This window comes from Triplophysa dalaica, chromosome 3, assembly GCF_015846415.1.
Source record: "Triplophysa dalaica isolate WHDGS20190420 chromosome 3, ASM1584641v1, whole genome shotgun sequence".
NCBI classification, from domain to species: Eukaryota; Metazoa; Chordata; class Actinopteri; order Cypriniformes; family Nemacheilidae; genus Triplophysa; species Triplophysa dalaica.
The window spans coordinates 14,488,734-14,560,822 of record NC_079544.1 but is presented as its reverse complement, the minus strand read 5'-3'; the positions used below and the strand labels follow the sequence as shown (position 1 = coordinate 14,560,822).

At 37.2% G+C, this 72,089-nt stretch overlaps 3 protein-coding genes across 4 annotated transcripts in view; 2 read left to right on the top strand and 1 right to left on the bottom strand.

The window, feature by feature from the left end:
• pls1 (plastin 1 (I isoform)) overlaps window positions 1–8,385 on the bottom strand; it is a 12,592-nt gene extending 4,207 nt beyond the window's left edge. The window contains exons 1-10 of one of the 2 annotated variants that reach the window (XM_056743667.1): window positions 8,299–8,385; window positions 3,941–4,048; window positions 3,515–3,675; window positions 3,047–3,176; window positions 2,310–2,442; window positions 2,075–2,156; window positions 1,633–1,798; window positions 1,338–1,480; window positions 635–730; window positions 1–36 (exon numbers count right to left, since the gene is read on the bottom strand). The exon at window positions 1–36 is cut by the window's left edge and continues 157 nt beyond it. In XM_056743667.1, the coding sequence (XP_056599645.1) occupies window positions 1–36; window positions 635–730; window positions 1,338–1,480; window positions 1,633–1,798; window positions 2,075–2,156; window positions 2,310–2,442; window positions 3,047–3,176; window positions 3,515–3,675; window positions 3,941–4,010 (1,017 nt within the window). In that variant the 5' untranslated portion in view covers window positions 4,011–4,048; window positions 8,299–8,385. Of the gene's footprint in view, window positions 37–634; window positions 731–1,337; window positions 1,481–1,632; window positions 1,799–2,074; window positions 2,157–2,309; window positions 2,443–3,046; window positions 3,177–3,514; window positions 3,676–3,940; window positions 4,049–4,432; window positions 4,551–8,298 lie in introns of those variants that run through there. The other variant, XM_056743666.1, reaches the window with a different exon arrangement.
• Window positions 8,386–9,329: 944 nt separating this feature from the next.
• On the top strand, window positions 9,330–11,532 carry chst2a (carbohydrate (N-acetylglucosamine-6-O) sulfotransferase 2a). Its single transcript, XM_056743598.1, has one exon. The coding sequence runs from the start codon at window positions 9,850–9,852 to the stop codon at window positions 11,242–11,244; it is 1,395 nt and encodes a 464-aa protein (XP_056599576.1). The 5' UTR covers window positions 9,330–9,849; the 3' UTR covers window positions 11,245–11,532.
• Window positions 11,533–47,618: 36,086 nt separating this feature from the next.
• On the top strand, window positions 47,619–71,159 carry dipk2aa (divergent protein kinase domain 2Aa). The gene is made up of 4 exons (XM_056744434.1): window positions 47,619–47,884; window positions 52,687–53,549; window positions 62,908–63,211; window positions 69,148–71,159. The coding sequence occupies exons 2-4, from the start codon at window positions 52,896–52,898 to the stop codon at window positions 69,486–69,488; spliced, it is 1,299 nt and encodes a 432-aa protein (XP_056600412.1). The 5' UTR covers window positions 47,619–47,884; window positions 52,687–52,895; the 3' UTR covers window positions 69,489–71,159.
• Window positions 71,160–72,089: the final 930 nt, after the last annotated feature.

Sequence of the window (72,089 nt, the reverse complement as noted above, 5' to 3'; positions counted from 1 at the left end):
CAACATGAGCTCTGCTCTCCTTTCATCATCACACTCCTGAAAGATAGAGTTATTAAATCAAACTAACATTGCCTAAAAGCTAAATGATTTAAAGCGTTGCTCTTAAACAGATGTAGTCTAGTCGACACAGCAGTGTGTTAAATCAACATCTGCCACCATTTGATGAATGAACGTTCTTCGCACAATAATGATAAATTAAAAAAGATATATTGGCGAGACTCCACAATAGTTACATTTTATGCTCCCACACACGTTCTGAGTCACTTCCATATTTCATTTATAGACCTGAAAATTAGATTGTGTCTGCATGATGTTAACCTGATGTATTGGCTACTTTGAATGCACTTCCAAGTTTCTTATAAAGACTTACAACTATTTACTGTTTTAAGATTTGTTTCAAAGTTTAAACCTCTGAGCTTCACATCAAGAACCCTTTTGTTCTTCTGTTGTTTTCTTTTGTCCTCATGTTCACATTCACTTTGTTGTTTTAGCAATCAATCTTAGCCAAAACAACGCCACCTTCTTTTTTATCTGGACTGAAGCATCTCATGAAGTGGCAGAGCTAACCCTGACACAGGAAGCATGTTCGCATGCTCAGTGAAGGACCATTGACTAAACAGTCAGACTGACTTACATTCAGACCAGACATGTCAATGTCAATCCTCATCTCATCAAACCCTCCTCCTTTCGGTGAGATCTGTCCCAGCAAGTGGAAATACGCCCTGGAGTCCTAAGAGAAGAAAAGGCTTTGTTACACAAGCTGATTTGAACTAGCATGGACATAACTTGAGGAATTTGTCAAACCAGATCAAAGGCTTCGTTTTTTTTAAATAGGCTTTTAAGTTATACGCTTATTAACCCTGACACAAACAGTACAGTAAACATCTGCTGTGTAAAAACAACTGCAAAACATGATCTTAGAAAAGGCAGTTTTACATAAACATCTTACAGACATTTTCTAGATGTCTTTATCATGTCTGACAGCAGACGTTTCATAGACGTATTGCAGATGAACAAACTATGTCTTGCAAATGTAAATGCAGACATCAAATACACGTCTGCCAGATGTTTGTCTGCTATCAGGGCTGAGATCTCTCCTGTCAAATGTCATGTAGACATCAAGAAAATGTACAAGTACAAGTAAGAATGTACAGTATGTAAAACGTTTTAGATGTTTGGCAGAAGTTTAACACAGCAGATGCTTTCCAGATCAAAGATAGAATTAGTTAGGAGTTTTTTTGGAAAGTTAGGATGGATGAAAGATCATGTCACATATTTGGGTCACCACTGTTCAATAAAACTAACAGACTCAAACTGGAAACAAACAGGAAATGTACTTTGATATCTTCACTGAAGTTCCTGATTGGTTGCCAGCCAGCCGCTCTGAGATGATAGTTGACCCACCGCAGCAAAATGTCCTCGGGGGACATTGACATCAGGTGGTCCAGGTCTTCTGACTCATCCAGCAAAGCAATGAGAGCTGCACACACCCAAATGCGAAGATGTTTGAAAAACGAAACAAATCGCTCACGTACACGTACACACCTATTTTATATATTTATGGTGGCAATTATCGTCCCTATTAATCATTAGATTATCACTGGTATCACGATATTACAGCAGGCAAATGACCTTCATTACGAGAGATCTCAATATCAGCGAACAGGCCAATTTTTATGATTTGCCAGAGGAGTCCGAGCACCAGGTGGGGAGTTCCTGCCTTTAAGTCCTGAGCGTCGATGTTGACTACAGTACAGCCGATAGCTGAAGCTGAGTTGAGAGCCAACACCAAATTCTCCTGAAATGGAAAAGAGAAATATAAACAATGTGTCTATATTTGTTGTCATAATCAATCTTCTCCTCTAAAATTTGAATGATGACGTTTAAGTCATGTAGTATGAGGTTGATTAGGATTATGAATTTAGAAACATCTAGGCCCATTGCTGGACAGGATACGCATGTCTTTGTATTCTATTTGTTAAAGACAAACCCTACATTTTAGAAAGATTCAGTGTAAAAAAAAGAAGCAAAGACCATTAGGTGAATTTTTACTATTAAATCTTAGAGCGCTTACAGTCATGGTGAATGGCGTGCGTTTCTTTGTGTTGATGACCCGCTCGTCTATAGTGTCAGGCTGGGAGAGGTTTATCATTTTGCTGCAGAAAGAGAGCCAAAAGCTTGTTAAACATGAGCTCTCATTCAAAAGTAACTCCCATGAATAATTCATTAATAGCTCAGGGTATTTCACAACATAACAAACAAAAAACACTTCAGGGAGGAGAAGTGAAACACAACTGTTCTTATAGTACCATAGAAAAATTCCATCTTTAACAGATTTGAAAAGACTGTCGGTCTCCGGGTTCATCGGGATGAGATGCTCGCAATCTGGATCCTTTGCCAGGGCTTTATTGATCCAGTTCACGAAAGCCACTTTTTCTTCATCTGAGAATTGTTTGAACGACAAAACATTAGCAAGATGAAGGCACGTTTAGAGACATGCAGTCTTCTAATATCAGAGGTCATAAATTCCCTTTATAATGTAATTTCCAACTATTAAAATAGGGTTTGCCCTTGTTTACCGTAGTGGGAAATTATATGAATCCAAACAGGAGTTGCTCAGAGTCAAGCTCATATATTCTGAGGAGCATCTTGTTGTGGAATTATTTATGATAAACATAAATAAAACATTATAATATATAATTGTTACAATATTTACATAAAACAAATAATTGTTTTATTATTTTTATTTTAGATACATAATTACTAATACTCCCATAATGTTACAGGATTCTCTATAGAAGCATATATGCTTAATTTGGTCTAACCTGAAAGATTGGGTGGCAAAAAGTGTCAATTACATTTTTAGAATAGAACTAAAAATACGATTAAAAAAATAATAATTTGAATAATAAGTTAAATTAAGAGTGACTGTATGGTGTGCACATATCATATTTACGGTAAGTTTATTGTATTAAAATTAAACAATGTACATTTTGCTTTATATTAACTTTAAAAGATGACTGCCAGATCAGGTGTATCTTCTGACCTGAATATGAGTGCTGTGTTCCTTCACTTGAGATCTTTGATGTTCCACCGAATGATCGAATCCCATCTCGCCTGGAGATGCACTTGCGGAAAGTCTCTCTTATTTCTTTACTTCTTAGCTCCTGAAATATCTGAAAAAATAAGTAAGGTGATCTTTGTGAGAGACCTACAAACATCTTTCAGGTTATTACGGTATTCTCTGATCAATAACAACTTGATGCAAATGCAGCATAATTTAAAGCAAATTCGATTTTATAGCTAGAGGAAAGATTTTCATCAAATGTTGTTTTAAATTTTGCTCTGTTCATGCAAAAACATCATATGTTATGGAATAAAGTAGGATTGTGATTTTTTCTTAATTTTAGAGTTCAGCTGTCTGAATTTATATTTTTGGCTGCACTGTCCCTTTAAGATCAAAATCTTACTATGAGATAACAAACCGTAATATACAAACAAATATCCAACATACTGCAACAAACTCTTCAAAGCTGATCTTCTCATCCTTGTTTGTATCACCAGCAATAAATTTCTCCACAATCTCCCGAACCTTGTATCCCGGTAAATGAAAGCTGGCCTCGCGAAAGAGCTCTTGCAGTTCAAAATCGCTTACGTAGCCACTGTTATCAATATCTAGGACAGAAGACAATTTGAATAAAAAAAACTTATAGCAGCAAAGTTGAATCCATCATCACAAACAACCTTTGATACCATTCCTACAGCTGTAATTCCATAAAAACAATATGTGCGCATTCGTGGGATGACAATTAGCCATAAAACAGACATTGACAGTATGTATTGACTTACTGTAAACTTTGGTAATATTTGACACCTCACAACCACCAAATCATGTGATTTAACCACTTTTTACACACCAAGTAGCTTTAAAAGCACTGACCAATTTTATTGAAAGCGCCCCTTAGGTCTTCCAGGTCCTCTCGGGAGATCTGTGTGACATTGTTTTCCATCCTGACCTTCTCACAGCAGTTCTCAGCAAGCAAAAGACCTGCAAAAAGACATAGACATTGTAAACCTTGTTTATCTGAGCACAGCTGTATATCTTTAATGATAAGCAAATTGTTCTACACAACGTGGGTTTGAAAGCTAGAGACAATACACAATAAACAGTCGACTAGTTTGGAAAATGTACATTGTTACATGCAATACTATCTAAATCAGCATTTTCCATCAGGATTTCCTTGCAGTATTTATAATTTCATATTCATTAAAAGTGGAAAAATATGATTTCATACACATTCGAGCCTGTAACTGAAAAAGTTCTTGAAAGAATATCGCACATACAAAGCATTATTCTATAGATTTCTATATGATATCACTGTCAAATCAAAGCTACGTTAATGTCCCACTGATGTCAACATTAAAACAGTACCTCTCTTCTTGACTTTTCACTCTTCTGCAAGGCTCAGCTGGAGTATAAGCAGAAAAAGAAGTGGTGTTTTAAATTGAGTCTTCTGCAATGTAGTCTATCCTCTTTCAGAGTGCAGCAGAGCTCATTTGCTCATATAAAGACATTACAAGACAAGTTAAAGACCTTTGGCCTCTATGATGTCTACTAAAGGCGAGGGCTTCACTGAGACAACTCTGAAGTTAACGTTTAACATCTAACCCAATGCTGCGTCAGCTGAACATGTCATGTCATGTAATACTTCCTCACCTCAGAACCTTAAAACAGGGCTGTTCTTTTTCTGCACATAGCACAGGTGCTATAGATGTTTTAAGTTTTGTAGCACAAGTATACGTCTGTTATCGTCTTTAAAAAAAAACAAGTGCTGATCATCACATAAATAGACACAGGTAACTGAAAAAGGACATTAACGTTATACAAGTGTATAAATTAATAATTCATTTTTTTTTCCCAACTTCATTTCTTCCTTTTTAATTTTTGTGAATTCTGTATTTTCAAAGCTTTACTACACAGTAGTAAATACATCCGTCCATAAAAATACTGTAGTGTACTACAGTACAGTAAACTGCAGTAAAATTCTTGTGTATCCAGTTTATTTGCACCTTACTATAGTAAGTATTAAAGTATACTATAGCATCCTGCTGTTGTAAAGGGGTGGCATGCATGCAACCAGCTACCCTATTGAAGTATCCTGCAGCTGGTTTCCAGCAAAATCGGTGTGCTACTTTCTCCAGAGGTTGGGCCTGGAGCCTTAACAGCTGAAGAAAGCCACCAGGGACATAGCTGCAGCAGCCGAGTACAGCTCAAGATGGATGTGAAGAGAGCCCACAGTTGGAATCCTTCTGCAGGTGAAGGCTAGTCAGTCTGCCCCACTCAGGCGAGGTGTTCGGGTTAAGGTAGTTCCTACAAGTTCAGCTTGTGGCAAAGCATCTCTGATGTTTACTTCACCTAGTGTTTACTACAGTTTATACATTTACTTCACAGTAATTATTTTATTATCTGGTTTATATTAAGCAGACTTTTATTTTGCCGCGTGGTCGTGAAGACGCTTGAGTTTCAGTGTGCTTGATAGTAGCTTCACTCAAAACAGGGAAATACTCGTAAAATAAACTTAGAACAACTCTGTGCATAAAGCTAATTGGGTTCATGTCCTCGTATAGTAAGATAAAGGCAAATCAAAGAGTGTCACACTTGTTACATGTTGAACTGTGCAACTCATTCACTCATAGACACAGAGAACAAGCAGAGGACATATTCAAACAGTAGAATTCCACTTTCATGATTCCTTTCATGTTTTCCCACATCGCAAGAAGCATAGGGCTCTAACATTAGATAAATGGATGCAGCTTGAAAACAAGTTTCTATTGCAAAAACAAAAATAAAACATACATATAAAATAAATAGTGCTGCACCATCATACCTCATACACAAACAATTAAGCACAAAGACAAACACACTTTACACAAACAAGCGGCTCTGTCTAATCCACCTGTCAAACTGCTACACTAGTAAATTTATTCTTCACACAAATCGCTTTTTGTAGCATGTACAGCCCTAGCCCTGCCTTAAAAACACTGTACCTACTGACATATGGTAACTTATACTTTACACTTCAGATCATTCACTTGACACCTGTCCATAACTTTGTGACCTCTCCAGACTGCATAACATGTCTCTGGTTTTGTTTCTTACGGCAAGTGGGAAGTTTAGTGGATTACAAAAGAAGAACTTTATATCTTAAGTATTTATAGGCCCAGGTAGTATCCATCTTAATTGCTTCATTTAATACTTTCTGCCATACAGACATACACTCAATTTACCCAAACACACCCAAAATCTCATTGAATTCGGAGATCTTCACAATTTTTGTAACAAGAACTGTTTAGTTGTTGTTAAAAGGCATTGATTGCAGGAGTGAATACAGAAGCAAAATGAAAGGACAGCAATAATGGGAGGCTCTTTGCAGCACATTAGCTTATAATAGCCTCCTACCTCATAAAAAGATCTTATCTGTGGAACAGTTGACTTGATGATTGTGAAAACGGATTCACAACCTATAAAGCAAAAGAACGAGCAGGGAAATAATATCCTACTCATGAACGTTTTTTCAGTTCTTTTGAAATTACCAGAGATAGATTACAAAACCTCAGAACCTGCATGTTCTTTTTTAAACAGTACACATAGTACAACTCATGTTGTTATACAAATGAATTACCAAATTAACAAAGTCATTATAGTGTAATGTAAATTATTCAATAAGTCATTTATACGGTTCATCGTGTTGCTCAAAGTTGCTAAGATCTACCGTATCTAAAGTCAACATGCACTTCAAATTCACTGGAGAAAAGACGATAAAGACTGTATACATCACAAAATGGAAAACAGTCAGAAAATGTACGATTTTAAGGAAAACAACTTAGTTACTAGTTTTCCTGTAGTTTAATTGATATGACATTGCGTTAGAAGGTCATGGGTTCAACGTCCAGAAAACACACATACTGATAAACACGTATAGTATACCTTGAATGCACTCTAAGCTGCTTTCGATAAAGGCGTCTGGCAAAGCATGAACGTAATGAATATAAATTAATCTCTCCAGCAGAATCAAATTGAAAAGTAATATGCTGACTCAACAGTTCAGAAAGAGACTCTTAAAGAAACACACAGTAGCAACCTTACCACTCACAAAACCTCCTCACTTCCTTTTATCAAGGGATCCGAGCAACGACGTACTAAAAGATCTGTGAGTAATCCATACCAAATAAGAAAGTAGATATTAATCTCTTTCGAGAGTTTTAAAGAGTCCTTTTGAACAAATAAGAATAAACAGGTTGGAAAACAGGTAGCAAGTCAGTTTCTCGGCTCAAGACTGTTACTGTTATGCCTGATATTCAATACGGAGCTCACTATTTTAAGAGACTCATCTGCCTCTGGGTTGCCACCTGCATTATTGATCATCTTCAGAACAGGATCGGTTATCACATTACCCAGGCCCTTACGGCTGGAAGAATGTTACATATTACGCCATTAATTCATTTTACTTTAATAGAATACTTCATTGGACTGCGGCCCACAGAGGCTGTGCATGTAATATGGAGGTTACCTGGATGCTTCCCGACAGAGCCATTATAATTTTATTTCACATGAGAGAATGAGATATGGAATTCAAAAGTGACAGAGGCATATTTTATTATTTAATTCAATTCAAGTTTATGTATATAGTGCTTTTCACAATGTCCATTGTTCCAAAGCAGCTTTACAGGAGCAAATAAGAAACACACAGAAAGGTAAAACACAGCACAGTGCAGGGTGTTTATAGAACACTTAAGATCATTCAAATAAATAATATCTAATTAATAAATAAATAAATGTAGTCTCCCGGTGAGCAAGCCAACACTGCCCTGCTGTGGCGAGGAACCCAAACTCCAATGATTGATTAATGGAGAAAAAAAACTCCGGAGAAACCAGGCTCAGCCGGGAGGGCCAGATCTCCTCTGATGTGTCATAGCTACACTCAGTGACCCCGACCAAAACATCCACGAAGAGCCCGCCACCCAAAAAATTGCCACGCCTTTTTTACATTGAAATTAGTGGAACAAAATGACCTAAATTCAGCTTTGAATTATGGTTTTTAATTAAAGTAAATTTGCACCGATTATCAACTGAGACTATATCAAGAAACTGTGTGATTGTCATATTCCTCGATAATGGCGAAATCATATCAGAAAACATATGGAACACATAAGGAAAGGATTTGAAAATGTATTTTGGTCACGGCAGCAGTGGATTTTTTTTTATCAAGCCCGAGAAGAACACAGGCCCCATCTCACCTTTCTTTGGCCCATTTCTTTAGAGTTCTTGACATTCTTTCTTCATGTGCAGATAACAGAAGCCACAGATCTCCAATTCAACAGCACTGAAAATATGTGAAATGTTATAAAGAGCAAAGAAAAAGAAAAATTGAAGTATACAATTCTTTAAACCAGAACAATCCCAAACATTCAATGTAACCTTTACTGAGCGGGTCAAAACAACGACCAGCTGAGCTCCTACTTCACAATATGGAAGGACTACAGGCTAATGCAGTACTGGAATGGCCCATCTACTAGGCCTATAATCTCTCTATATACTTACATGATAAAGTCAAAATAACTTTTAATTATTTCCCTGCCCCTGCATTATTTATAGATACAACTTAGTTCTTGTATGATTGTTTCAATGTTGTTAAAGTCGAGGCAACACTGTGATAACGAGTAACAGAAACTGAACAGCAGGGGGCACTAGCTACACATATAGTTGACACATAGAGGCACTAGATGTCTATTGATGGAAAACTACTATCAATATGTAGGCCTCATTTTATTATATACAAAAATGTATTTCAGCAATCTCAACTCAAATAACTCTTGTTTAAATATATTTAAAATAATTTAAATGAAACTTTTAAAAAACAAACGTTTATTTATTTTTCATTATTATTATGACTATTATTAGTATTATTATCACTACCATTATTTCGCAATTATTGCAGAATTGTCACGTATGTTCTTGAAACCGTCATTACCCCTTAATATCGATATTACCTCCAACTTTTATGGTCAAAGTAATAAATAACGATTTTCTTAATAGATTCTAAGACATAATAAAAAAAGGTTATTTAGGTTACGCAGTAAGTGAACGACGTCTCAAAACAACACAAGAATTTATACTTTGAGATATAAAGCACCAGAAACATCACGTTGCTCTGTGGCCATATAGTGTCGGATGCGCCAGTGATATTTGAGAAATGTATACACGAACCAATAGCATCGTTGAAAATCGCCCCCGAAGCTCCCCTTTCCGCGAATCAGCGCCCAGAGGAGGCGGTTTCCTTGGTTCCTTTACTCCGGTTGAATTCGCACCGTATCAATTAGATGCACGTCTGGACAACAGAGCAGAGATCTGGGTACCACTCGGACGGAAGATGCAACGTTCGTTTGATTCTTCGTATATAAAAGGATATTTTTGAAAGAATTTCTTTGTGAACTCAAATGTACGTACCGTTTTATTACAGCCGGTGGCCTGGACCCGCTTATCTTCCCAGCGTTTAGCAGCTACGGCCGCGTCGGGATGAACCTCTAGAGAATTTCTATCGGTGAGATAAACTGGAAGGTTTTGTGAGCCATTTTACGATTTGAACGCCATCGCTCGTCTTGGACCCGAATGAAACCCTGCGCATTGCAGTGCGGTTTGTTTTTGTTTCGTCTATTTTGGATACGGACATCCCATCGTCTCCCACGCTCCGGCTAATCGATCATCGATTACACGGACTTGGGGCAGATGTCACGCTTTCTTGTGTCCTCATCACTGTTTCGGACATCGCTGGCTCTCCCGTGTCCTAAATGAAAAACAAATCCTACCCACTAAAATTCACACCACCATGGGAGAAGAATGCTGGTTTTGGAAGGAAACACAAGCCTTGCACGAGGAACCACACCAAAATAATAGCCAACCCCGGCATTGTCATGAAAGTGCTACGCCGGAAAAAGATAATCATATTTCTCGCCTATTTTCTGCTGCTGGCTTTGACTATGTTGAACCTGGCTAACTACAAATGGACCAAAGAGCCTCAGCAATGCAACCAGCCAATGCAGGGACTGAGCTTCCAAAGCAGATCAGACGTCCGTTTCATCTACAAAGCCCCACAGGTGAAGAAAAGGCAGCTTGTGTACGTCTTGACCACTTGGAGATCTGGGTCTTCTTTCTTTGGGGAGCTCTTCAACCAAAACCCTGATGTGTTCTTCTTGTATGAACCAATGTGGCATATTTGGCAAAAGCTGTACCCAGGGGATGCCGTGTCTCTCCAAGGAGCTGCCAGGGACATGCTGAGCTCGCTTTACAGATGCGATTTCTCTGTTTTTCAGTTGTACAACACCCCAGGGGGACGGAACATAACATCTCTTGGACTGTTCGGTGCCACTCTCAATAAAGTAATCTGTTCATACCCTCTCTGTGCGTCCTATAGAAAAGAGGTAGTGGGGATGGTGGATGATAAAGTTTGTAAAAAGTGTCCCCCGCAGAACCTCCAACTTCTAGAGGAGGAATGTTTAAAATACAACACTATAGTTATCAAGGGAGTGCGTATTTTGGATATTCATGTTCTGGGACCTTTGATGGAGGACCCCTCTTTGAATCTAAAAGTAATCCATTTGGTTCGAGATCCCAGGGCAGTGGCAAACTCCAGGATTAAATCTAGACACGGACTGATCCGAGAGAATTTGCAAGTGGTACGCAGCAGAGACCCAAAGCTTCGTCGTGTGCCATTCGTGGATGCGAACCATAAAATGAACAAAAAAGATGGTTCGGACTATCACTCCATAGGAGCCATGGAGGTCATCTGCGAGCGGATGACCAAAACTCTACAGACTGCCCTCCATCCACCCAGGTGGTTTAAGGGAAAATACATGACTGTACGTTATGAGGACTTGGTGGAGAACCCTGTTAAAACTGTTCAGAATGTTTATCGCTTTGTTAACCTTTCAGCCAACCACAACATTGAGATCTTCGCTATGAATATGACCACAGGAACGAGCGCCTCCACAAAACCGTTTATTGTGTCCTCCAGAAACGCCACGCAAGCGGCTAACGCCTGGAGAACTGTGCTTAGCTACCAGCAAATCAGACAGGTGGAGGAGTACTGTCAGCATGCAATGTCTCTACTCGGATACCTGCGTGTGCGGACGGCCGCAGACGCGAAAGATTTGAGCAGATCATTATTGACACTTCCTAAAATATAGACGTCGCCAAAGACATTTTATTGAAGTCACTGTATTTGCATTTGTGCTGAAAGCAGCCTTTTTATTCAATCAAAACAACTGTTATTTATGTTCAGTGCTTAATTGCCCTGTGGAATGTATCTGTTTGCAATGTACTCTACACAGCCATTTATGTTGGGACCAGAATATTGTCTGTACATCGCCAGATGTTTGACCAAATAAGAGCAAAAACAGTACCATGTGTATGATGTGTCATTAATCATTAAAGCTATGCCAAGATGTTTATTTAATTAAAACATTTGGACTTTGCATTGGCTGTAGACAAACTGAGGCTTATTGTTACAAAGAGGTGTCCGATGTGTATTTAAACAGCAAAAATTACACCATCCTGTTGTTTAATTTCAAATTAGAATAAGATTATATAGCGGAGCTCCAAACAAATCACATGCACTACCCTTCCTGAGTTTACCTCTTAAAAACTAATAATGCAGTTTTGGATGTATAGTATCAGCTTCCAGCTGCATGCTTTACTACAGTCTGCAAATGTCACATGTTTGTTATGCAAATGTGATTTATCATACATTTGTCTACTTTTCTCATTTTTACTCTGCTTGAAGCCCTGCATCCATACAGGTGTGTTTATTCTTGCTTAAAGGGATAGTTCACCCAAAAATGAAAATTCGGTTTCATCATTTACTCACCTTCGAGTTCTTATGATGACAGAATTTTCATTTTTTGTGAAGTATCCTTCAATCAAGAATAAACACACCTGTCTGCTATTAAAAATATATTGCTTTGTTATACAATATATGTTTATCTGTGCATTCATAGCCTTTTGTTCCTCTCACTAACTGGAAACCAGTTAAACAGCTATTTTCAAAGTCAAAATGGTATAATATCTGTGATATAACAGTAGGGAGCTAAATATAACATATATCCAGGGTCCACATTAAAACTGGACTGAGATTTTATGCTTTATAAGGTTTGGACAATACATAGTTTAAAGCAGTGGTTCTTAAACTTTACATTGCAAAGCCTCCTTGGGTTGGGTGCATTGCTTTGTGAGACCTCAAATAAAGAATTTTAGTACAACCAAAAGCATATTCAGTTATACAATGCTGGAAAATCAATTGTTTGGTTGGTGATATTGTTTTTATGATGTTTTAATGCAAAAAATGTCTACATTTCATTACATGTTACAAAATCAGTGACCCCCGTAAAGCCATCTTGGGTCCCCAGTTTGAGAACCACTGGTTTAATGGAATAGTTCACCTTCAACTGAAAATTCTGTCATCATTTACTTTCCAGGTTTGAAATGATCGCCATTTTAAATCAGTGTGATTTTATTTCTGCGGCAAAACACAAAATAAGATCTTTTGAAAATTGTTGGTAACCATATACCTTTGTTTCTGTTCTGCAGTAGAAAGAAAGTAATACAGGTATAAAACAACAAGGGGTGAATATATAATGACAGAACTTTCATTTAAGTTGAATTATAAGAATGACAATCCAACCCTCGGTGATGTGTAAGATTCAAAACTAAAGAAAACTCCCAATGCTACTTCAAACTTCACTTAAAATGTTGCCTTAAGCCATTCACCTCAAAAACTAAAATTATCTTTAGCAATTAGCATGAAATCTATGTTGGAAAGAACTGCAGATGTCACTGATGATGAAGCTCTACTAACATTGATGCGGGGTATCGTGGTGGCAGACTGTTAACACTGTAGCCCACAGATCCCAGACAATAAATGTGTCTCTCGGGAGTATCTGGTAACCATGAATCCCGGATTCTCTGAAGAGGGTACCAGAGCCTCTCAGTGCCTGGTCTTGCAGATATGTGTGAGACTGAATGTGTGAGAGAATCACGAGAGAGCAGACTCTGTTTTCCAGAAATAGCAGCTGCAGGGGGTGGTGGGTGGGTTGGCGATCGGGAAGGCCGGTCAGGGTTGTGAATGGGGACAAAACATCCGGCCTTGAGGATGTCCTGGCACTTATTTATGTTAGTTATGATTTTTTATATCTTTTTTTTTGTTTGGTCCTACATTTTTTGTTTAATTTCAAATGTCATTATATTGTTAATTTAATCCATGAAAAATTTAGAATAGTAGGTGTGTTCAGACATGCATCATAAATATGCAAAATATGGATCAAATATGAGGATGGATGATGATTTCATGTCACAACAAGCTACTTGAGAATGCAGACAAACAACAATGTTCAAAAAAAGTGATACACAATGTATCTTGCAATAGCGAGTGACATTACTGTACTAAAACGAATATTCTTGGTTGCTTTAGATGTAATACAATGTGTAAACACAATTTAACGTTAAAAAACGCTGTATTTTCCACATACTGTGCATTTTTTAATCTCCTCTTTGCTCTGCCTCTCTGAAACGCTCTGATATTTTACAAAGCGCATCGCTCTGAAAAGCGAGGTGTGCTATGATTGGCCAGTTCAGTAGTGTGTAGTAATTGGTCAAATACTGCACGGAAATGTAAGGTCTCTTACCATATAAGGAACATCAGGTTCCAAAGCATATGTACTGGCAGGTACGCCCACCTTACTTGCGTTTAGATTTGGGTCTTAGTCAAATCGTGTTACGAACTGACATAGATTCGCCGGGGTGTGGTTACACAAAATGTTTCAGGCAGGTCTGGGTGAGCATTCGCTTCTAGATAAAATACATCTTTTGTTCCCACACTTAAAGTTTTGCAATTTTACGTGTCTAATACATGCATGGGCAACTTATAACACACCAAAGACAAACACTTAACACTTCACACTGTTATTGTTAACTATTTCCTCACTCATTGCTAAGGCCACTGAGACATTTCTCTGTGCAGTTGTCATGGTTACTCGGTCAGTGATGGCCATCATGCAAATGGAGCAGATGGTGAACGTGCAGCCAATTACAGCTGAGGAGATGGAGGGTGTATTTAGATGGCCTGGGGGAAGACAGCTTAAAACTGGAATCGTTCCCTTCAAATCTCTCCTAATTCCCAATAGGCAATATTTATATCAATTTGCTTTTTTCTTTCTCCATTAGGGCCTTGCAGGAATTACAGGGTGGGGTGCTTTAGTCATATATCTGAATTATGGATGGCTTTGTAATAAGTTTTAAGGATCATAGCGACTTTTTATTGGTTGGGTAAATAAATTGTTATAATAAAGTGTAATAAAATGTTACTGCTAGATTTAAAAGCAATGCTATAAAGGTAAACCTTATGCTGCTGAACTTTTTCAAAAACCAAAAAGAACTGATTTACAATTCAAAGTAAAGCAATAAAAAATGACAAATTCATGTTAACTAAACTCGAGGTAGCATGAACATTATGTAAAGTTAAAAAACTGATGGCAACTATTGCCTTGAATTGTCTACTAACCACTAAGCAGATCATTCTGTACAAGGTAGCACCAAAGGTCAAAAGTTATATTTTCCGCATTTTTGAATAGTAGTAAACGCATCAAAACCATGTAATAACACAACTGGAACTTCAGGGATTATGTTGTGACTAAATACATGAACAATTAATGGACTCTCTTATATTTCAGCATCTTCAAGTATTCACCCTTTGCCTGGAATTTGCAAAATCATACAGATGGCATTTTATCATCCAGCGTCTTGAGATCTTAACTTTTAACCTGCATAGAAGCTTTTAAATAATATTCAAAAAATAGTTTTTCCTTTTTTCCCAAATACATGTCCAAATACTAGAATATTATTTCTTAAAGGTGAATCTAAATCACAACTACTTTGCAGTTTTTGAGGTATTTGAGTTTTTTATTTCTGGAAATAAATGCAAATAGAAACAATATTTTTATTCGAAATATGAGAGAAAAGTTGTTAGAAGTTACCCAAAATTAAACAAAGAAACTGAGATATGTGACAGCATTGTACAAAAAAAAGTGATGGATGATGTATAACGAGTCTTGTGATAGGGCATTTTATTTTTTCGAGCTTGAACAATCCCCTCTCTCGCAAGTTGTTATGGAAACGACACACTACTCGCTTCTTATTGTTAGCTGTGAAAAGGAGCTTGACGTAGGGCGTCTTTTTCAGAAATGTAGAACTTTTTTCAACTTAAAAAGACGCCCTGAGCTGCAGAAAGAATGCCGGCACTGGCGTTTAAAAAGGTTTTTTGAAAACACGGTTAACTCCATAGGCACACAGATGCTAGCAGCTTCGAAAGTTTCATACCGCACGCATGAGCGACAACTTCCTTACTTGAGTGAAAGTACAGATACTACTGGTCAAATATTACTAGTAAAAGTTGTAAAGACAGATTCTTACTTAAGTAAACATACAGAAGTACGTGTTTTTAAAATACTCAAGTATAAACAGTAAATTTCCTTTATGTCAGTTGTGCATTCTTTTATTGTTGTTTACCTTATGCCTCTGTAGCAACCTACTGAAAACTGAGTAACTGTCAGTATCGGTTGTATTAGTTCATTTCAAAATTTCCATAGTAATTTTTATTCCTACTATGGAAAGTCAATGGGGGCAAATTTTGCAGTGAGCAACTCCTTCAAGAGCGTTATATGTTTAGCACATATATGTTTAGTTGAGATATAATCCTGTATGATCATGTAGCCTAATTATCCTCATTAGCCCCCTAGGCATATATCTATTTATGAGCAGTGTTTTTTTATTATTTATATTCCCTTCACCAGTTTTAGCAGCAATTTACCAGTAAGTAGTAAGGTTCTTGTAAATAGTAAAGTGTAGAAGCCATGTGTTTGTTGGATTTATTACCATTTGTATTACCATAATTTAGGTACAAACATAAACTTTAGCTAATATAATGAAACTATTGTAGTACTGTGGTTTTACTAAAGATTATTAATTGTAGTATTGTTCTTATATATAGAAATGGTAAAATTGTGGATACTGTGATTTTACTGCAAATACCATCCCGGCTGAAAAAAACAATACCTTTTTTTATTAAAATGTGATTTTTAAATTAAATTCCACTTTGTAGTGTGTTTTGGGTTTTATTCCAATAGGATCTACCATCCCACCAAAAGAATCCATGACATCCAAGACAACAAGTATACATTGTACAATTCCCATTATTACCATTAAATCCATAACATTTTATGTTGTATTTTGGGCATGTTTCTATTGTTTTTATTTCAACAGGAATACTTCAACTATAGTTACTTCAGTTAAAACATCATTCATTTTCCAAATCGCTTTAAATAATACATCGTAGTTCAAGGTGTATGTGATGCTTATTTACTGTTTAGCTGCTATGCCGATCATTTTCTTGACAATGTTTCTATGATCTTTGACTAATCGTAACCTTCATATGATTACACCACACTTTAACATTTGCCTTTTTCTTTGATTGGTCTATTTGTCTTCTTAGAGCGCTATCAACGGCGAATCAGCGCCTACGTTTACATTAGTTTAGCGGGGAGATCCAAGAGTTGCCGGATTTGCGTAACAAAAATCTGCCAATGGCCATTCAAAGCTTGCCGGAAAACCGTGAGCTTAGATAACGGAAATACTTGGCAACAGTAAAGGGTCCTGACGCAGGAAAACCCGCCTTAAAGAAACCGTTTTCTGCCTTTGAACATTTTTATAAGTGTAGTGGAGTAAAGAGTATGAAATTTGTCTTTCAAATGCAGTGAAGTTAAAGTACAAGTACTCAGAAAGAATAATACTCAAGTAAAGTACAGATACTCAAAAAGTGTACTTAAGAACAGTACTCAGGTCAATTTACTTCGTTACTGTCCGCCTCTGTGCGTAAGCATCAAGTATATTTTTCGGCACTTTCGATAAAAGGAGCACGACGGCGGCGTTTTAGTGCCACGTAAAAAAACGTATTCTCGTAACATTTCGACTTTATTCTCGAAACATTTCGACTTTATTCTCGTAACATTTCGACTTTATTCTCGAAACATTTCGACTTTATTCTCGAAACATTTCGACTTTATTCTCGAAACATTTCGACTTTATTCTCGAAACATTTCGACTTTAGTCTTGTAACATTTCGACTTTATTCTCGAAACATTTCGACTTTATTCTCGTAACATTTCGACTTTATTCTCGAAACATTCGACTTTATTCTCGTAACATTTCGACTTTATTCTCGTAACATTTCGACTTTATTCTCGTAACATTTCGACTTTAGTCTCGTAATATTTCGACTATATTCTCGAAACATTTGACTTTATTCTCGAAACATTTCGACTTTGTTCTCGAAACATTTTGACTTTTTTATCGAAACATTTCGACTTTATTCTCGTAACATTTCGACTTTATTCTCGAAACATTTCGACTTTATTCTCGAAACATTTCGACTTTATTCTCGAAACATTTTGACTTTATTCTCGAAACATTTCGACTTTATTCTCGTAACATTTCGACTTTATTCTCGAAACATTTTGACTTTATTCTCGAAACATTTCGACTTTATTCTCGTAACATTTCGACTTTATTCTCGAAATCTTGGATTTTCTTTTTTTTACATGGCACTTAAACGCCGTCGTATTGCAGCACCGAGTCTATTTTTTCTGCACTGCTAACGCTCAATTAAAGCGACAGAGCATTCTTTACGGACAAAATCCACATGGATTGACAGGAAAAAGTAACACTTTTACCTTTAAAGCATGTAAGTGGTGTTTAATAGACGCCATAAGTTTCAAAAACACTTTTGCCAGGAGTTTTTGGGCCAAAACCACAACAGCACATTTAAATGATTCATAATACAATTATATCTTAACTGTTATTATGATATTGCACACGAAGGAGAGGGAAATGATCGCATTACTCTGTCAGTGTACTGTCTGAAACACACTGTCATCATAACCTTCTGAAAAACAGCAGACATCATGTTATATGCTTATATAGCGTATGTGTGAGAGAAAAGCGAAATGCATCAAAAGTCAGTCACTCTCTCCTATGGTGAGCTAACCCAAGTGACTTTGTATCCTTCAAAGCACCATGGCTTTTTATTTAAAACTTGTACTACATAGATCTCAAAGAGCATGAAACCGGCGGATATAACAAATCATGGTTAAGCAATCTACATTCTACTTTGATAATTATCTGGAAGATATTTTGCTCATTTATGTATGTTAATAACGTAATGAGAAATTGCATTGTTGTACTGCGGTTATAGTTACACAGGCAGCGCGCTCCTTATGCTCTCCTAACCGTGCGTTCAGACCACCGCCATCAAGGGCGTCAAAAATCGCTCTGGCCACCCTGCCAACAACGCTGTAGAAAGATTCGTGGACCCTCGAGCACTCTGACGTTGAACAAAGTGTACAGGGCTGCGTTCTATAGAATCCTCTCAAGCGGTGGACTTCTACATTCCCATTGGTTGCCGCCGAACGGCGTCATAGCTCATTACCATAAAGTTGACCTGATTTCAACTCTTCTTGACGCCCTCAACGGTCAAGACGCCCAGCTGCTCGGTGCGGGTGTCATGAGGTATCGAGTCCTCCATGGAATTCGGTCCCCTTTAGCACCTCGACTGTTACAAAAATTGTCATTTTTTGAATGTTCGGTAAGTGCTAGGGCTAGTTTTTTTCACAAGCGCTAGCTAACCACGTAGTTCTATGCTATGCTAGTTGATACGTAAGCTAACTAAGGGGCTGTGTCCACCGAGGCGTATTTACGCGGCAGGAGCTCGGCTGAAAACGCCTGCTGCATGCGCAGCGTTCTGCCCAAAGTTGAGCATTTTTCAACTCTACCTATAGCCTCATATACTAGCAAGCACTTAATGTAAAAGACGTAAATGGTAGTTTTAGCAAAGTTCTAGTGACATGTATCGCAATGTTATTTTGTAAGAATTGCAATCAGGCGCTGAAAGAGTACCCAAATAGACGTTCTTTCAGCCAATAGAATCACTTGGGGTCCTAAGGGTACCAAATTCGAGGGGTGACTCGATACCTCTTGACGCCGGCTCCCATTGAAAATTAATGGCTTCCAGCCCCTTTAACGCTCTCGACGGCGGCGGACTGAACGCACAGTTACGCGCTGCTTTGAACAAATTTGTATATTAATTAAAGTTTATTTTTCACCTTTAATTAACTTTCGATTGCATTTCTAGTACTGTAGTTTTAAAATATGTGGTTGGTTTTTGCAAAGACGGTCTCTGTTTATAATTCAAATAAACTTCCGGTATTCTGCCTATATTAATTATGTGTGCTGAGCTGCCTTCATGCACAAATGCTTACAACTTTTATTTTTACAATAAAAGCGCTCTTGTCAACTTTTTCTCGTCAAAAAAGATGTCAAGTGTATTCATGGCCTAAAGGGGTTTATTTGGTGCTAAAGCAGCCGACCATATTTGCATTATTGGGGTTAATAAGATAGGAATTGATTTGGAAATTTCACATTCGGGAATCACATCGCAAATGTCACAAAACCAGCCTTCTTCCACCTTAGAAACGTTGCCAAATTACAAAATATTCTATGTGTTGCCGACGCAGAGAATCTTATTCGTGCATTCATGACATCAAGACTTAACTACTGTTATGCACTACTTAGTAGTTGTCCTGCATCATCAACAAGGAAACTACAGTTAGTTCAAAATGCACTGCCAGAGTTCTAACAAAGGGTTAACAGAGCTTCTATTATATCACATAGAAGAACCCCTTTTGTCTAAATGGTTTGGTTAAGAACCGTTAACATCTTATGAACTCTTCTGTTTCCCAAATGGTTCTTAGTGGCGAAAAAACATACTCCAGATTATGAAAAGGTATGAAAGAGATTGTTCTTTAAAGAGCCTTTGACTGAATGGTTCTTTGTGGAACCAAAAATGGTTCTATATGGCATTGCTTTAAAGAACATTTTAAGCACCTTTATTTTTAAGAGATCAGATGTATGGGACCTCGGAATGTCACAATTGACCAATCAAAATCAACTATTCCAAAGAGCTATATAATAAACTGATAAAATCACCTCTAGTTTTCACTGATAGACTGCTGCAACTGAGCCATAAATGCATTAACAGAGAGTTTTTGAATCAGTCATATTTCAGAGAACAATGGAGAGCATCAATCTCATCTTTTACATGCAGGCATGCATATGCATTGACTTTTCTCTCTGCTGACCTCGGTGAGAGGGGCTATTTGCATACTGCCTGCTCTGAATATGGTAATTTTAAAGCTTTGCTTCCACTTACAACCTATCCAGTGATTAAAAATGCATGAGAATCTATTTGATAGAGGGCCCCGTGATCTAAGACCCATGGGTTATGAAAGCATGGAGATGATTTTATTGCCTGAAGTAGGGCGTATGCTCTATAGAGGAAAATACTTCCAATGCTGCCTCATGTTTGTTATTTGCAAGTCATTTGTCCTCATGGTTTGTAAATTAGGAAAGCTTTAAAGGGATGGTTCACCCAAAAAAAAAAATCTGTCATCATTTACTCTCCCTCTTGTCACCTGTATGACTTAACTTTCTTCTACAGACCACAAAAGAAGATATTCTGAAGAATGTTGGTAATTGAACAATGGCGGATATCTTCTTTTGTGTTTTGCAGAAGAAAGTCAGGTTTGAAATGACAAGAGAGTGAGTAAATGATGACATACTTTTCATTTAAGCTTATAACCGAGTGTCTAATTGATGTCTTTTTGAATTCATCTGAGAAGAAGTTGACGCTTTAACAACTGACAGCTACTATAAATCTCTGGAGCTACAGAAGAGCATCATTTGATCAATAAAAAAGTCCTCTGCCAGTACTGGAGTACATAATAGGGGAAAATCTAAGCAATCTATTTTGTGAAGCGTAAACTTCAGTTCAACTCTGTGAAATGTCTATTGAGTGGGAAGTGATCTGAGAAGTGAAGATTGCATCTGCCAAGCCTTAGCCTCGGTCTAGGGCCAGACAGACAGAAGTGTGAGTAACAAAGCATGACATGATCCTTTGGGCAGCACAAGCTTTAACCTACTCCACAATAGACAGTAAAGTAGCAGGTGGCTCCTACAAAAAAACAGGGAGGGAGAGAGGGAAAGAAAGATGGAGTGTAACTGGAGAATGGAGAGTGTGTCAGTTGCTGGGACAATGGCATCATGACCCGTATAAGATTCTCTACGGGATGACTGTGAAGATAAGGCTAGCCAGGAATTTGCCATGGTTTTCCAGTGGCTCAGAGGACACAAGGAAATCTTTTCAGAATCAGTGAACTGCATTCATTGTGCATTCAACACAAAAAGCTGTTGACGAAAGCAGATGACAGATGCGCTTTCTTTGGAATTTGACTGGAATTTTTTTTAACAAAATAAAAGTCATTCTCAACGAGAATGTATAAATAGGTCGGAGCAAACTCTGAAAATTAGGCGTGTACTATGTTAAATGTCCTGAATGTGATCAGAGGCCACGAATAGAACTAATTCACTTTCTGAATATTAAGTAGTACATACATTTATAAAAGCGTGGAGCACATTAATACAAAACATGCAATGCTAAATGTTTCAAGCAGTAGTCACATAACCTTATCAAATTGCATGTTTAATTAACGTCTTGGCCATTAAAAGAGTTGTTTCCCATTTGGACCCAATTTTATGTGACTTTTGGTCTTATCAAGAAACATTTTTGTATTTTATTGACGTGATTTTACTGGAACGTAAAGTTGGCCCCCATGAGAGCTGTTTGCTAGGCTGTGCTATGATGCTGGTCCATCACTGACTAAAGGAAACATTACAAATATTACAGGATATTACATAATGTAACAGCTTTTGATGACTAGTAAGAATGATTTTCACCCAGTTTGAAAGGCAGACCACATATGCAATACTTTGCTCAATACACCATACAGGAAAAGTAAAAAATATTTCACCGTGAATAATCATGAATCATGAATGCACACAGTGTCTGTGGGGTGTGACAAGTTAACTACAGTATATTAAAGCAATTCAATACAATCCAGATGAATGTGATCTTTGTGTTTCCTACTGTTCTCTCAAAAACAGCTGAATAGTTTGCAAACTCTGGAATTCAACAGCTTTTATTGTAGCGTAAACATTGGGCAGTTCCTTTTATATGTTAGGCTCTACAAACAAAGATTCACAATACATGTGATTGTTTTCACGTGATGTACTTTGCGTGTGTGTAGCTTTAAAGAAGAAAAATAAACCTGCCTTCAGGACATTTTTTAAATGTTGTTTCTAAGCTTTTTCTTTCAGTCGCGCTTGTCAGTCCAATTGACTCCATATTGATTTAGAAATAGTTTGTAGTATAACAGGCAAAACATTTATTCTTTCTCTCAAACTTAAGTTTCAATTTAAAGATACTGGTACGATTGTCTGTACAGACTATATTGCCAAAGGATTATACAGTATTTAACAACAGACATACAATAACACTATAATAATAATAAGGTGCTGGGTGACCAATAAATAGTAATACATATACTGTATGTATGTATGTAAACACACTACCAGTCAAAAGTTTGGAAACACTTACTCTTTCTTTCTTTATATTTTTTCTTGTAGAATAATAGAAAACTCATCAAAGCAATAGATGGTTTCATCAGACAGACAGGCTGACCCAAAGTTAACTTCCGGTCTGTGTTTGGTTAAAAAATTATTTTATATTTAATTAAAATTTATATTATTTCATTTAAATATTTGATTGTATATTCATTGTATTAAATTAAATTAAAACTACTTAACGGAGGTCTTTGCGGAAGTGTACCGGAAGTAAAGTTTGGGCCAAACAGCGTTTGTTTAGGTTGTTGCCACTAAAAACATCTATGGAGTAGCCCAATTGTAACTGTCTAAATTATGTTGTGCATATAAAATAAATCACAACAATTTTATTCGTAACTAAAAAAATACATTTGAATTGGAAATTCTAAATCTACTTCGGTGAACACATACAGTAAATATAGTATCATCAGTAGGAAGGGCTGTAATTTTGTTTTACCAGAGTCAACCCACGTGTACTTGGCAAAGAAACACAGCTTTGTTCCATAAATAAAAACATAATAGTATACTCTGAAATGACACAGCGATGTTCTTGGAACATCATAGGAGCTTTTGTTACTCAGCTGGTTGAGCAGGTTCAATACAGAGTTACTTTGAGTAAATTGTCTGCTTAGTGCATGAATGGCATTAGCGTATGCAAAAAGTGACAGAAATGTCATTGTGATAAAAGATTTGTTTAGTCTGTGATGAGATTCTTACACAGTATGTGAAGATTCTTTTCAGCGGGAAAGCGAACGGAAACCCCATTACCATATCATGCGGTCAATTTTTCTTTCATAAGAATCTTTTACACTTGCATAAAGTGAAATGAGGTAACACTATGAAGGAGTTTCTGGTTGACCTCAGATAAAACCACGCTGACGTGTAAACGCCCTATTTTATCTTGCTATTTATATCTGCAGACTTGTACTAAACAGTAACACACACAAAAACAGGCGTTTGTTTTATAGGTTATATAAGTAAGTTTCAGCCGTTCAATCTAAATAACTGGAAAGTTTACAAGTTTGCTGCACTTCCTGCGTGTGTTTGCCTGTTGTGAATGCTATTTGTGTATGCAAATAACTGTTTTCAGAATGTACTGTACATTGTAGATTTCTTTCTTTACTCTTTATCAAAAAACGACTATATGCCAAGACACGTTAACATAGACAGCAGGGTTTTTTTTGTATCACCAGACATGAGATATAATCCAATATCGGTCCATTTGTGTTGAATAGCCTGTAACGCCTGGGCCACACGTACTCCGTGTGCAGTGCGTGTGCGGTCCGTATTTTTTTACGTGCCCATGGTAACGGATTAGATCATGCACACAGTATGCAGTGCGTTACGTCCTTTGCGTCGGTGCAGCGATCGTTTACTCATCGAGTCTATTTTTGCTGTACAGCACGGAAGTGAAAGCACACGTTTCATGCTCAAAATGAACAGTAATTGACACAGAAATGCAATAATTTCACCACAAATGCAAAAAAATTAAGTTTACTACCATTTTTATTTATATTATTTGTTTAACTAAGCAATAAAACAAAACAAGAGTTGTAAAAACAATAAATTGGATTAAAATGTTGTGTAGGACAAATACCCTACAGTGTTTTGTATTTTATGGGGAAGGTTCATGCACTGGTTCATAGAGTGAAGTGAACACAAAGTCTGCACCTCGTTCTTCTCCGCAACCTTCTTAGCAACGGATAAACGTGATAGCCTTTCTTTTATCAACAACTATCACTAAACAAAAGAAAGAATCACAATGACAAAAATAGCGTTTCATAAACCTATTTTTTTTCGAATAATCTTCCAAACATTGGGAAGTAACTTAACCATTGTTGACTCAATCACATCGAAGACGTGGACCGCTTGCACGCAATCGTTACGTACTATGTGTGGAAACACAATGTAGTTACATTAATAAATATTTATCTCAAAGTGATGAAGGAACTAATCCACAGCCAAATTTTTCAAGCTCTAATCTTTAGTATTTTAGCTAGGACTGGGATTAAGTTTCTGGATGACAATGAATGACTTTGTGCTGTGTATCGTGGGAGATGCCCAAGATATAACCATTTTAGTGAGAGCGAGCTACTCGGTTACTTCTCTGCTTCCTGGTCTCTGGTTACCACCACTACTTCTTATTGTTTTGAAACATTCTGTAACCTGAATATATGGGCCAGATAAACCAAGCATCTCAAGAGCTTTTTGTAAAGATGACCAGTGATCACAGAGGGCCGCTTCATTGTGTGTCACAACTGCCTTTGACAATTTTTATTTCTTTGATGATTCATTTCCCTCAAACCAGACATGCTAGTGAACACATGGCTTCCTTAGAAAATGAATTGTTTTTTAGTATCTCCATTGTGACAAGGTTACATCTGAGTTTAGGCCAGGGCTTTTGCACAATACAATGTATTGAAAAGAGACACAGTAAGCCATTGTATGCCATTGTCACATTTGTGAAATTGTCTGGATGTTTCCTGCAATATATATGCAGTGTTTTGTAACTGTTGATCTAGGTACATTTCTATCAAATGGATTTAAAAAACACCCAAATCATATGAAAAAAATGAGCTGTTGGAGAGAGTCACGGCAATTGAAGTTCAGCCAGACTTCAAAGAGTTCCAGGAAGTTAGGGCTATTTTTTCAGTCATTCATTCTTTAAATATCTAACATCTTTAAACGTCTTAAAAGTTAATCTCATTCAGCCCGTTTAGCTAGTAACTTCCGAGAACTATTGAGAGGCTCCATGAGCAAGCATTGATGTGAAAAAACTGTTTCACTTAAGTAAACGGAGTTGGCGTGACTCTCTCCCTCTCAATGGCTATGACTAAGACAACATGATAAACAGACCCTAACTTAGGATAGAAAGCATATCAAATTTAACGATTTACTTTATATAAAATGAGTCTGTAGCTCAGGTGCTTTCCTGTCACTCAGTGTTCAGAGCGTAGCACTAGCAACGCCAAGGTCATGGGTTCAAACCCAGAGACTGCACATAATCAAATTGAAATGTGCAATGTAAGTCGCTTTGGACAAAAGCGTCTGAAAACGTCTGCCAAATGCTTAAATGTAATGTAATGTCATGTCTGTTCAGTTCAGAACAGTTTTCTGAAGTTTTTATCTCATGAACCGGGAAAGGATAGTGAAAAGTACAATCAATTGAATACGCTAAGAGTTCACATAGAAACTAAACCTCACACAGCAGTCTGACAGCAGAACTGTCTTATCTCTTCACACTGACTCTGTGAGCTCCTCAGCTAACTGTTATCTGGGACAACGCTGTCCAAACCGAGCTGCTTGCTGTGTGCTAAATGAAGCACAAGGAAAAGTGTCCGCTTTGAACAGTTTCACATTTTAAAAAAGCGTGTTGCCAAATAAAAGTAATATAATCTAACATTCAAAATATCACAGCAGAACAAGTGCTCTTGTTCTGAATATCCTAAATATCAGCTCAATGGACATGATGTTAATTTCAACTTTCATTCCAAAAGTTGCCTTATACATTTGTATATGCAGTATATATACTGTATATACATACACTGTACAGTATACATATATATACACAAATATAGACTGTATATATACAGTTGAAAGAAAAAGTATGTGAACCCTTTGGGCTTACTTGGATTTCTTCATAAATTGGTCATAAAATGTGTTCTGATCTTCATCTAAGTCACAACAGTAGAGAAACACAGTCTGCTTAAACTAATACCGCACAAACATTATATGTTTTCATGTTTTTATTGAACACAACATGTAAACATTCATAGTGCAGGGTGGAAAAAGTATGTGAACCTTTGGGTTTAATAACTGGTTGACCCTCCTTTGGCAGCAATAACCTCAACTAAACGTTTCCTATAGTTGCAGATCAGACCTGCACAACGGTCAGGAGAAATTTTGGACCATTCCTCTTTACAAAAGTGTTTCAGTTCAGCAATATTCTTGGGATGTCTGGTGTGAATCGCTCTCTTGAGGTCATGCCACAGCATCTCAATCGGGTTGAGGTCAGGACTCTGACTGGGCCACTCCAGAAGGCGTATTTTCTTCTGATGAAGCCATTCTGTTGTTGATTTACTTCTATGCTTTGGGTCGTTGTTCTGTTGCATCGTCCATCCTCTGTTAAGCTTCAGTTGGCGGACAGATGGTCTTAAGTTTTCCTGCAAAATGTCTTGATAAACTTTGGAATTCATTTTTCCATCGATGACAGTAATCCGTCCAGGGCCTGAGGCAGCAAAGTAGCCCCAAACCATGATGCCCCCTCCACCATATTTCACAGTTGGGATGAGGTTTTGATGTTGGTGTGCTGTGCCTTTTGTTCTCCACACATAGCGTTGTGTGTTCTTTACAAACAACTCAATTTTGTTTTCATCTGTCCACAGAATGTTTTGCCAGTAGTGCTGTGGAACATCCAGGTGCTCTTTTGCAAACTTCAAATGTCCTGCAATGTTTTTTTGGACAGCAGTGGCTTCCTCCGTGGTGTCCTCCCATGAAGTCCATTCTTGTTTAATGTTTTCCTTATTGTAGATTTGTCAACAAAAATGTTAGCATGTGCCAGAGATTTCTGTAAGTGTTTAGCTGACACTCTAGGATTCTTCTTCACCTCATTGAGCATTCTGCGCTGTGCTCTTGCAGTCATCTTTACAGGACGACCACGCCTAGGGAGTGTAGCAACAGTGCTGAACTTTCTCCATTTGTAGACAATCTGTCTTACCGTGGACACATGGACATCAAGGCTTTTAGATATACTTTTGTTGCCCTTTCCAGCTTTATGTAAGTCAACAATTCTTGATCGTAGGTCTTCTGAGAGCTCTTTTGTGCGAGGCATGGTTCACATCAGACAACGCTTCTTCAGAACAGCAAACTCAAAACTGGTGTGTGTTTTTTATTGGACAGGCCAGCTTTAATCAACACATCCAATCTCACAACATTGATTGGACCCCAGGTTGGCTGACACTTGGCTCCAATTAGCTCTTGGAGAAGTCATTAGCCTAGGGTTTCACATACTTTTTCCACCCTGCACTATGAATGTTTACATGTTGTGTTCAATAAAAACATGAAAACGTATAATGTTTGTGCGGTATTAGTTTAAGCAGACTGTGTTTCTCTATTGTTGTGACTTAGATGAAGATCAGAACACATTTTATGACCAATTTATGAAGAAATCCAAGTAAGCCCAAAGGGTTCACATACTTTTTCTTTCAACTGTATATATATGTATATTCAGCTGACAAAAATAGTTCTAATATAATGCTTTTCGTGTTGCCAAGCAACGCATAGACCAGGACAGAATATGAGTGGAATATGAGTGGAACAGCAGCATTTTCCCCTGCTGTAGAGAGAAAACACAGATGCTGAATGCGGTTCTACTCCACTTCACTGCTGTTCATGTGATTATAAGCACTCTTAAAACACCACTTGAATAAAATTAGAAGGTCGAAACAAACTGCATTAATATAATATAGTACAATACATAATATGCAACATTCTATTCTATTCCATCATATATTTTTTATGTTATGTAAGATGATATAATGTTTTTAAATGATTAGGTTCACAATTTTTACAGGCACATTATTCCTAAGGGGTGATTACATAAGGAAAGAGAGAGAGAGAGAGAGAGAGAGAGAGAGAGAGATGGGGATTTTGAATCTAGACTCCCCTTATTTCCTTTTTATGCCAAATGGAATTAATGAAGATTTTTCCTTTGAAGAATTCTTGTGAAATTTTCCAGCTAAGATTTTTGTTTGTTTGATAAAGACACTTGAGGTACTTGTTTTAAAATGTTTGTTGTGTTTGCTATTTGTTTGGGCTATTTGTTGTTACTGTATCTCTCATTACATAACTCACAATTGCGAGGACATCATACCAGCTTTTCGTTTTAGTGTTTTGCTTGATGTGAAGTAGGTTATGTATCCTGATGAAAAATTAAATGCATTGTTTTTTTGCTGGATCTCCTACAGCCACATTTGAAATACACTATACTCCTGTCTCTGTATGAAGTGAGCACACTGTGAAGCAGAGCTGCTGGTTTAAAGGCTTTTAGTAATTAAGGCATGAGTCTTAAAGCTAATGATGTACACACACATCTTAGAATATCTCTTGCCCTAGTCTTATCTCCCAAGCTCAGACGATCACACGTGCCTAAATGATAGACGCGTCAACAAAGTAAAGTCACGATAATTCATTTATTTTCCAACTCTCCAGCGGTTGCAGCGCCTGACCTCAGTTACTCATGCACAGAGACACATGGGGTTAAAGACTCTGTGATTAAACCCAGGGCACTTCCTTGCCCTTTGTCACCAGAAGTGTTATTAAGCTGCCATTTCCCAGCATTCCCTCACAGAGCAGCTAATGAGTCTTCTCGGTGGAGCATTACTGGTGTAAGCTTCCAACCAGTCTGTTGAATTCTGGGTATATATGATCATCTCCAAGTATCCTCAGGCTATTTCTTTGACAATGCCCTGCTTTGTCCTTCTAGAACTTAAGTACATTAAGAACATTGAGTACTTTAATGTTTGATATGGAATAAAACACATTTCTGGCTTGGCTTCAAAGCACTAAGTCAAATCGTAGTGCCGTGTAAATAGGCCTTGTACTTAAAGGAAATGTTCACCTCAAAATCCCGTAATTTTTTTACTCACCCACATGACGTTCAACATGTTTTAAGACCTTCCGCCGTCTTCCGAACAAAATTTGATTTTGAGGTGAACTTTTCCTTTACCTTCTATGTGTTCCAAAAGCATTGCTATCTAACTTTAACAAATTAACATTGTGTAGCTACATATCTTGTACGTCTACTATGTAATTAAATGGATCGTTCTTTAACAGTTTATTAGATAAAATTAAACAATTGTACTGAATTTTATAGATAACAGCCATTGTTCAGTAAAGGCGTCTGTAAACAGTGATTTTAATATGGTGCTCAGCAGTCTGATATGAGTGGCTATGTAATAAATGAGCACACACTTATACTGGAACATCTCACTCCTGACTCGTCACATATTGTCAGGGTACACCGTTGTCGTGGTTTTTCGAAGAGCGGGGTGTTCCGTTACTTTAGGTTGCAGAAAGCAACGGTTGTAGAAAATCATTGTGTAGAAACTGCCACCTTCACCCACAAGGGCATTATACTAAAAAGAGAAAGATCATGTGTCTTTAAAGAAAATCTGTTGAATCATTTTGTTTCAGCACTGAATGTAGTTCAGGATAAGACTTAGAAGAGATTGCCCAATGTGAAAGTATAAATAAAAGAAGAGTTACTGATGCAAAGGGTTGCCATGACAGAAAACACACTTTTTCACTTGAGAGAGGAGAAAGATGCATAAACACTAGTGTAAAGTGAGCCTTTGGCCAAGTGCAGTTTAATGCTTAAAGCAGCACATTTGCGTTTTACTCAAAGGCACAATGATTATACAAGATTTCATGTTAATCTGCTGTTACTAAAATTATGATGTTATGATATTTGTATAACCAACCTAGAGTCTTACACAGTAAGCTACTACTGCTTCATAAGAGCCACCCAGTTATTCTGAATTATTTATTTAATTTTAGTGCACCTTAATAAAGGACTGTCAGAGTGGGGAAATCGAACTCGGGTCTCTGACGTGAAAGTCTTCGATTCCACCACTGAGCCACGGGAGAGGTATGAACCCAAATGCAGACAGACAACTTCCTGAAGTTTTAACAGATATTTATTTACAACAAAAAGACAAAACAAAACCCACGATGGGGAAAACAAGACTGAAATAAACTAGAAACAAAAACATGAACAAGGACTAACTAAACTAAGAAACAAACACTTGAACAACAATAGACTATACTTACTAAGACACGAGGGTAACTGGAAAAAGGCAGGACAAGGCATGTACATTCAAAGGACAGGCACGAGGGACATCAAACAGGCTAGGTAAGACATACAATGAACCAGCACAGGACAATGAAACATGAGGACTATTTCAAGGGGAACAAACACAGGATAATTGGTAGGGACCAGGTGACACAGATCAAACACTAAGGGAAAGCTAACGATAAAGAAAGGGCGGGAACAGACGAGACTCGGGGAGAGAGTATGGAAAGCCAAAAACGTCTCTCCCCACATAAAACAAAGGATCCTGTATGATTCCACCTCAAGACCAAGAATTACCTAACAAGAAGAGGTGGAATCATGACAAGGACAAACTTTATTCATACTTTGGTAGGAACATTCCAGTGAAACAGATATTTGTTTAAGATTTCCTGTGATTAATAGGCTTGTCACGTCTCTAAATAGCCTATTTTAATAAGAGGTAAAAAATAGGGAAATTATAATGATTTGGGTAAATTATAATATCATTGTCTGTTTCAATTTGATTACACAGACGTATGTAGTGAGATACATTTCTTTAATGTTCATGATTTTTTATTGAGTTGGTTTTCCTTATTTCCTCAAACCCACACACTGCTTATGAAATCTGAATCCGAGAACTCTTTTTTTTGTTAACATTTCATACTAATAATACTTAATTACACGTTATTTTTGAGTTTGACAGCCTGCCAATTGAAGCGTTTGATATGTTGTTTTATGTGAGAATAGAACACAATGCTTGTTTACACATTTCACTCCGCCTCTCCTTTAGGCAGTGTTGGTTTATTTATATAATATACCCAACAGCATTTCAAAGAGCATGATTGGTATTTTAAGGCGCATGAATGGGATTACAAATTCAAATTATTAAAGGATAAAGATAGGAAAAGAAAAAGTTTGAAGAAAGTCATGATTTCAGAAATTTAGTAATCCGTGGGACAAATCAGTGTTGAAAATACATGTGGAGATTTCACAAACTTTCATAAATTATTTGTTTCAAGGGAACAGATGTTTAAAATAGTTATTTCTTTAATATCTGTTTTTTGCCCCACAACAGTCACGAACTGACCTCTGCTGTAGTTAGCAAAGGATTAGATAAGGTATAGGTGTGAAAAAAGTTAGTCATTATTTCACTTATCTAAATGTTTCAAATTTATCAAAAGCTACTAATGGCTAGTCTTTATTTAATGTATCTAAACATATCACAAATTTGTTATCAGGAGTGCTAATGTTGACTTTTGTCCACTTTACAGATGAAGGACGATGTAGGTCAGTCTAGAAGAGAAAGCATTTCAGATGGCAAAGAAATGCCACCAATGTACCAGTTCAATAGTACATTTCCCCTAGAACTACTTCTTGTTCCTGTCTATATCTCTCTCATCTTACCCACCGGCCCTTGTTCATAATGCACATGTGTTATTATACTGCCTTTGAGCAGCGAGACTGCAGTCTCTAAACTAATCCAACTTAATGTAGGTTAAACCCAATTGGCAGTGAACATCATACAGTGTCTCTTAGTTCAAGGCAGTCATTGTAAGAATTTAGTGCAGCATGAGTTTTTTTTTAAAGGATTTGCAGTTTGGAATATATTAAAGGGATAGTACACCTTCAAAGTAAAGATTCGGTCATTATTTCCAGGCCCTCTTGTTATTTTAAATCTTTATGACTTTCTATCTTCTGCCAAACACAAAAAAGATATTTTGAAAAATGTTGGTATAACTGTTGGTGTTCATTGACTTGCATTGGTTTACAATAGAAGTTAATGGGTACCAACATTTTTTGGTGACCAACATTTTTCAAAATATCTTCTTCAGTGTTTTGCAGAAGAAAGACAATCACACAAGTTTAAAATGAGAACAGGGTGAGTAAATGAGAGAATTTTAAGTTAACTATTAAGTTTACTACTAACTATGTAGTTTTTTTTATATAATTAAACTTCTCAGATTTTTGTTTTCATCCTATTTCTATAAAGTCTCTTCTTTTAGCAGTACTGTTTGTTCTTATGATCTGTAAAACGTTTTGCATCAATGCAAAAAAACTTGTAAACTAGTAAAGTAGTAAAAATAGTAAAAATGTCTTATTGTTAATATAGTACCCTCCCTCCACTATTAGAATAATACAGCGAGTGTCATCATACTGAGACATCAGTGCAGCAAAGCGGGAGATACAATAAGCAAGCGGTTAAAACACTCATGAAACTGTTTAAACTCTTTCTATGTCATACAGTGCAGTATGCCATATCAAAGAAGAATTACTAAAGTTAATTTAAAATTGAATGTTTTATTTTAAAATAAAACCTTAAGAAAATGAAGTCTCCACACACAAACAGTATAGGGGGTTGAAAACGTTGTGCACTATAATATAAGATATTTGGATGACATTTATTCGGAAATTGCCTGCTATGAGCCAATGAGGTTAATGTGCTTACTTTACAGATCCTATCAAAACAATTATAGGTGTAGTCTGATTTGTGATGCTTTTAAGACATTGCAGACATAAAAGAAAGAGCTTGTTTATTTCTGCAAGTCATGTTGTTTTTGACTTATTACCACATCCTCTCCTGCCTCGGAGGATTGAAGAGCTGAAGCCGAATTCCATGTTGATGTTCCTCATTAATGAATGGCGAGCCAAATCCATTTCCACTGTCGTGCTGCAGAATGATGTGAACAATGTAAATTTATGAAATGGAATATTTTAGCGTAGCTCTATCGTACAGTCTCCAAACATTAATGTGGATTTTGGCCTTCTGCAGTTTGATGGTTTGGAGTGACATAAAGTGGACGTCTCGGGTGCTGTGATGATATTCAATAGAACTCTTGTCTGATTGACACTGGGATGTGTTTGTGTGTCTTGTGTTAGATTTGTCTCTGTGCATATAGCGAAGTAAAAAACAAAAGAAAATGGAACAAATCAAGGCCTGGGGCACTGGAGGTAATTTTGTATTGTGAGCTGATTCGGCTTTGGATCTTAACCTTGTTTATGATTTCTGGAGAGAGAAACCATTGCATGAGACAAATGCAAAGAAAAATGAATAGGGACATCTGGACATCACGCTGAGATCTTGATGACAAATATGCAGATTAAGTCTGTATGTCACTTCTCACAATTGATAATTCAGGCACAGTGGCAAAACTGATTAGAGAGACTGATGGTTGTTTTGAAAAGAAATGATGGAAGACTGCAAATTACGCTTTGACAAAGAATAATTGGGCAAAATCTTGCATGGAGGTGTGTGAAAGATGATGCGTGCTTGAAATCATTACATCCTGATTGTATTCGCTGTGCTCATTCTGACAGTATGTTTATATCAGTCAGAGATGTTTTCAGAATGAGTGAAATACAATGTGAGTATGAATGTCAACATTATATCAAACAGATAAATAAATAAGTAAATAACTAAGTAAATAAATAAAAATCTAACACACCAATAAAGCATATAACTTTTTACCAAATAAAATAATTTTCTGCGGCTGTAAAAAGAGTTTTTACAAAATCATTACAAAATTAGGAAAGTTTCTCATTTTCATAAAATTACATTTTGGCTTAAGTGTCCAAACATTTTGTAGCTACTGATGTTCCTTAAATAACCCAAATAATCTTCAACACTGCTATGAGAATATTTAAATTATGTTTTGCCGTCTTTGATTCTCTCTCTTGGGAATTCTCTAAATGCAGGCTTTTACAATGCGTTTAAAGGTTCTGAGAAATCTTAGGGGAGCAAACACCATTCAAAGCACAAAGAAACAGCAAAAAAGAGAAGATAAAACCGAGTTTGGCTTGTGCAAATGTCAGAAAGCCAAGCGTAGGGTCAACCCCTCCTCCTTTCATAAAAACTTCATTGCAACTTCTCAACCAAAAGCATAAGCGCCACATAAAAAGAACACACCCAACACTGTTTATACCACTTTTATCCACTGCCCCTCATGGGTCTGTCTGTTTTTCAGCTAATAAATGTCTGTTTGACGTGGCAGTGGAACACTCCAGTCAACAGAAGTGCTGTGTGGATCTCTGGGGAGATATTTGGTGTAGAGCAACCATTTTCTCAATTTCTCTGTTCCATTGTCTGCTCTATGGCCTCAATTCTACTGAGAATGTGCTTACGATCAGTTTCAAACGTTTTGTTCTTTTTAGTGTCACATGTATTGAGTGTGGTGTGTCAAGGTTTGGATTAACACAATAAACCACTTAAAGAGGTAGCACTTATGATTATATAATGTGAGATCACATAAAAAGTTTAGAAAACTGATTATAATAGTGTGAAGTGTAATACTTATCCGACTAATAGAAAACATAAAGGCAATACCTGAAATGGAAACTATGTAGGGCTGACAAACAAAATAATTATCAGTGATATTTTTACTTTCTCTTTTATTTATTGCATTCAATGTGTCAAAACTCAAACAAAATGCAATTCAGGTTTACCAGCTGCTCTGCGTGTTAGGATTAGTTTCCTAATTTCTGTCAATGCCCAAGTGAAGCTCACTATGCAGAGAATGTGTGACACGCCTTGTGATTTTTAAAATGTCTAAATATAACCTTGATATATTCCCATAAAGAGATTAAGAAAAACAACTTGGCCTGAGGTGGTTGGATAGATCATCATCAATATCCAATATGAAGCTTTCCTTATTTCATTGTTTATAGTCATTTACATTCTTATTTGAATAACATGTTTATGGTTATGTATGATGGCATTATTCAGTATAGTATGTTGAAACTCGAGCCACATTTACTATGCATCTATATAAGTTACACTCTTTAAAAAAAGGTTCTCCTGCATGGATTTATATCGTAAGAAATCATTACTGGACTGTTACTGTCCTCCTGGTCAGCAGGGGGCGCCTCTCTCCCGGCAACTGCTGAACACTACCACTCCATATGCTTCATGTGTGACTCCTGTGTCATGGTATTCTGCCATGCCTTTTGTTTAGTTTTGAGCCTTTGTTACCCGTTGGCTGTTGAAAAACTAGGTTTTATGCTTTGTTTTTGGACCGTCAAGTCTGTTTTATTTTCCCTCTGTCTATAGATGTTTGATTTCTTTGCTTTGTTGTCCTTCTATAAGAGCACCTTTTGTTGAAGACATCAGACTCTATGCTGTTGTTAACACTGGTCTTGGAATCAATATTGGGGAGTCAGCTCAGTCTGTAGATTTAGCTACTTTGAAAACGAGGCCGGTGTTTGATCCCCATCTTGAACAGACTTGTTACAGATATCCAGTATACGTATGTACAGTCACTGTTTAACGATGGCTCTCTTCTCCTGAATTGGGATTAGCTTTCTTTTCACACATTTGAATTAGAATAATTTCTGAGAAATTGCAAATCTGGTTGTGGAATGCAACTTGTAACAAATAAGAATTGGGGACACTCCAAGACACTGACAGCCATGGGTGCACTAGCACTATACTACATGTTGTCGCTCATGTGGAGTCAGTGAGCGAACTATGCAGAAGCACAGTTACTACCTTACTAACCTGGCTCCCGCCTCACGTAAATCAACAGAACACCTGGCGAAGCAATAATATCCTAATGACAGCGTATTGATACAATACTGTGTTGTAAAAAAAAACATCATACTTGAGCAAATGTTTCCAGTCAGCGCGCAAATCTTGTCTTTCAGGCTAATTGCTAGAATGGGGAAATACATATATGCTACAATTATGTCAAAATGTCTGTCGAGTTTTAAACACAATCGGGTATGCAGTTATGGAAGCCCGTTTCCGCCAGGGTTGGGATTTTTTTTAGAATTAGAAACTGTAGAAAGGTTCATTTAAAGGAAGGAAGGAGATTGGAACCGGAAGACATTTAAACATTTAATAAAGTAATAACAGCTGGCGGCCCCTCACGGCCGACCGCCGGCGAACAAAACATAAATACAAATACAAACATGTTCGGACACACAGCTGGCACTCATTAACAATGGCTCACCGGTCTCGAACCACGGTCTCGCCCCGCCTGCTCCACTACAGTAACTCATAATAATGACTTAGTATCTCATAATAATGACTTAGTATCTCATAATAATGACTTAGTATCTCATAATAATGACTTAGTTTCTCATAATAATGACTTAGTATCTCATAATATTGACTTGAGAATCTCAAAATAATGAGAAACTATGTCGAAATTTTGACTTAGTAAGTCATAATAATGACTTAGTATCTCTGAAATGACTATTTTGATGTCTATGCCTGTTTACAAAACTGTGAGACTGGAGGTAAGCAAAACCCCACATGCTCTTTAATAAATAATAACTTTGGGTTGATATGCTGGTTGTGGATGTTTAATTACATCTCGCATTCATTGATGTGAACTTCGTCTCATATGTTTCTTCTATATAAGACCAATAAATATAGGCATAAATGAGGTACAGTATTTTATTTGTATTTTTACATAGAATTTTAATGGGTCAAATCAAATTACAATAGGGAAGCAGAACACTGAAGCCAAGTCTCCCTTTGCTCTCCATTTTATATCATTGCACTCCAAAATAAATACTTGATATTTGTAAAATATTTAATATGTGATTTTTATGGTAATGGCTGCTGTCATGAGTTACTGAAGAAAATTTTGTGGGTGGCAAACTTGAATTATCAGAGATGCAAAGAAGAAGAAATTGGAAAACAACAATTAAAATTCATACATACCAAATAAGCCTTTTATTTTCATTGCAAATTGAACTCATAAATGAGAAAACAGCTTTAATTAAAACGGTTCTATTTGTATTCATTAAAAAGGCTTTTCTCATCAAAACAAAAACTGTTCTGCTGGTATTTTTAATTGACAAACGTAAGAATTTGGGCGATTTTCAGTGCAAGCCTCTCCAGCCCTTCTAAAAGTCATTCCACTGGGAATTTACACGGCTGCATTAAATTTATCAGTCTATATGCTGACTCATAAAGAATGCCTTTTTCTTTGATTATGGAAATGAAGGAACCTCACAAGGGCTTCGGTGGTTATTGCTCACTTTTATTACGACTGCTGATGTTTATTACTGTATATTAATAAAGCAAGCTGAACCAGGAGTTCGTGAACTTATATGGCAGGCCAGTGTGGTCTGAGGAAACAGTTTTATTGACTGAATTAGAACAAGGATTGATGGGTTCATGCTCTCTTGGTTAGTGCTCAGCAGAAAAGAAAGGCAATTAAATCTCAGGCCTTCTGTTTCTCACCCGTTATTATACAATTTTATAGCTGACTGTGCTGACTTGAGTCAATGGGCTTTATTTAATGATTTAAGGCTCGACCAAACATAATACAGCATTGCATCATTATGTTGCTTTCAGCTTTATTAAAACATTTGGTAACACTTTATAATAACTGCACGCTATGAATCATTAGTTAAGCATCAGTACATAGTTAATTAATCATTTATGAAGCATTGGCCCCACATTAATAGACATTAGTAAGCAGTTTATAAATACAGCTATAAATGCTTTGTTCTTGATTTATAAGCATATATATAATATGCTTAATAATCAAATTTTCATACTTTATTAAGGATGAATTCATCATTTCTAAATTAAGGATTACATAACTTACAAACCAGTTAGTTAGGAGTTGTCAGTGGTTCATGAGATCATTTAGAAAGTGTAAGTAAATGATTAATAAACTCTTTGAATGCACATTTATACATCTTATTATTCTGACATATGGTAACAGTTACTTAATTTGTTAATAAATGCTTTATTAACACACATTGTGCTGTAATTCATGATTAATTAAGGTAGTTATAAAACATTAACTAGTTGTCAGTTAACTATTTTTGTGAGCTCATCTAAAGTGAGGACTAATTATGCCTTGTAAATCATTTACAAATGAGAGTTAAAGGCTCAGTTATCTTCTAAACAGAAATAGGAAAAACACAACAAAGAGGGATACAGAACATAGAAATATTTATTTCAAGAAATTAAACTGTACAACTGTACATATTAATGAATATAAAACGATTTAATGTAAAATAAAAAATAAACCTCTATATTTAAATTAACATTAAATTAATTGATATAAAATGAAAAATAAACTTCTGAAAAAATGTAATTCCTGCACACCTCCAGAAAAAATATAACTGTGAAGTGATATGCAACTCTCATTTGTAAATGCTTTACAAGACATACATAGTCCTCACTTTAGATGAGCTCACAAAAAATAGTTATCTAACAACTAGTAAATGTTTTATAACTACCTTAATTAATCATGAATTACAGCACAATGTGTGTTAAAAAAGCATTTATTAACAAATTAAGTAACTGTTACTATATGTCAGAATAATAAGATGTATAAATGTGCATTCAAAGAGTTTATTAATCATTTACTTACACTTTCTAAATGATCTCATGAACCACTGACAACTCCTAACTAACTGGTTTGTAAGTAATGTAATCCTTAATTTAGAAATGATGAATTCATCCTTAATAAAGTATGAACATTTGATTATTAAGCATATTCTATACATGCTTATCAATCAAGAACAAAGCATTTATAGCTGTATTTATAAACTGCTTACTAATGTCTATTAATGTGGGGAAAATGCTTCATAAATGATTAATTAACTATGTACTGATGCTTAACTAATGATTCATAGCGTGCAGTTATTATAAAGTGTTACCAAACATTTACACTAAGTGGTTGAAATTTTGCTCATCTGACAGCGTAGATACTGTTACAACACCAGCTAGACCTTTATGAATGAATGAATGAGGCATTTATATATCTCTTTATTAGGTATTGCTGTACCCCCAAAGCGCTTTACAATCATATGAGGGGGGACTCTCCTCACCCACCACCAGTGTGCAGCATCCACTTGGATCATACGACGGCAGCTACACTACAACAGCGCCAGTGCGCTCACCACACAGCAGTTATCGGTGGAGAGGAGATTGAGCCAATTCAGAGGGTGGGGATTATTGGAAGGCCATGATTGACAAGTGCCATTGGAGGGACACTTTACGAGAAGTGAGATGGTGAGATGGTGGTCTAGTGGGTTAAACCACTGAACTGGTAAAACAAAGGTTGCTGGTTCGATCCCAGCAGCCACCACCAGTGTGTCCTTGAGCAAGACACTTTACTCCATGTTGCTCCAGGGGGATTGTCCCTGTAATAAGTGCACTGTAAGTCGCTTTTGATAAAAGCGTCTGCCAAATGACTAAATGTAAATGTAAGTGCCATGTGATTTTTAATGACCACTAAGAGTCAGGACCTCGGATTAACGTCTCATCCGAAGGACAGTGCTTTTTGATAGTATAGTGTCACCGTCAATATATTGGGGCATTAGGACCCACACACACAACAGGGTGAACACCCCCTGCTGGCCTCACTAACAACTCTTCCAGCAGCAATCTAGCTTTCCCAGGAGGTCTTCCATCCAGGATCAGGCTCAGCCCTGCTTAGATTCAGTGGGCAACCAGTCTTGGGCTACAGGGTGATGTGGCTGTTGGCATTACGCCACTTGTGTTCCATTGATTCCACCATCAGTTATCAATAATTTATTGATAGAGCTTCCTGTGTTAAACCCATTATTCTGTTGCATAACTTTATACTTAATAATTTATAACCAGACGTATGCTTTCCCCTTGGAAAACAGGTCCCATAGACTAATGATCACGTGTTCTGGTAAAATAAGAATATTCTAGACATGAGGGGATATTTCAAGGAAAACGCAAGCACACACTTTAAAAAACAACTTTAGGATTTAGTTAACTCTTGTGTACATTTGAGCAAGTTTTGCACAGTTTTTTTTACTAAATTTTGCTTAAAAAAAAGTTTTTTACACATTTTTTTAGAGTAAATTTGACTTTTAAAATTGGACTTTTGTCAAGTGTTTAAGTAAAATTTACATAAATTTACCTAAAAAAAAAATGAGTAAGTAAATCGTATTCGTTGTTTTTACCGTGTAATTGAGTGCAACAGTTTCCTGACTTTCACTTTTCTTTTTGACATGCAGCACAGGTGTTGTATATAAAGTGGTGTATGTAAAGGGTAGTCATGACATCATAGACCCTCTCCGTCGAGAGCACACGGCCACAGGAGTCGTATTTCAGATGCATGTTAATAACAGGTGTAAACAGCAATGCATCTCAGCGGACCACTTGTGTTCGGATCACCCAAGAGAGATGTCAACACTTTATGTAAACAAAGCCTGTATTACCTGTTAAGCCCATCACAGTAACTTTTGCACATGTAAGTGATTTTATGAACTCTTGGTTTTGTAAATAGGGGGTCTCTGGGTTCATTTAACCTATAAGACAATATAACACCTAAGAATGGGAAACAAAATGCGAAAACAACAACAACAAAAATGCTGATACGATCAAACAGCTAAAAATTTTCATATAAAGACCTGCACTGTTTACGGGTAAAATCTGGTCAGACAACCCATGGATTACGGAAAGGAGGGGTATCAACTCCGATCAATTTATCTCTGTGATCAAAGACTAAAAAGAAAGCATGCAACAATGGTGTTAGTGTTATTCTTGGTTGCAGTGCCAAACAACAGCATGACCCTAAAAATAAAGCAGATGCTGAGGGTGAAACCGAAAGAATGTGGCCTGTCAGATTAATCAAGCCTGACGGTAATACGGGCTTTGACATCCCAGATGATTGACTCAGTCACATATCGTAAAAAAAACAAGAATTATTTCATTCCATTGAGCAAACAAATATAAAAAGACTATGAGAAAATTCTTCCTTTCTATTTTTAGCATTTAAAATTGTTTCTGTATTAGAATAAATTTGTCAGGAAGTGTTGTCTTCATATATTGTTAGGGCTTTTCCACAATTGTCAGATCAGATGGTTTTCTTTCGGAGACCCCGTGAGCACAACACCTAGCACGCTTTAGAGGCAGAACTGTTCGTTTCATGATTGCTATTTTTTTAGGATTCTCTCATAACATATACTACATTGCAGTAAAAGCTTATGATAAAAGCATTAAATGAAGAGCAGAGTGGATTTGAAGCCTTTTACTGCATATATAATGGTGGCGAATGCACAACAATACAGAATGCTGTGGAAGAGTTTGAACAGAGGCAAAGGAAAGGAGCACTTAGCTATAATTGAAATCTCTTGGTAATAGACAGTCAACAAAGCAACTACAGCACATTTTATGCACTCATTTAAATGATGTGCCATTACGCTGTCAACAGTGCTCCACCCTTGGGTATGCTGTCGATCTTCAAAACTTTGTCAGCCTTAATGTATCAATTGTGCAATTGGTTGTTGATTATTCCATATTCCAAACATATAGTGGTCTGAAAAAAGTATTTGCCCCTTCCTGTTTTTTTGTTTTTTTTGCATATTTGTCATGCTTAATTGATTCAGATCATCAAACAGATTTTTATATTACTCAAAGACAACCAGACTAAATACAAAATGCAGTTTTTAAATGATGGATTTATTTATTAAGGGTAAAAACAATCCAAACATTTCTAAGCCTTTGTGAAAAGAGATCATGTATGGTAAATCATGAATTAACTGTGATGAATTGAATAACTGAGTTAAATTTCACTAGCCACACTGAAACATATTACTGCCAGACCAATTGAATCAAGAAATTACTTAAGTACAACCTGTCTGACAAACTGAAGTAGTCTAAAAGATCTCAAATAGCAAGACATCATGCCCCAATCTAAAGAAATTAAAGAACAGATGAGAAACAAAGCAATTGAAATGTCTCAGTCTAGAAAGGGTTACAAAGCCATTTCTAAGACTTTGGGACTCCAGCGAACCACAGTAAGAGCCATTATCCACAAATGGAGAATGCATGGAACAGTGGTAAACCATCCCAGGAGTGGTCAGCCTACCAAAATTACTCCAAGAGCACAACATCGACTCGTCCAGGAGGACATAAAAGATCTCAGAACAACATCTAAAGAACTGGAGGCCTGTCTTGCTTCAGTTAAGGCCATGTTCATGATTTTACAATAAGAAAGAGACTGTGCACATGGTATCCATGGGTGAGTTCCAAGGTGAAAACCACTGGTAACCAAAGAAAACACAAGGGCTCGTCTCACATTTGCTGAAAAAACATCTTGATGATCCCCAAAACTTTTGCGCAAATCTTCTTTGGACTGATGAGACTTGGAAGGTGTGTGTCCTGTTACATCTGGCGTAAAACTAACACATTATTCATAAAAAGAAAATAATACCAACAGTCAAACATGGTGGATACAGTGTGATGGTCTGGGGCCGCTCTGCAGCTTCAGGACCTGAACAACTGGCCATTATTGATGGAACCATGAATTCTGTGCTCTACCAGAAAATCCTAAAGGAGAATGTCCAGCCATCGGTTTGTGACCTCAAGCTTCAACCCACTTGGGCTATGCAGCAGGACAATGATCGAAAGCACACCAGCAATTCCACCTCTAAATGGCTAAAAAAAATCAAAATGAAGGTTTAGAGTGGCCTAGCCAAAGTCCGGACTTAGATTCAATTGAAATGCTGTAGCATGACCTTAAAAAGGCTGTTCATGCTCGAAGACCCTCCAATAAGGCTGAATTAAAACAATTCTGCAAAGGAGTGTGGGCCAAAATTCCTCCACAGCGATGTGGAAGACACCGCTAGCTTTTGCAAATGCTTTATTGCAGTTGTTGCCGCCAAGGGCAAAACTAGTTATTAGGTTTAAGGGGCAAATACTTTTTCATATAGGGTCAAAAATGTTTGGATTGTTATTTCCCTTAATAAATAAAACCATCATTTAAAAACTGCATTTTGTATTTACTCTGGTTTTCTTGTGTAATATTAAAAGCTGTTTAATGATCTTGATCATTTAAGCATGACAAATATGCAACAAAAAAATCATAAGGGGCAAATAATTTTTCACCCCACTGTATTTGTAATATTATACTTCATTTTTATGGGCGCCATACTTATTGTAAATTAACAATTAGATTTATACAATTACTACTGCAGAGATGCGGTTTTTCTGATCACCGCTGTAGTGATATTTTAATGCATGCATTTACACAAACCTCAGATATTTATCAGCATCCCCTATATTAATTGTGTATTTACAGTAATGTTTATGTTTATTTGTGATCATTAGCCACTGGGACATAAAACAGGACATGCTGTGTGATTATATCGGTCTACCGCATTCTTTCATTTTATTCTCAATGCTAAGGGCTTTATTAAGCAAATGTGAAATGAAAAGAAATACATGAAAGACTTTCATACTAGTTCTGTCTGTACGCAACATTTCGCAGACATGAGCTTAATATATTAAGGGGGAAGAGAACAAGCACATCAAAACACCATGTATAATACATGAGCTGGGTGAATTTTTTTATGACAGACTCCATCAGTCTCCAAATTTTCCGAACGACTTTAAATTGAGCAGAAAGGAAAGCATATGAAAACTAAACCTTTAATTGACTGGGCCTTTCAGATTTGGTTGAAATATTCCGTTTGTGGCTAAACAAACAATAGCAGCTATTTAAACCAGGCATTTTAACAAGATGGACATCAAAACTGTAAAAATGATTTGTTGTTTTAGCTTTAAAAAGGCATGCTGGATAACATATCTTTTTGTTTATTGAGCTTAAAATAATTTATATAATAATAATAATATAATCTTGCATCAAATTAATGTAATAATAACTAATATTTTTTAAATTAAATTAACTGAAATACTTAAAAAACAAATGTTTAAAACAACAAATCATTTTTTGCAGTGCAATAGAGAAAACTAGATGGTGTAACATGGGTGTTATATTTTAAGGATTATGATTATACAGTCATTTTTTCAACAAAAAAAAAGGGAAAATTACAGCTAGCAATTCTGTCACACAAAATGTCTTCCACGTCTTTATTGCTGGAGAGTAGGAGTGATCGCTTGCCATTTTGCTATATTTCATGTCACAGTTTTATTTAGTCAGCCTTTTTTATCATCTACCCCTAGTAGTTTCCTTTCAATGCGCACGGAATGTTCTACGTCGTTCTCTATCTGTTCTTTATGAAACGGCCTGCTTTAGGTGGCGTCAAGCATATGCCTAAAAGCTATACTGCAGTTCAGAGCAACTATAAATAAAAGATGCCTGGGACTGCTGTATTGTGGTGGGGTAAATGTTGAATATACTCCTCACACACACACTGCAGGTCATTGAACTCTGAGAACTACATGCCCTTAACAAATTTGTGTCAAGTAAGAATTGCTTTTCACTTATTGCCGTGACCTCTATATATCGCTGTGCCTCTCTATTTTGTGGAGGGCCAAGAATGCAACACAATAGCAGTGAGACGGCAGTCTTTAATTAACTTAGTGGTGGGAGGTGTTACAGCGTCCTCCCTAGATGATCTCTTAGGTTAGGGCAGCTTTTCCAGTAATCTTTTGTTATCATTTTATGAGTGTTTATTCTGTTTTCATGTTTTTAAATTTGTTTCTCTTTATTACATGCCCCTTCAGACTATATTTTTTAAAATTGTGCCAACCTATTACAACCAAATGACTACTGAACACCAAGGACAACTGAAAAAGTTGTGATGCTGGACACATGGTCATGCACTCAAAATTTAATTATATTCTATTCTGAATGATTGTAAATACGTTTACACACATAATTAAAAAATATTTTATATGAAAGATATTTGGAATGATGAGCAAAATTCCGCCAATTTTGGAAGTGTAGCACCATCTAGTGCACATAAGTTATTTTGACCTGAGTGAAAAAAGCATCAAACATAATGGAATTTTTTTTATTTCAGAAACACTGAAAATTTCCTTTCACATTCTTAAAACAAGTCTTAAAAAATCAATATAGTCTTCGAATAATATGACAATATGTCCTGCTTAGAAAAGTATTAAACCACTAGACACCTTTTCAGTGAACAAAGAGAGAAAAAAATTATTACTTTTAACATAAAATAATAGAACTAATAGCAGAGACGAATCAATTGTTTTGTAAATTAAACATCAGAAAACATATATATATTTTTAAATAGAATAATTATTAGCGAGTGTTGTTTTCTAATTGATTTTGGAGTTAATCTGCCAAACAACAGTAGTCATTAGTTCTAATTGATAGCCTGAGGTCAACAGATATAACACATTTACATTTAGTCATTTGGCAAAAGCGACTTACAGAGAGTTCAGGGAGCATTAAGTGATATGCCATAAAGTAGCAATATCACAATAGGTGCCAATACAAAGTTACAAGTTTCAACAAAAGCTAGACCACTACCTGTTGAGAGAAAGACACAAGGGAATGACTACTTGACAGGAAAAGTCATCTGTGTAATGAGATGGTGCTCAATGGGTGTTTGGGTGTGTGTGCTTGTTATTTCTCATGTGCGGTTTGTCCCGTCTGTTGACTAATTATTTCTGCACTCTGGCTGTGAATGAAATTTGACTGCAGACGGCATGGATCTGCTCCCTCCTCTGGCTCTCTTAATGGACTCAGTAATGGGATGATATTCTTATCGTTCGTGTCTCTGCTCATCTGGAACATCAAGATAATGACTCTGATTGAGTCTTGGCCACAGAGATTCACCACATAGTGCCTCTGCAGAGCTCTTGGGTGCTTTTGTCTATATAATATGATTATATAACGGTTTATTTTAACTTCAAAGCAGAACCAACGTATAAGGCAGCATCTTCTTGTTTTACTCTGTGTTTATTCAAAATTATTAACCTTACATTTATACAATACAGTATATATCTCAAGGAACACAGCTACTAATACTGTAAGAAAATGTGTAGCTTGAATGTACTGTAAGTCATTTTGGATAAACGTTTGCCAAATGCATTAATATAAATGTAAATATAAACTAAATCAATGATCTTAATGATGAACTACAAAACTAATTCTTATAATGTGATGTAATCTAAAAACTGCTTTGTTGTGAGGAATAATACTTTTGGTTACTGTGCTAGAACACCTATCTAAATTAAAGGGAACTGACTACATGCATTTACTTTAAATGACATTGTGCCAAGTTGGTAAACAGAAACTGGCTGTAAAGTTAGGACAGTTTTGAGAAAATGTCCGGCATAATTTGTACCGACTTATTATTTAACACCCATATTTTTTTTAAGTCATGCAATAACATTCTTACAATTTGAATGTGGCTCAGTTCTTCAATCCCTTTGTATTTGACGTTACGATCAACTACTGCCACCAGGGGTCATCAAAGTACTTTTCTTGTTTAAGAGCTCTATTTAATGGGAAACACTTCCCACTATCCCCCAAACAAAAGACATTGTTTCTACTAAATATAAATATTTTCAAAATAGCATTGCATTATACTTACACATTACACTTTCATTAAAGGCTTTAGTGAATTAAGCCATATTTGGTGAAGTAAGTTATTATTTAATGTGAAATAAATCTATTCAAATTTATAAATGCTCTAAAAACGTTTTTCTGAAATGTAGCTATTATAATGTGATTGACATTTTGTCTGGTTATCTTGGCTCACGTGTTACACATTCAACTTCTCAAAATAACTGTGTGGGCGAACTGTGACAGAAGTGGCTTCTCTATTCTCTACCTAAAACTCAATAATTGCAATTTTGTATTATTTACAAAGTATACAGAACATGGACACAATTGTAGGCTGTGTATGTCTGCATTCAGTGTGGACTGAGATCAGGGACTTTTTAGAATTCAATGGTCAAATGTGTTTTAAAAAATGCTCTCGTGTTGATGGCAGGATTCCTCAATAATGCCCAAGTTTAATTTTCTCAAAAGAAATCTAAAGCCTTTCTACAGCAAGGCCATGTCAATTTATTGTGGTTTAGAGGTCTGAGTACACATTTAAAATCTGACCTTGGAAATAACTAAACAGAACTGTGATGACATGGAAAGAATAGGAAGCACCTAATAATCTGTTCTATAGGACATTACAGTAAAAAAGAACGTGTGAGATTTACTTATTTTTAAAACCCAAGAATCTTTCAAACATTTTGGAAAGTAATAATATTGATTATCTGTTTTTTACAAACTTGTTGAGTACTCGTAGAAACTTTTTAGGGGTCCCAGATTTGTGCCCCCTTCTGTACGTATTCACTAATTGCTTAAAGAGAGAGAGCAGCGCTCTAGAGATTGGGGGAGGAGTTTAAACACTATCACCTAGTAACCAGTAACGTAAACTGACCAGAAGGGTCGTAAATACGAAACCCGATCCGAGAAGTCGGATCTTTTGTGCAGCTGCTTCAACGCTCGCGGAGTAAATGAACTTGTCTCAAGATTGTGGAGGAACCGGAGCGAATTTGAAAGCAATAAAGAAAAGGGAATAGCAGCGTGCGCGCAACATAAGGACAACGTGGGAATGCATCGATGTGGAAGACTGGTAATAAGAGACAGGAGTTCATAAATAGACACCGAACGCGTCCCTTCTCCAGCGAGCGGAATAAAGCTGTACTTTTCACTTCTTATTTGCTTTCGGTAGGTTGTGAAATGTCAATTTCCTGTCATTTCATTTATATGTTTTCTGTTTAAAGAGAATTTTACGTCGAGACGCCTAAAGTAACTTGGCGAACATAACACAACAAAGCAAATACATGGAGAAACTTTATTTAAGCTTGTGGTTAACAAGTCCGTTATACGTTACTTTCTGATAAACGAGCATTACGCGCATCGCTCAACAGATAAGAATGGGAACAACATATTTTCCGCACTAGTTTTGTGATTGTTTATATCAACGTGTATCATACGGAAGGACGCTTCAGCTAGAAACAATCAGAGCAAGTTTCTAGTCCATTGCTCAGATAGAGAAAAGAGTCTTGCTGTTTACCTGCTGTATATTTATCTGTCTGCAATAGACCACGTTGTGTCCATTCGCAACCCTGTGATACTGGGGGTCAAAGTGAGCGCGCACCTGATTGACGTGGCGATTTGACTGCTGACTCCCGCGGTCATGGCACGAGCGGTCAGATGTGGCTGTATTGTAACGGTTTGACAGAATGCGTGCTTGGGAAAATAAACAATGGTTTTGTTAAAGTTTTTAGAGTAAAACTGTATTATTTAGGTTTGTATAACCACAGTTTTACTACAAATAGCACGATTCAACTATTCATATAGTGAGACCATGCTCATTTGTGGTTGATATTTTTTTAGTAGTTAAACAATGGTTACCTTTGAGTGTTTTCGGCTAGTATTGCAAATGTTTTTACAATGTAGCGAGGGGATGAGAGGCCAATCAAAACGTCCCCGTGTTTTACTCGCCCTCAAGGCATCGTGACTGAATATGACTTTCTTCTTGAAGAATAATGCTGTCGGAGTTATTTACAATTACATTTACGCATTTGGCAGACGCTTTTATCCAAAGCGACTTACATTGCGTTATCCTATACATTTATACATTGGCATGTGCAATCCCCTGGGATCGAACGCAATGCTCTTACCACTGAGCTACAGGAGTTATACTGTATCATTTTTCTTCCAATCGGGATGGGAATGAATGGGGAGGCGATTTTTTGAAGCTCCAAAAAGTACATCCATCGATCAAAGAACTGCTCGGCACGGCTCCGTGGTCTTAACAAAGGTATTATGAAGGGATTTGATGTGTTTGTTTAATGGAAATATCCATATGAGGCTTGTTTTTCCGGTAAATGACGAAGGCGTGTCGTAAATTCCGGCGACGAACGTGGCATTTATCGTTTTGTTCCAATAGGATACAGTCTCCTCTGTGCGGGAGCTTTCGTCACCGTCATTCTTCACGATGTCTTGTGGCAGCAGGGCTAAAAAGTGCACTTGTTTTATATAATCGAAGCATACAAGGAGAGACACATAAAACCTCAACACTCTCTTAGCGTTTCTTCAAGTACTTAAGTGTGTTTTTATTGGCTTTACAACAACTCTGTGGCTGTTTTTAATGAACGCGTAATGAAGATGTTTAGCATATTGCGTTGCATGGAAAGAGTTGAGCTGTAAACATGGTATAGGTAGGTGTAGGTCACATACACTTGCCTTCTTACAGTACAGTACAGACATCAATCACAAGGGTGTAAATGCAAGCTGACATTATCCACTCCTGCCACACGCGTGCAGACACACATGCTTTTATATTTGCCTTCATGCGTGCACAGCATGGATAATTTAGAGCTCTTTATCTGGTTATGTTAGTGACTGTTGACTTGCAGCATAATGGCTTGGCCAAATGCTTGTGTGATCAAACATTATTGACCGGAGCAGTCAATAACTGTGACAACTGTGGTTTTTCACTTTAATGCCACATAGCAGTGCAAGTTCAAGCTGTATGCAGCGCGATAAATGACCCACCACAGATTTTCTAAAACATTTGTGAATTTTCAAGGACATAAAACTATCAATCACATTATATTTTTCCTTAAAAATTACCCATGCTTTCAGATCTTGTACTCGTTATCCTTTTGGACTTTGTCTGTGTTGGCTTATTTTCTCAGTCTAGCATCTGTGATATAATGAAATGCTTTTGATATATTTTAAGTTGTGTCAATGTTACTTTAATAGATTCAAAAGAAAGTTTTCACATTATTGTAGAGTTCTCAGACACTATTCAATTTATCATGATCTGTTTAAAAGTTTAAAGTGATGCTAAAAGTGGATTTGTTGAATAGTGCTGGCACACAGGTTTGTTGTGGAGCTTTGAAGCAGGTCCTGATGAATCATGTTGAAAGCCGTCACCATCTGCTAGATGTTTTCCGAGTCTGTTTACCCCTCGCTGATGTGCCTTATCCCTTCAGTGTACGTTTTGTGTTCTGTATCTCGGAGCGCATTATACTTGGTCTTAAAAGTTGTGAGCTGCTAGAGCTTTTGTGCCATAACTGTGAAAAGATGTCCTGCGAGAGGGCTGTTCGGTTATCTGTGCTCTTGCTTCTAGACCACGTTTATGAGGTGTGGTTTTTATTGTAAGTTCACCCACTCATAACGCGCTACATGTGAGGCAGAAAATGACAGCATTACTCACACGAGCCTCAAAAAGAACCCAACAACCATCATTCACAGTATATTTTTCCTTAAAAATGACCCATGCTTTCAGATCTTGTACTTGTTATCCTTTTGGACTTTGTAAAAATATTTAAATAATGATATTTTCACTACTAATGCGTGCTTGTTCAATTATTTTTTCCCTCTATATGCGAGCTTATGATACAATAGTATCTTCATCACATGGCAGGCCCACAAACCACCCACAGTTTGTTCACTGAACGTCTGAGGCATATTGCACATACGAAATGAGAAAGACTGTCTGGAAATTGTTAGTTCCAAAAGTAGTTAAGTCATGTTTACTATGGCAAAGTACTATGTTAATACTGTGGCAAATTTAGAGATTAGTTTAGGGTCAAGTGTTCAAAGTGTGCCAGGTTCATTTTGGGTAGTTCAACCAAAATAAAAACAAATCTGTCTTACAGGTTTGAAATAACATGAAAGGGTGAATAAATGAGTAAAGAATTTTCGGGTGATCTGTTCTTTCAAATCATCAAAGTATATGCTCAAATTTATTTTATAGCACTTTTTATATTTTGGTTGTTGGCAGTTATATCTGTGATGCATTCTTACGTTGTTCCACTTACTTTTAGGACATAAAAAAATACAGTTTGTATTGTTTATGTGTCCAACATAACATGTAATATATTTAAAGAGTTGTAGAATAAGGCCTTGTTAGAGAATGATCTACATAATAAGGAAGATATAACTTAAGGCGGCTCTACCCCCTCCCACTTTTAGTCAAATATTGTATTCAAAATACCCATGCTACAGCCTTGTTTGAATCAGCCTTTGAGTTCAGTCCGGTGATGTAATTGCTGAGGGGTATCACGTTTGACTCGAAAACATTTGAATAGTATGGTCATGTCTGAACCTTTGGCTATACCTACAAATTGACTATTCTCAATACCTAGTCATTTTGAGGTGCGCGAAATTAATACATGGCACATTCTTTCTCTACTTTAAATATGCAAGTAGGAACAATTTGGCACATTTGATAAATTTATGATTCCTAATCATTAAATGGATAGTTCACCTAACAATTTAAATTCTGTTAATATTTATCCCTCTCATGCCATTTCAAACCTGTATGACTTTTTCTTCTTCAGAAGTCAAAAGAAGATATTTTTAAGACTTGGTAACCGAACAACAGCGGTACCCATTAACTTCTATTGTATAAACACAAAACTAATGCAAGTCAAGGGTTAGCGCTGTTTTTTACATTCTTCAAAATATCTTTCTCTCAAGTGGGCTAGTAAATGATGAAAGAATTGAGAATCATAGATTGCAATGTTTAAATGACATTTCTTTGTTCCTGAGGTGAAGGCAGAAATCTTATCAAAATACGATCCTCAAGTTTTCTCATTATCTCCCTAGTTAAAATTAGTAATAATTTGAAGGATCAGACAAGTGTGATTTGATGGCTCTCTTTAACTTCATTTCAATACATTAAATTATGACATAAACAGAAAGAGATCAGGTGATACTCAGTCTAGTTTATTTGCTGCTTTTATGAGTTAAGCTAATGTTCCAAAACCAAAAATCTTATTGGAGATTCAGCTCACTTATGAAAAGAGCTTTCTCAGAGTAACTACCTCTGCTTGTTTTGCAAATTACTTTTTCACTTCTTTCAACCATATTTGTGTTGTATGGACTATTCAATTGCTAACACTTTCATTTAAACATGTCCCTGTCTAATTCTGTCACCATCTACGCTGTCAAACACTTTGAAGTATGCAAATTATTTTGAAGCAAATTAATGCAGACCACATGTTTTGTTTAAACCTCACACATCGCAACACATCGGCTGTGGAGAGAGTGTTGACATTAATTTAATCTTCCACTTCCTGTTGCCCTCCCCACAAAGCTGTTTATGGTGTTTTGACTACTATGGTAAATTTGCACATATAACATGATGCAACAAAACTTTGTTTTAGCACCTATAGTATTATTGCTCCTGTATGACATATCGCTTATTGCTCCCTGAACTCTCTGTAAGTCGCTTTGGATAAAAGCTTCTGCTAAATGTAAATGTAACAATCTTAAAGTGATGATTGATTGGGCATCTGTTTCTCCATAATTAAATCCACCTTTTTTTTTTAGCTTGAAACAATCTGTTCACTTAAATAGCTCTGAAATGTCATTTTTTGTGAAAGAAATAAGCTTGTACGGACTTTGTTGACAGTGTTAGTATTGCCACTTCTCTACTTCACCGCCCCCCCCCCCCCCCAAAAACCACTTGAATGCTTTATTAATCTGATTTAATTTATCTGTTTCAGGTGAAGGGGAATTCTGGTGTGGCGGCTTAATGCCCGACGTGAAATCATAAAGCCCTCGTGTAAAACATGATGAGAAGGGCCCTTGAAACGGATGGGAGCACAGACCGCTTTAGCTGACCTGAATAATGGGAATGAATATAATAATAATGGAACAGCCGCATTGACGAAGATCATCCGCACACCCCTTCCGCCCGCTGCTGCCCGTCAGCATGCTGCGGATAATTCCGCTCAAATTCGGCCGCGTCTACCGGTGTGGCAAGTTCCTCTTCATCGTAGCGCTTTTCGTTATCCTGCTGATGAACACTCACAACCTGTTCGCCTCTTTCCAGAGGAACGAGCTCACCGATCGGCGCTTCATCAGCCTCAACAAGTGTCCGGCCTGTTTCGGTACCAGCTGGTGTCGGAAGTTCATGAACGGCCAGGTGACCTTCGAGACGTGGGGTCGCCTGCGCTTTTTAGACTTTTTCAACGTAAAGAATGTTTTTTTCGCTCAGTACGGAGAGCCCAGGGAAGGAAGTCGCAGGGTCGTGCTCAAACGCCTGGGCTCTAATCAAGAGCTGGCAGAGATCGATCAAAAGATATGCAAGAGGGCCACCGGAAGACCCCGATGTGATCTGATTCAGGCTATTTACAAAACCGAGTTTGCCCGACTGAACGGGGACGTGAGACTGCTGACCCCGGAGGTCGTGGAGGGCTGGTCGGATCTGGTCCATTGTCCATCCCAGAGGCTTTTAGATCGGCTGGTTAGGAGATATGCGGAGACCAAGGACTCTGGAAGCTTCCTGTTAAAGAATCTTAAAGACACGGAACGAATGCAGCTAATGATGACCTTGGCCTTCAACCCAGAGCCTCTTGTGTTGCAGGTATTCACACACTACAAACTGCTTTGTGTTTTCTTTTGGTCCAGAGGCAGTGTGTCGGATGCGTGAAAGTAACGGTGCATCTTTGCATATTTTAAAGTTCTGCACCAGACTTTGTAAATAATATATACTTTGCTGCTGTCGGTGGTCACTAAGAGATTCCACCGCTTTGGGCAACGGCGCTCTTGTCCTGAACAATTCCTGCAGACGAGAATCAAGCCTGTTTGTTATTCCAACTGCAAATTCTGTGGAGCAATATACAATATATATATATATATTTTCCATGTATTTATGTCCGCTGTATTTTACACCTCTCGTTATTATTTGCACCAATGACCATCCCTGTCAGTTCTCTTTTCGCACCCCTCTGTCCTGCATTGATTTTTAGGCTTGTCTAATCTATTCCAATTTCTTTTGCGATTGACCCGGTTGTCGAAGGGCTGGGAAAACAAAAGGACATCTCTATGTAGGCAACCAATATCCGTTCTCGCCTCCCGTCATTCACTCCATCTGCCACACCTCAAGCATTCTTGGTGATAAAGGCAATCTGATCCGTCTCCGGAGCAGCGGCCGTTAAATTTGATTAGCCACATACAGTTTAGCCCACGTCTGCCCTGAAACCTCCGCAGCAATGCTGTCAACATAATGAAATGTCATTAGTTTGCTGTGGGTGCCGGTAATGAATTAGCTCCTAATCCATAGATGCGATTACCTGGGAGCACTCGCTGTTTGTTGAAAACATAATGGTAAAGTTAGCAGGTGTTTGTCCCTTAGAATGCTTTAAATGATTCATCACACTTCCTGAGGCTAGGAAAAGTGCCAGAAGGTATAGCAACCTTTTTCAGTTTAAAGGAGTAGCTCACCCAGAAATGCCATCTCAGGTGTGTATGAATTCTGTTCTTAAGCTGAACACAATTATCTTTTATGGATCTCTTAATGTTAAAGCTCTAAAAAGCACTTATATCTATCTTTAAAGTGCTCCATATTACTCCAGTGGGTAATAAATGCCTTTATTAACTTTGTTCATATGTTTTCATATTATGATCTTATTTAACACATTTGAAATATAAATGAGCTGAACCGAGACGGATCTTCTTTATATAGCTCAAGCCGGGTAATTATAAATTCAGGCGTGCGTCTTCTGTACAGTGCTAGCTTCACAGGTCTAAAGTTAGGCTAGATTGTATTCTTATTCTGATGTGATACTCAATAAGAGTTAGAAAGTGAGGCGCGTCTTCTTTATACATACTAGCTGCGCAGACACGTTTCTTTATACATGCGAGCTGCGCAGACACGTTTCTTTATACAACGTGGGCTGTGCAGACACGTGTCTTTATACAGTTTTACAGAGTGAGCTCCACTGTTATTTTGATGTTGTTATATTCAGTAAAAGAATTATAAAGTGAGGCGCGTCTATATACAACGTGAACTGCTTAGACACGTGTCTACTTTCTACAATGTCAGCTGCGCAGTCACGCATCTTCTTTATACATTGCCAGCTGTGTAGACACACATCTTCTTTATACAATGCTTAAAGGGTATTTTTTTTGTGCTTTTATACAATTGTCATATAAATCATTGGAAAGTTTCAGCTCAAAATACACCACAGATCTTTTTTTTATTATACCATGCTCTAATTTCCCAGTTTTGCATGTGAGGAGAAACGCGCTGTTTTGGTTTGTGTGTCTTTAAGTGTAAATAAGCTGCTAGTCTCCGCCCCCTTATCAGCAGAAATAGCAGCCAGGGGTGTGAGCCCTTGAAAGAAGGGACAAAACAAGAAAGAAGGGTCACATAAAGCGAATGAGAAACAAGGTCTCGTCTTTAAAGACATTTTTTTCTATAAGTGAACAGATTCCTAATGAAGGCGTCACGTTTTCTATTCGTGAAAACACACATGACAAAACGATTGCGTATTTACAAACCATTTGCCATGGTGTTAGAACTCCACACACACGAAAACAAAAATAGCGGGAACGCCCAGGATGGACACGTTCAAAAAAAACACGTGCACACGTATAAACGAAAACCGTCTCGTTGCCTATGGCGTAGAGGCTACAGCGTAGGTCCGACGCAGAAGTTGAAAACAGACTTGAATCACCAGAATAGACAGGAAGTGATAAAAACAGTGGAAAGGAACATTTCTTGTTGCCCTCATTTTTACTTACACTGTTTGCAAGGCTCTCGGCCACAGTGTTTGACCACAATTAAGACAGACATTACAAGGTGACCATTTTAGCAATTAGTCATCTGTTTGCAAAACAAAAAGTGAACCTTAGATACAGTCATATTGCAGCAATGCTGTTTTCCATTTTCCCTGCAGCGTGAGTCTGGTCTCACTCAAGTTCAGTTTTTTTCAGCTTGTGTATTTTAAGGTTTGAATAAAAAATAGGCTAATGTTGTGTTAATGACAGCACGGGGCAAATGTTTTGCTCAGGGGAGAATAAGAAACTCTGCAGCCACAGACAAGACAGTGAGAGGATTAAAAAATCTGCATGTGACAAGAACTCTGATGCCCGTTTTTCTTTTTTGTCCACTGGCATTTTTACAGCTATTTTTACCCACCCCCCAAAAGGTCAGAAACACAATTTGTTCCCCTTAGCCTGCTATTGTGTCAGGTTGTTGTGAAATATGTGTCCTCTGGAAAAAGCTGCTTCGCTCGACTTTGTGCTTTGCGTTACAACTTCCTCCTTCCTTCCATTGAGAACATGGCCCATCTGCTCGGCGAGGCTGAGAATAGCACAGGCAGAGCCCCGAGGGTCACGTCCATCACGGCATTAATCTCTCACGCGGCCCGGTGTGTGGCGTGCGCCTCCTCTCCCTTCACCTGACAATGAGGTTATTATGAGGTTGCCGTGCCCGCAGCACCTTTCTAAGCATTCCCAGAGCTGACAGGAGTCAACTGCTGTTTGTGTGTAAGGCTTTCACAAACAAGACTGAGCACAGCAAGGTTGTTGTCAAGGACAAGAACTATTATTTAGGACCTGTAAACCGGGGAGCTCACCTCCTTTATGTGCATGCAGACCTTTAAAAAGTGTTTTAATGCCTCTGTTCGATTGAGATTTATTCAGATTGAAATCTCGAACACCATTACACCATTTAGAAATACTTTTAAATGACTTGCACGGGGTTTATTGGAGAGCTTGACATGCTTTCTTCAGGTACTCTGCTATTTTGGTTTTCTTATTCATTCCGACAAGGACCAATTACCCAGCAACATTTTTAAACAATATAGCATTTCTATATTACATTTATAGAGTACCGCAGGGCCAGGAATGATTTATTTTTGTATGCAGATCCTGAAGCATGTTATTATTTTAGGACTTCCGGTTCCATCAACCCCAAAGTCAGTAGGTTTTTTTAATGGCTTTTTGGTTAAATGCCTGAATTAAGGTCTGCGGATAACCAAAGATGTACGTTTTTAAGATTTATTCTATGACATAAAGCACACCTGTTATAACCCGCTTGCGACTATTTAACGCTTTTTTGCGTCTTTAAAATGACAGTTTCTAACAAATTTCTAAAAGCGACTACTTCATCTCAAAAAACACAGATGGGAATCATCCACGGAGTTATTACTTATCAGGAATGGGAACATGTTTTTAGAAAAGTTTGTATAGAGATATTGGAGACTTGGTGGAATTGACAATGATGTCATTCAATCAGGGTGTAGTCTGTTTGTAGCCTTATGTAAGCTTTTTACCTCTGCCTGTTGTACTTAGGCTTATAAAATGGTAAATGTTGTAAATATTATATTTATGAACAAAATGAGTAAGTGTCACCCCTGTTAAAGGTGCAGTTTGTGACAATTTTGCAGAAAAATATCCAGAAATTTGCCCATTTGTCTCTATACATCATGGCCTCCTAAGCATCCCCATATGTGCAAATTGGCTTCGTAACTCTGTCTCTTCTCCAGCAATAAGATGGTCTGTGGTGGGCATTCTGGTGCAATATGGCTGCCGTCGCATCATCCAGGTGGATACTTCACACTGGTGGTGGTTGAGGAGATTACCTCTTCCATGTAAAGCGCTTTGAGTGTCCAGAGAAGCACTATATAAATGTAACAAATGAATTATTATAATACCTCAAATGTTTCCTACTATTGTAAATCTTGAGAAAATCAAAATTCTAAACAGTGACACAGGGCTGTGCTGTTGCCTGTCAATGGCGTCATATCTGCATCCCCCTTTGTTACTGCCTTTACTGACGTAGAATCTGCATGACAACAGTGTTGTGAACAAAAGTAGCGTCTAGCAAGCCACTAACTTGTTTCGAGCAGTCACTTATTTATGGAACCTAATTATTGGCAACAATTCTAAAACTTTACTTAATCTGCTAACATGATTTCTCGTTCCCGTCTGATTGAAAACCATCAGCGGTGGAGTTGAAGACCACAGATCCCATCATTCCAAGCTCCTTCGCAGCTTCAGCAAGCTACGGAATTGTTGTTGTATTAATCGTGCGCCCTCTAGCTGCGGTATTTACAAACTGCACCTTTAATCACAGAGCTTATTTTTGCTATCTTCCAAAAATCTATGGAACAAATCCATAGGCTTTTGATCGAGGGAACCAATGTGGCACTAACTTCAAGGTTGACTTGAAAGAATACTTCATCCCTGTGGAAGTCTATTAACAAAATGAAGTAAAAACGCAAACCATATGCTTTAATCCACATTTTATTTTTTAGATAAATATTATGAGAGGATATTATTAGGGATCGAACCTGGGTTCCCCACAAAAACGTCCATCCTTAAGTTTCAGCATGCCATGCGCCACTTCTCTAACACGACGGTTTCTTTTTTTACTGTTTGTCACTTAGAGCACAGCCATCTGTGCAGAGTTGATATTCTCTCCTCACACTTCAGCACAAGTTTGAAAGGCTCTATAATTGCATAGGGTGTGAGCAAACTGTAGTCTTGGGAGCTTTGGAAGTTGCAGTTATTTATTAGTTGTCAAGCAGATGTGCTCTTATTTAAAGAAACTTTAGTACGTATATTACAGGCGCAACCTCGTCTGGATTCACCTGGGGTTTAGCCATTCTGTGAGGCAATGTCTGGTTGTGAGACTGCTCCTTTTTGAACCAGCCGCCTTTAGGATTCTATAGCTAAGATCTTAAACCATTAAACTGCCACCTCTATAACAGCAGGTTAGATCAGAAGAGTCTCTTTTGGAAATTATAAGCACCTGGCCATCTGTCATAAACAAGACAGCCTTTCACCTGCATTCAAACCAGCTATACCATAAGTAGGTTTGGCCATTCTGTATGTAGGGTGAAGAGCAAACTGCACGGACGTGCTCTTCGAATCTTGATGGGCTGGAATTTCCACATGATTAAGAGAACAAAACCTGCAACGTCTCCAACGGTTCTCTCTTCACATTCGGTTAATCGCTTGTTTTTAGGAATGTGCAAAAGGACACTTATAATAGCATTCAGTGGATTGCCCGATAGCAAGTCGACTGATCTCTCTTAAGGAAGTATAACGAGTCTGGTTCCAGGTTCAACTGGGGCGATCACATAAAACACATTGTTACAAAAACAGTTTGACATGCTGCAACAGAATGAAAGGGTTTGACTATATTTCACTTGCTGTCCTATGATGTCTTTAAAACCAAGCACTTTTGTCATGGTTGTCCAAAAACCTTGTAAGGTGCAATTAGGCTTGGGCCAATAGACAATGACGATGTCATCGTGATGACAGAATTTTCATTTCGAAGGCGAACTATTCCTTTAACATATATAAACCTCTCTTAATGACTAGTCTGTGTTTCTGCATCAGGCTTTGACATAATTGGTCACATTATATCCCTGTCGAAAGCACATGTAGCTGTGACTCCACAGGGCTTGAGGTGAAAATTGTTAACATTCACTTCAGATTTTAATTAATCTCGTATTCACAGTTTCTCCTTGAGACGAAATTGGCACGTTAGTGGACTCACATGTCATAATAGTGTGTTTTATGAATCATGCATCTCTGCGTCTTCTCTTGGTAAACTTGGTAAAGAAATGGTTTTGACTAGGGGTGTGACGAGACACTTTGAAAAATAATAATAAGTAATTTCACAAAATGTATGCTTTGATTTCTTAACATTTGTAGCTTTTAGTAAAAAGGTGTGGTTGGTTTTCTCTATATGCTCGATCATGCTCGATATGACGATCATATCACACTGACAAATCCTCCTTCCTCCACTGACTGAACCCTCATAGCCTTCAGAGAAACGGTAAAAACTACATAAACACATCATCAGTGCTGCTGTCGCACGGTAATGTTGGAACCATCCGTCTAGCGCATTTTTACCTAGAAAAGGTGGGGAAGTATCACCGTTATTACGTTGTCTGTTAATGGCCGGGATGGTCACTGTAGCTCACGGCACAGCACGCACATACTTTGTGCAGTTGTTAACGTGTTCAGTACTGTTCAGTTTGTTGTTGTGTACAACAAAATGTGCACTCACACAAATCGTCCCAAATATATTTTCTCGCACAGGTTATGTATAGGGAGCATATGCGACTAAAATGGTCGCATTTCGAGCCCAGCTCTCCATCACCCCAATTGCGTAAGGAAATTGTGTTCTCGTGAGACCAGTTGGATCGCAAGATCTTGTGCCATGACATCTCGTCACACCCCTAGTTTTGACTCTTATATCCATTTTACACATCCCGTTACTTTGTTCAAGGAGACAGAAAATCATGTTTGGTGTTATTTTCCAGTCTCATATGAAGCAAGGACACTTCTTTTGGAAAAAAAGAGTTGGTTTTGCTGTTTACAAAACGTTTACAATGTCCTCTAGTTTATAGATGATGACTATACAAATTCCTAAAGCTTTTAATGAAAGTCAATTTAATGTCAAGGCATGACTTCAAATAGGCTAAATGTACTGTATGAATGTTGTTTCCTTTACATTCAGGTAATGGTGCTTGGTGCTGCCTTATTATATAGGTAAATGTATGTGTTAATAATGTACACCTTTAGTTTTGGTTAGTGGTGTGTTGCACACCTAATGTTTTATGAGTCTGTCAAAAATGCTGATACTTTGAAATTTGATAGGAGAGTGTTGCAAAGTTGGACCCGCTGGAATGCCATTGTGCTGTTTGATAACATCAGTGCAATATCTAGCAGCCAGAGAATATTTTTAAGGCAGTAGGTAAATAAAATGGATAAAAGGTTTCTAACGCATCAAGAGGCGGATTTACATGTTCACAAAACAAGCTTGGCGAGTTGTCTACATTCTGATGCATGCTGAGTGACCTAAAACTTCACTTGAGCTAGTAACATGCTAAAATCTAGTTTATGATTAAAACCAGTTGTATAATTAAAGGAATCTGCGTTTATTATTGTTAAGTAATAGTTTACATACCGTTGAAAATCTTTTCTTCATGTTTTTCCAAACCCGTATGAATGCAAAAGTGATCATTTAATGTCCGGTGAGGTGAATTCTTCACAATGGCAGCACATTATGACTCACTTTATCACTTAATAGAGCACTTAAAGTGATAGTTCACGTAAAAAATAAAAATTCTGTCATCATTACCTCCCCCTTTTGTCATTTTTGGTTAAGCTATCCCTTCAAGAGTGTTGGTAAAAATATATTTGTAGGCTTCTGATAATTTTTTTGTGATTTCTTCTCATTGTGTTTTAATACTTTAACTCAAAAGGACATTAATTAACTGAAGTTGTTCTTTTGAAACAAAACAAAGGAGTGACAGATTCGTCTTTGATCTTTTATTTATATAAATAAAAATTATTTATTTATAGCATTTTTTATACTTTCTGTGAGTATCAGACTTAAAAGATGAGAAGTGTGGTCTGAACGCAAGTTTCCTTTTCCATCGGTTAAGTGCAACATCATCCACTGAGCTTCTGCAGTGCACAGTCAGTTTTTTTTCTTGGAAGATGGAACAATTCATCGTCAATCTTATAGGACATGACCTTTCACAGACATTTCATTCTGTCAGAGAAAGAAACTTAAGACGAAATGTTCCCAGAGGAGGGCCAATGCCACCCTGTTCTAAACTTTGAGTTGACTGCTTGTCAGAAGGTGGGCGATATAACAACCAGACCCTCAAAACATCTACATTAGCACTAAACATCGATTCAGATTGTGTCATCATTTATGCAAACTGTAGATTATTACTTTATTGCAGTTAAATTGTGTGAGAAATTGTGACTTTTTAACTGTTATGAAGGGATAGTTCACCCAAAAACATATGTTACCTGCATGCTGTTTAACACCTGTTTCGTCTGAAAAGATATTTTGAGAAATGTCTGAGAGGTTTAGTCTATACAATGGAAGTCGATAAGCGCCAATGTTGTTTGTTCACCAACATTCTTCAAAATGTCTCCTCTGTTCCACTGAAGAAAGTCATACAAGTTTAATATGACATGAGCATGAGTTAATGATGACAGAATTTTCATTTTTGGACAACTATTCCTTTAAATGGATACATTTTTGTTTTAGCTTTTTAATGTTTCAAAAGACCTAAAACAGCCAACCTGCAAGCATTTCACAGATGGACAAGCAGCTATTTAAGACCGGTCGCATACCCATTGTGAGCGAAATGTCATCAAACTAATATTATTGACCTCATAAATATGTGAATAAGAACATTAACCCAGGGTTTACAAATATAAAATGAGGAAACTTAAATGCCAAAGATTAATTACATTCAAGCCCCAGGTTAGCGATTTTAAGTGTGAACGGTTGTTAAGGGTGCGTGAACCGATAAGAGGTTATTTTTAACTGATTCGCTATGCCAGAGGTCCATCTCAAAGCATGCTGTGAGCTGCAGATTCTCCTCTACGTGATTCAGTCTCTCCTGGCCAGATGTTGAAACCTCCTGCTGGGCACTGAATGCTGTGCTTTGTCCTTAAACTTTAATACCAGAAATTCAAAGAATTTAAAGTTGTAATTTATCCAATTTTAATGCTTTAGCATGAAATGAGACTATCAAATATCCGCAGTATTTAAGAAAATTTGTTATGACTGCTTTGCTAAAAAGCTAATTGTGCAGTTTTGCTGTACTTTGACAATGGGCCTTAGAGAGACGAAATGAGTTATGTGCATCTTTACTCATGTCTGGGAGAGGAAGGTTGGTGAAAAACATGTGCTTTGTTCCAAAACCTATTGAGCTGCTTATAGTGGATATAGTGTAAAGCTACACATTTATAGTGGAGTCTCATTATTTGTGTGACATTGCTGTCTATGTATTGCATTCCAAATTGTTCACGACAGTCTGGGGTTTCATGATGGTTAGGATACTACATAAGAAGGTATAAGGGCTCTAGGGTTTGGAACAGAGCCGTTGTCATGTGCATGTGGAAACTTGCGCTCACCTTGACTCTTTCCTCATGTTTCATCTCTGTAGAGCTTTCCGTCCGACGAAGGCTGGCCGTTCGCCAAATACCTGGGGGCCTGTGGCCGGATGGTGGCGGTGAATTACGTGGGCGAGGAGCTCTGGAGCTTCTACAATGCACCCTGGGAGAAGAGAGTGGATCTGGCCAAGCAGCTGATGGACATCGCCGAGCAGCTGACCAACAATGACTTTGACTTTGCCCTTTATCTGCTGGACGTCACCTTTGACAACTTTGCAGTCGGGCAACGTGACGGAAAAGTCATCGTCGTTGACGCAGAAAACGTCATAGTGGCGGACAAGAGATTAATAAAACAGAGTGAGTTTGCTTTTGTTTTAGATTTTTTGTGCCCCGGGGCTTGTTTTATAGCGTTATAAATTGTTCAGGAAATGTTTATCCAGGTTGGATGTTTTTTTACACTCAACTTTTATATATCCTGACCCACTTTCAGTGTTTTCCTCCGCTGGGCTGGAAAACCTTAAGCTTATGGTTTCGTGTCAACATAAACGTTTGTCAGAACGTTCAGGCAGAATTATCGCAGTCTCGTAGACCAGGTGGAAACCTTTGTTGGGCCTCCACCCATCCCAGACTTCTAATTAAAGTGTTTGCCGTTTCTATTCTGGTACTTTAAGCTCATGTTACGCTATACCTGAGTAAACCGCCAATAGTCAATGAAACGCAGTAGAGCCCCCTAGGTTGTGATGGTGAGGAAACTGGTTAAAAAATTGTCAAAACTGGTGTCACACTCAGAATCTGGAGCGCTTTGATCTTTACTGCCAGATTACATTTTCCCCTTTAACAAAAAGGAATGCTTGATAGGTCTGTTCATTAATTATTCTTAATGAAAAATATACATATTTGCTTATATAAAACATAGAACTTTTATTAACCCGACAAATGAGATGAAGGTCAGGGTACACCTGTCTTGTAACACAAACAAATGAAAGATCTTTGGATTTTCTCCTTTCTTTAAAACTAGTGCAGTCAAATTGATTAATCGCAATACATCGATTCCTAAATAAATGTTTGTGTTTATATAGTGTGTGTGTGTGTGTCATGTATATTTTTATGCATGAACACAAACAAACATGTATATATTTAAGAAATATGAATAATATTTTTAAATGTATACATAACATAAACTATATTTTAATATAAATTTAGATATTTATTTAAATATTTGTTATGAAGAGATTGGTTCTAAAATTAAATTACTTGTTTTTTTTTATCATCATGTTATCAAGTTTTTATTATGTTAGTCAGCTGTATTTTTTAAGTTATTATGGCTTAAAAAACCAAACCAAGACAATCTAATTGATATTAAACTTCGTTATCTTATTTTGGAACCAAACTCTTCATATATATATATACAGTATATATATATACATTTTCCAACTGGTTAATTTTTTTTCAAAACTGGTGACACACAGTGTACAGTTTATATATTTATTTATATATATATATATATATATATATATATATATATATATATATATGTATATACACACACATGTATGTTTGTTAGGTATGTTTATATTGACCGTTTAAGAGTTAACCGGCAGTAAAAGAAATCTAAATTATCATATTTTTTTAAATAAATATTTAATATGTTTTTAAATAACTATTAAATCATACATGTTTTTAAGTTTTCTGTATTGTGAAAGAAAAACATGCTATACATGTGTATACTCATGGATCGTGCAGACGTGTGCGACCAGGTGTAAATACGCCCTGTAATGTTTTCGAGAAAGATTCAAATCCAATCACGCAAACCATTTGGAGAAACTGGACAAGTGTAATTCATCTGATTGTTGAGACCACATTTGTCAGGGCTTTACTCCTCCAAACGGCGTCCGTCACTGGCAGCCTTGCTCAAGCTCAAGTTTGTTGTTTTAAATGTAGGACAATCACGCTCAAAGCATGCTGTGACATTCTCTATCTTCCCGGCATGTCTACACTGCATCGAAATGAAGCTCAGCTACTGCAAGGGCATTTCGGTGCTAGCAATCAGATTATCTTTTACATAAACTTATCTCATGATGCTTAGCATCAGCAGCCTCCCGTGTGCTTTGGAAGGAAGAGAGAACTGCGTGACCCGTGATTTCCCTGTTTTCTTTCGAGATGTGACTTAAAAATAAGAATCTGAAATAATGTTAGAATTTTGCGCGGGTATAGCAGATCAGATCTATATCTGTTTAGCGAAGAGAAGACACATTTAGGTGGCATGTGCCCTCTTTGAATATTAATCCTGGCTGGTTGAAAGCAAATGAAACGCACTTCCCTGGGCTTTCCTCTTCATTCCCGGGAAATCCGTGCCATCTGAAACTGTGTTTTCTGCTGCGGGTCTAACTGTCAACAGGCTCCAGACTGTCTCCACAACACGTAAACATGTTGCTTTATTAAATAAAAACAAGCCAAGCTTTGGAGCTTTTGAGACCCGCTAAAAACTTTCTGCTGGGCAAAAACTAAAATGATGTAAATCCAAAGCATAAAATAAACAGCCAAGAAAATAACTTAAACAATTAACAAATTATGACAAAACGAAAACCGGCAAAGTTTATTTCCATGTGAAAGTTTTCTCGTCAAATACAAACTAGCCAAGCTTTGGATTAATGTAGGCCTGTTATTTTTATTTGAAGAAAATGCATTCTGACGGAAATAAACTTTGTTCTTCTGTGTTTTCGTTTGGTCATAATTTAATTATTTAAGTTATTTTCTTGCCTGTTTATTTTATGCTTTGGATTTTTTTTATTTCTGTTTTTTTCAACTGTCCAAAACGCTGCAAGTTCGTGAATGTGATAATATGTGTGCAGGTGCTGTTGCTGATCTATTCGTTATGCTCCTGTTTGTGTATTAAAATAAATCTGTGAATTTTTTGTTATTGTATTTTTACATGTCACAGACACTCATCAATTGTAGCTGTGTCTCATTTCGAAGTCTGCATCCTCCGGATGCGAAATAAGACACAACAGTTATTTTTATTTAATAGTAACATCTTTTAACGGTTAACGTTCAGATAACGAGAGTCGGTTCTCGGTTATGGAAATTAACCGAAAAGAGCATCCCTAATGTGTGTGCATTTATATACACATGAATACTCATGTCACACACATATTATATAGACATTATGAGCGCATCCATTGACGTCACTTTCCCACGTGAGCATGTCACCCTCCCATGGGTGGAAAACAACCAGCAAAATGGCTAAGGAGGATAGGAGACAAAGAAACCGAGACTAAAACATGCAATTATTTGATGAAATTACAAGCAGCTGGACTCAACGATGATCCTCACGACTTCTATACAACTTACAACGGAATCAGGTGTTCTTGGACACTGAAATGTTGCGCGGAATTGCGTTTACTGATATTTTAAGCAGTCATTTTGCTGCGTGTTATGCCATCCACGGGAACATGCTCATGTGGTGTTCACATGTTAAAGTGACGACATGTCCATACCCTCTATACATTTATTTGGAAACCAGTATTCGGTTGGACAGCACTAGTTGGACAGCATTAGTTTGTGGTTCATTTTTTTCATGAAGACACAACTACAATGAAACAAAGACAAACTTTTTTCAAAACTTTTATTAACAGACATTGTATTGCGCTTTTGGTTGTGGCAACGTCCTGTCAGTCATCTCGCCTCTCTCATGTGACTCCTGCGACTGCAGCTCCTGCTGTATGAACCAGATAGACCTCACTTTAGTATCTGATGTCCTGCTGAAATAAATGATTTTATTAACACACAAAACGATGGTGGACAACTAATGTAATCGTGTATGACCTACTACCACAGCCCAGCCTAGAGATTCCCGTTCCACATTTAAGTATTTCTGTCACAGCATTTGCATAGCAAGATTCGAATGTGGTTTAAAGCTGCACATTAGAATATAAATGGTTACCAGTTGGCATGTATTTATGCAGTGCCGAGGCAAATATGTATGCCAGTGTATCTGCCATCTACCATGGCCAAACTGGGCTGGCAGATGAACTTGGAGCATGTGTGGTACATAACAATGGCCATTTGCTAGTCTGTGACTGTGTTAGTCTGAATGGACCTTGTGTGTGTGTTTGCTTGTGAATAGATCTTTATTAAGTGTTAGGTAACACTTTTTTTATTGATGTGGAGTTATGTACAGAACTACAATAGACTTGTGTGGGAATCAAGGTTGCAAGTCATTTTGAAAAGGGAAGAAAGTGGAAAGGCTTTTTATTCGTCTTCATCATTCAAGTCATCTTTGGGTCCAACTTCTCAATGTGTTACAAATCATAGTTATGTTAAGTATTTAAAGGAAAGGATTTGTGCACTTCAGGAGTGTTATTTTGTTCATAGAAGAACACAGTGTCTTTATATTTCAAGGTCATTTAGGTATTCTATACATGGTTGGTTCTTTAAATTATTGCAGTAATGAAGAAACACCCCTCTATAGAATGCCTAAATGACCTATTGCATTTACAGTTGCATACAAGAGAGCACAGTGCGTGGGATGCTATATCGCACAATGTGTTGAACTAACTCAACTTGACCTTCTATTTCTAATGTAACAAATGAGCTATTTATTTTTACAACATCTAATGTCATTTTATTACAAATAATTAAAACTTCATTGGGGATTACACATGCAAATAAATGGTATTTGTTTCAAAGATAATGGGCTCTGACCACAAGCGTAGTGACGAACTTCTGATGTGGTCAGAAGTCGCGATATCAGTTTCCGGTTTCTGTCAAAATGTAGGTGTAATAAACACTAGCCGCTGTCAAAATAATGAGCCGTTATTCCATGGATTAGATTAATAATCTCACAGTTCCTATAGAGTAGTATTTTGTACGTCGTATCTTCGAAGAGTATTTAGTTTGATCATATTTATAAAAGATAGATACAGCTGTACGATTTCTTCCAACAGTCACAATATTCTGGTATTGACAATAACCATGATACTAAAAACAATTATTATGGAGACATGTTCATTTTAAACCTATAATATGATAGTATAATATTATTCAGCACCTGTAAAAAAAATTTTCACAATGGTTACAAACTCTCTCTCTCTTATTCTTACACCCGAATTTGAAGTGTGATTTCTTGTAACCATGTAAATAGATACCGCGATACTGTTACAGAGAATTATTTTTTACTGTGAAAATGTTTATACCGTGACAGCCCTAGTTGACACTGAAACAAAATTATTATTAGTAGGCATAATAGTTTGATATCTTATAGACGACATATAAAAACAAGTTAAAAGTTGCAATCTGCAAGTTTAGCCTTTTTTACCATCTTCGTTTTAAACAAATTTGCGTATCACTTTACATACTTATCTTTATGTACTCAATTCAAGTAAATGAAATCAAACAGAATTTTCCAGTGAAATCATTCTCAAAAGCATCTTTATTATAAGCTTATAACTGCAAATCGTTGGAAAGGCAGTCAGACAGTTTTGAAAGCTGATTTTTTTTTACTCAATAACAGATTTTTGTTCACTTGCAAAAAAAGTTACAGTTTTCAGCTTTACGCAATATTTGTAATTAGCATGGTAGCATTCCATTTTGAACATGGCCAGAAAAGCAAAGAAGCGAGTGTGCGCTCTGATTGGCTGTGGCACATCACAGCCTCTGGATATCAAAATTGGCTCTACTGAAAGTGATTGGCAGCACGGTGACTTCATTTTCTCTAATTAGTTATTGGCCAGAAATCGAGCTGAGTCAAATGCCCAAGACAGCCGATCTCTTACTTTTAAAGGGGCTTTATGACTCAATGTAGTTCTGCTGATGAATAGTTGTCCCAGCCTAGTCTATTTGAGCATCCCCTGCCACATCCACTAAAAAAGCCCTGTAGGGATTCCTCAGCATTATCGATTTGTTCAGCATTAAACTAGGTGAAGAACTGCACCTACCGTCGGGGGCATTACTTATTTGTTTTACGGTGAATAGCCGAATCAAGCCAGCCACTTTAACATAACGTTACTTAACATAAAATGCATTCAAATGGAATAAAGTTGAAATAAAGCTCTACGAAAATGAACGTTGATTTATAATATATATATATATATATATATATATATATATAACCTGATTCACAAAATGAAACAAGTTGTTTTACAAGAATCAAAACAAACATAAATAAGGAATATATAATATTGTTCTTGATCGTATTGTGTATGAATGATCAAAGTAAAAAAGTTATTTTATCAAATTTTGTAATAATTTCCCAGATATATGCATTTCCTGACCATTTTATTTGATCCATTCAGATAAACCAGAGAACTACGACATCTGGTATGAGAGCCGTTACGAAGAATGCGACAAAGAGGCCTGTCTCTCCTTCTCTAAGGACATCCTCTGCTCCCGAGTCACAGTGGACCACAACTACTACGCCATCTGTCAAAACCTCCTCTCCAGATTCGCCACCTGGCGAGGGACCACGGGCGGTCTCCTCCACGACCCCCCCACTGATGTGGTCAAAGACGGCCGCCTCACGGCCCTGCTGGATGAGTGCACCAGGCCTCAGAAACATTACGGTCGATTCCAGGCAGCTAAAGAACTCCGGGAGTATCTGGCACAACTCACACAGCTGAGCAGTACTAACAGGTAGTGTCAAGAACAGGGGATGATGTCTCCTGCTTAATAAAAAGCCTAAGAGGTACACTGATGTGGTAGCCATTCGTGGACCCTGCGAGGGTAGGAAGTCGCTCTCAAATGACGTTTATCAATCACACCTTTGGTTCTGGGTATGTCCGGGGCTAATGAAAAAATTTGCACATGAACATGGATAAGAGGGTTGTGTGAACGGCAGGCTAGAGGCTAAAACTGCTGTGATCACACTGGTGTGTGTGTGTGTTTCTGAAAAATCCATCTTAAGATAGAGGCTGTGTTTTGGAACAAGAGTCTGCGGTTTCTATTTAATTCATAATGGTGAGCTGCGAGTACACCGTAAGCAGGGGTTATTACTAAAATGACACAGGAAGCTAATTTTTTGTTTGACTTCTTAGCGCTATTGTATTTCTGAGCTCTAAATTGAATTAACCACCTGGTTCCTTTGCTACGGGAACCTTAGTCATGTCTTAACTGAATTTGAAAGCCTGCTTGATCAAATTTCCCTCCAATAAGTGGTGTAATTTGCCCAAGTCTTTCCTGTATGATGAATATGCTTTGCGAGTCTTCGATGCTTTATGAAAAAGTGGCAATCCGTTTTTCACTGGCAGTACCTTGACAGTGTGAAGTTTAAGGAAGAAGAGAAAACCATAAAGGGAATTCAAACAAAAAAGTATGCAAGAATAAAAAAAAACCAAAGACAAATGTCATCAATGTTTAGATGTTTTTGTTCTTTTAGCGACGCTTTGACCAATATCATCCAAAAGGGCAATCACAAGCTCTTATGTTTTCTGTTTCTGTTGTCGAAATACAGTTCTGTTTTTGTACTTTCCTCTTTTTGGACCAATTCAGTTGAAGTCAGCTATCGTGATATACAGTTCTGTCACATTCACTTGCACTGTACTCATACATTAAAGTGATAGTTCACCCAAAAATGAAAATTCAGTCATCATTTACTCACCCTCTTGTCATTTCAAACCTGCATGACTTTCTTTCTTCTGCAGAACATAGAAGATGACCTTTTGCAGAATGATGTTAACTGGCCCGCATTCACTTGCATTGGTTTTGTGTCCCTACAATAGAAGAGAGAGGAGCCAGTGATGTTCGGTTACCAACTTTCTTCAAAATAACTTCTTTTGTGTTCTGCAGAACAAAGTCTTTTAAAGGTTCAAAATGATAAGAGGGTGAGTAAATGATGACAGAGTTCTCATTTTTGGGTGAACTGTCACTTTAAATTTACAAACAGGTGCACTACATTGTCATTATTACTCGTATTCCTTTCCTTTTTGCCCTCTTAACAGTTTTGTGACGTAAATATTTGTGTGCGTATTTCAAATGTTATTTTCTCATGCAAGCGTGACCTGTGTGCAACTTTACATTCGTAATAAGCAATATTGGGAGTCAATGGAGTGTAAGGAATTATTGCTTTAACATGTCCTTCGTTTTAGTTTGTATATTTATGCCGTATGAAGATGTTCTTATCTTCCTGCAATTTTGGAATCCTCGGGTTATGTTAAAAAAATGTATTTGTTTGTTTTCTGTAAGACAAAAAAGTCTGCTTTTGTATGTGTTTGTTTTAAGACTGAGAAAAGGTCTGGTCTTACTGTGCCTTTCATTCAAAGTTGTATTTTCAACTGGAACTCGAAAGTATATTAAAGTACATCTATACTTACCTGGTCTGATTTGTATTATTGAATTCGCAATGTTGAATCCATGTGGAAAATTTAACTGTAAACATTCAATTGTAGGCAGCATCATTTTGATGGTAATAATATCTGTGCATGTTGAACATCGCCATATGCTTTCGTCTGGAATGAATCCAACATCTTGAGCAGAAGCCATTGATGAGTGTGAGAAGACTGCTAGACTCGTCCAACAAAACAAATTCTGCGGTTTTGTCCTTCAGCTTGTTTTATGGTATTTAAACTACCATTTATAGTGTGGTTCAACAGGAAGACTTGCAAAAGATTCATTGGTTAAATCCTAAAAATAATGAAAGTGTTTGTCGTTCGGTTGACCACAAATGTGATTAATATCAGAGCCTTGAGCTGGAAGAAAGGTCTGCGCTCCTTTGAGAGGCTTCTCGTGATGAATGGAGCAACTCTGTGCTAAAGTTAAACACATTCACCCATGGCATCTAAATATAGATTTCTTCCCCTGCTTGCAAAATCCACAGTAAGGATTAAAGAGTACAGAGTCAGCACTGCCCTGACGGTCCTACAAAATCTTGTGAAGGGAAAAAGAAGAGTTAAAAAAAGACATCCAATTTCCCAGATGGTCTAAAAGTGTTCATATCACTCCCTCATTTCATATACTCGAGGCTAAATCGAGCCAATTGTCAAACAAGCTGAACGTTTTGGGCTTTTTAAGGACTGTGGAAAATGAAGAAAGTACCTCAACGCTGAGGTATTTAAATATTACCGCAACTCGAAGGTGTGACTATCATCTTACCCGGCCTGTATTTGAAGCAGGTCTTTTTAAGGATGGATGAGGTTCGGCTTTGTGTTTTTAGGTGCAGGATGAGGCACAGAGGAAAAGGGGGACTTTCCCAGAATGCACTTCGGTCCTGTTCTATAAGTACAGCATGAGCACAGCAGCCAGT

Coding starts and splice junctions, on each gene's coding strand:
- chst2a (XM_056743598.1), top strand. CDS start 9,850: ATGAAAAACAAATCCTACCCACTAAAATTCACACCACCATGGGAGAAG.
- dipk2aa (XM_056744434.1), top strand. CDS start 52,896: ATGCTGCGGATAATTCCGCTCAAATTCGGCCGCGTCTACCGGTGTGGC. Junction 53,550..62,907: donor CAGAGCCTCTTGTGTTGCAG/GTATTCACACAC, acceptor TCATCTCTGTAG/AGCTTTCCGTCCGACGAAGG. Junction 63,212..69,147: donor CAAGAGATTAATAAAACAGA/GTGAGTTTGCTT, acceptor TGATCCATTCAG/ATAAACCAGAGAACTACGAC.